The sequence below is a fragment of the Enhydra lutris genome, unplaced genomic scaffold, assembly GCF_002288905.1.
Source record: "Enhydra lutris kenyoni isolate GAN:26980312 unplaced genomic scaffold, ASM228890v2 scaffoldscaffold65, whole genome shotgun sequence".
Taxonomy (NCBI): Eukaryota; Metazoa; Chordata; class Mammalia; order Carnivora; family Mustelidae; genus Enhydra; species Enhydra lutris.
In genome coordinates, this window is record NW_019154149.1 from 3,774 (window position 1) to 74,986 (window position 71,213).

At 47.1% G+C, this 71,213-nt stretch overlaps 1 protein-coding gene across 2 annotated transcripts; it reads left to right on the plus strand.

The window, feature by feature from the left end:
* The first annotated feature begins 14,269 nt into the window (after positions 1-14,269).
* LOC111158976 (iduronate 2-sulfatase) lies at positions 14,270-34,056 on the plus strand. Of its 2 annotated transcripts, XM_022521322.1 has the most exons (9): positions 14,270-14,467; positions 14,919-15,055; positions 15,704-15,881; positions 18,894-18,982; positions 20,355-20,555; positions 22,030-22,200; positions 26,270-26,396; positions 28,535-28,708; positions 31,696-34,056. In XM_022521322.1, the coding sequence occupies exons 1-9, from the start codon at positions 14,371-14,373 to the stop codon at positions 32,166-32,168; spliced, it is 1,647 nt and encodes a 548-aa protein (XP_022377030.1). In that variant the 5' UTR covers positions 14,270-14,370; the 3' UTR covers positions 32,169-34,056. The 2 variants fall into 2 exon arrangements, with proteins under 2 accessions (XP_022377030.1, XP_022377031.1); XM_022521323.1 differs by lacking the exon at positions 14,270-14,467 and having other exon boundaries at positions 14,978-15,055; positions 15,748-15,881.
* Positions 34,057-71,213: the final 37,157 nt, after the last annotated feature.

A 71,213-nucleotide genomic window follows, 5' to 3' on the forward strand; every position in this document is an offset into this window, starting at 1 on the left:
TGGTCTGGAATTGGCCTGTGATGGCTTTGTCTGGTCATTCTTACCGGGGCTTTCCTTAGATGTTACCGATTTGGAACAATCCTTAATTCCTTGTCCTTTACATGGAGGACATATACTATTTGCATTATGAGACGTGTGAAGGGGGGTACGCAGGTCATACTAAGAACAGAAGAAGGAAAAGGAGCAAAAAGCAGATTCACATGGAGTCCTTCAGTTTCCCTAGCTCAGTTTCAGGTCTCAAAACTGGCTCCGGGGCAGCAGCTGGACTAAGGGATCATGACTTTTTTATTGGGGTGGCTGATCTCAGCTTCTTGCCATCTGTTCTTGTTCTTATGAATCTCCATTTTAGGCAGTATCTTGGTGAGTTGTCTATGCCCCCAGGAAGGCCTCCACCTCCACCACTTCATGGATCATGAGCCCCTGGGTTCTGGCCACTCAGCGCCATCCCAGGACCTCTACTGCAGTTCTGGTGGGGGGAAGGGGGATGGGTAGTCCCTTTCTGCCCTGCCTGGGCAGGTGACTTCACTCTGGTCGGGGGCCTGGCAGTAGGCTGCCCATCTCTTCCTGGTTTTCCTGGAACTCTCCTGGTTGTAACACTGAAAGTTCTAGGGCAGATCAAGGTGGCTGGTCACCCTGCCTTGGATGGAGGGCACCTGTGGGGAAAGATTTGTGTAGTTTTTTGCCTCCTTAGGGGTGTGGTGGATGTACTAGCTCATTAGGGGAAGGAGTAGGCCACTACCACAGACTCAGAAGCCTGAGACATCTGTGGAGTCTGGCTCTTCTGGGGTCTTCCCCTAGCTGTCCCTGTTCTTTGTGTCAGGGATGCAGGTTTTCCCAAGTGGGCTTCTGGGATTGACATGACAGACCTGTCTCAGTTGAATGTTCAACCATCTTTGAAGTTCAGCTATTCCTAGCAAACCCTGAGTTTGACCTTTGCCCCCTGTGTGAGGTAGGGGCTACTTTGTAAGCTACCGAGGAACTTCTGGGGCTGTCTCTTCTTCTTCAGCTTGTTCATCACCCTAAGCTCCTCATCTCCTTGTGAGCCATCCATGCAGGGAAGTCACCTCCACCCATTCCCATCGTCCTCAGAGCTGCCATCTTCGCACATTCCACATACCTGGGTCTTCTCATCTGCCAGGAAATTACTCTCCACCTGCCAGCCCAGTGAAAACGCCTAGTGTGAAGGTCCCAGCAACTGGACTCTATCCTTGTGCCAGGGGCTGTCTGCATGCCACCTGTCCTCCGGGATGGGTCCTCATTACAGTGGGGCAGGTGAAGAGCAATCCCATATCTAGAACCCCATCTTGCCACCTGCTTTTTGGACCACTATGGAACCAAGAGTCTCAGGTCAAGTCCTTCAGGAAGCTGAGGAATGCCAAAGACCCACTGGGGTCTAATACCCACTAGGAGAGCTGGGGTGAAGCAGGGTTGGGCAGGGTGTTCCTTCCAACCAGATGCTGACCTGGCGGTCTCTACCAGCCCACCAGGGAGCTGCAGAGCAGTGATCATCATTCCAGGGTCTGCATCCGGCCTGCTTGGTGAGGCTCTTGCCGTGCCTGAGGCCACGCAATCCCTATTGACTGAGCAATCCCTATTGACTGAACGGATGACTTAACACCCAGGGGGAGTGCCTGAGGAATGGGTGTGGGCTACGTGGCTATGTAGGGCAGCAGTTGCCTTACCTGGGCAGAGCTGCACTCTACCCTGTGGCTGGCTTGGCGGGAGGTGCTTTGACCTCTTGTACCTCAGATAACTGCTGGGTCAGGGAGGGCGTTTGCCAACCAGGTATCTGCTAGCATTGGTGCCAACGTTGCCTGATGAGCGAGGGCAGATCTGGGTACACAACTCGTAAGGCAAAAGAACTGAAGTCCATGGCCACCCGTCCGTGGGGAGGCCAAGAGGCTCTTTGATGGTGTGCACTCACCTCTGTGTGACTCTGGGCTGATCGGAGGCAACACCTAGGCCAACCTGTAAGCTGCGGACCCGACATGAGGCAGAATGAGGTTAGGTAAATGTGAGCAAGAAGGAACTACTGACATAGGGAAAGGGGCTGCAGAAAGCTTCACAGAGGAAGAGCGGGGCCATGAAGGTAAATAAGGGCTTCTTCAGTGGGAACTGGCAGAGGGCTGCCCCAAAGGGCCAGATACACGCAGGGAACTGAAGAAGGGTTCCTGGCTGGAGCAGACACATTTTGCGGAGCGCCCTCAGCCTGGCACCATCAATTCAGGTCTGATGTACAATTTTTGGCGTCAGAGCTTGGGAGATTTTGATACGCTGTGAAGCTGCATTCATTTCCCCCAGAAGTGAGTGCGTGTGTGCACGTGCATGTGCATGTGGCTAGTCAGGCTCCTGTCGTGCACAGGGCTAGCCCGGCAGGAAGCACAGTGTTTGTTCTATGGCTAAGAACCTGGGATTGACCTGCGGCACCCCCGCTACTATGGTGTGAGTCCAAGCAAATCAGTTTACCTCTCTGTGCCTCAATTTCCTTCATCTGAAAGGTGCGCATAACACAAAAATCTCCCCCTAAGGAGTAATAACATTTTCCAGTTTACCTCATAGGGACGAGGATGACACGAGGTAGCTCCTGTGACAGTGGTCTGTAAACCATAAAGCATTCTACTAATAGTGCTTGAAGAGGCATCTCTTCCCAAGAAGGCTTTGCTAAGTAAGAAGGAGTGTGGGGGGTGCTGGCCTGTGCCGTGAAGCCTGCTGATGGGAGATGAGCAGACACGGAAAAGAATCTCGTTGGTAATCAGTGCCGGGAATGCACAAAGCTTAGAGCCTCTCTCCAGTCCTGTGTGAGAGTCGATGTCAGCCTGTTGCCTTGGGTAACACAGGTCCAGGATCTGCTACCCACAATTCCGTCATTAATAAAGCTTTGGTAACCAAAAGTGTTTTCATAAGCTTGACCTAAGCTCTTCTGGTGGTAAAACCAAAAATGGACGACGTGAAGCTATTGAGAGAATCCTGAATTTTCTTTATTTCTTTATTTGTCTTATTATTAACACCGGTGTTAATAGTCATGTTTCTGTACAGTGCTGTCCCTGTGTTTTCTAGACCCTGCGAGGGTGTCACTGATTTATGGTCTGTCCCCATTACTCTTCTGAATTCTGAAATTCACCTGGCCCCGAGGTTCTGGATGAAATGGTATGCACACATGATGCTAACAGCGGTGAGAGCCAACATTTGATGAGGATTTATGGAGGGCCAGGTTCCTGGATGTATATCCTTCCTCCAGCCTTCAGGCAGCAGGAACGCCCTTCCTGGGCCATGCAGGACAGGAGCCCTCACTGGGTCAACCTGGATGGCTGGATACCTTGCCTGCTGCTGACCTGTGCCATGATGGGAAATCTCATTTGGTACCAGCCACAGTCCTCCGTGGTGGATGAACACAGAGCTCCAAATGGGAAGGCCCCTTGGCCTGTGCGTGTGTACACTAGTCATCTGTATTACCAATGGTCTGCCCACAGCCTTGCTTCAGGCGGTCCTGAGCCCCGTGCCATCTCCTAGGGCAGTCACACTGAGCCTTGGCCCGCTCCCATGATTTTGGGGTACTGTATGATTTGAAGTCTGATTTTGAGATGAAGGTGATGATGTAGACCACTGGGAGGCCCCAGGTGCCTGGCTGCTGCTTTCACAGTATTCTGTGGGCCAGCGTCAACAGGGAGGCATGGCCGGAGGAGAGGGGCAGAGAGGGGCACTGCTCAGCCTGCCCTGGTGACTCTCACATGGGCCTCTCCTCGAGGAGCCTGTTGGTCATCTCTGGACAGGACAATAAGATGCCAGAAAGCAGTTGGCCCCACCAGGTCTTCAGGGGTACCGTTTTTGTTCGTTGTGTCCATTTGTTTACTTGAAGGTTTTTTTTGTCCCCTCACCTTGAGGTGTCTTGACTGGAGAGCTCATGTCTTGCAGCCAACACAGGGGAACGTGAAAGAGGCAGGGTGGCAAGGCAAGGCAAGGCCGGGCAGCCTGGAGGCCAATGCAGGCAGCGAGGGGCCTGGCACATGGTGAGTGCCCACCACAGGGTAGTGGGTCGCGGTTGCACATGTCTTTGTTTGTGGTCTCCCTCTTCAGCAAAGTAGTACTGAGCACAGAGGCCAAGTGAGGGATGGGGCTGGAGTCCTAGCTCGGTCAGTCTTGGTCACCGGCAAGCTACAAGACCTTAGTTTGACTTCCTTTTTTCCTCATGCAAAAGGAGGCTAGTAGGACTCACAGCCATTGCTGTTGGGACATAAATCTCAGGCCACAGCATCCAGCTCTCACTCACCATATCCTTGGTAGCTAATAATATTCTCGTTAGAATTAATATGGACCCTAAATTGCCAAGTGCATGTTCTCCCTGAGCAAAATTGGGGTTTTCTGCCAGCCCAAGTTCTGGAAGCTCTCTCTTGCCTGCCTACCCTGCTTCTGTGCCTCAGTGACCCTCCATGTCCCCTGGTTGCCTGTGAAGACACACAGTGATGACCCTCATGGCAAAAGGCTGAGCTGCCCAGACAGGGCCCTGGCCTGGGTCTATCTGTGGCAGCGTGAGTGACGTCATGGCTAGGAGGCCAGGGTTTAGGTTCCAGCTCTGTTGGCTGTGTAACCCTGAGCAAGGGACGCCCCTTCTCCAAGCCTCATTCTGAACATCTGTGTGCTGGAGCCTAGAGCAGCGCCTGGTCCCTGGGGTGGCCGTGGGGACACACTGAGCTGAAAAGGCCGGGATGGATTTGGCACACAAAGATGTTATGGGGAAGTAAAGCAAGACTGGTGTTGGGGTCTTTTGTCTCACTTGTCCCCTGCCACAGCACCAGCTGACAGTGGCACAGAAGAGCTGATACCATCCCACCAGCAGCCCGCCAGCCTGTGCCTCCGGGGACTTAGTCTTCCAGCAACTTGTTGTTGATGGAGAAGACAAGTTACACAGGAAATGGAAAACCAGAATCCCCCTGATCTGAGTACCGGGAAAGGGGTGCCCGGAACATGCCACCCACTCTCCCTGGAGCCTGTTTGGCGTCTGGGCTGGCATCCACCTGAGTGAAGGCTGAACACCACCACCCCCGCCCCTGCCATGCCACAGACTATGGCTTTATAACTGGTCACATCTTGCTGGCCCAGCTGGCATCTCTCTGGAGCTCACAGGCCATGGTCGGGGGCTTGGGTGAACCAGCAGTGACTGCAGCTGGGCCCCAGGGGGCTGGAGCTGGGGTGGGCGGGGTAGGCTGGGATCTGGGACTCTGTGGGCCAGGGTCTAGCCAAGCAAGTGTAGCCTGCGACACACTGTTCCTGTTTATTAAGTGCCTGCCAGAGGCTGGGAAAGGGCCCTTTGGTGGTCTCTGTGTGGGATTCACATTTCCAGTTGAGGCCCAGAGAAGTTTAGCCATGGACGAAGTCCACACTATGGACCTGGGGCTGAAATCAGCTCTGTCTGACAGTAGAGCCCATGTTCTTTCAACTGGCCCATCGTGGGGGCCCTCAGCGTCCTGTCACTCAAGGCTAGGACCAGGAGTCACAAGGCTTTGCTCCTGCCCCGGATCCAAAGGCAGCACTTGGGCCCCAAGATTCAATGGAGAGAAATCCCCACTTGGTGGACTTTTGAAAACTTTAAATATAAAAAACGTACGCCCTTTAACAAGAACCCCCTTTGGTACGCCTGCCACCCCTGAGTGTTCTCATGGGTCCCATAGAGACCCTTCGAGAAGTCTCTCATATTGACAGACTTTGAATGACGTTAAAGAAAAATCACATCCCACCAGTTCCACACAGGGTGACACCCACTGCTTCCCTAATGCCACACTTTCTCAAGTAAAAAGCAGGTGACTGCGTGTGGTATATAGAGATGTCATGTCTTGGTAAAGAGACAGAATTGAAATTCTTGGCAAAACATGCCCTCCCTTTCAGTAATTAACCTCATATCATAGCAAAGGAGGGCTGATTTTCGTCATCGAGCCGGCAAGGTTGCTCTCCTACTATCCTTTCTGCTGTAAACTATTAACATCATGAGGGCGTCTGTCGCACAAGGCACGTGGTCATTTGGTGCACCTCCGAAGATTTCTTATGTGCTTCTGGTTTTTATCCCTTGGTAGTGTCATAGCTCAGGCCGTCTTTAACTGTCCCTTCTGCCAACACATAGATTCGTGCCTGAGGTGTGTCTCATAGGACACCAGGAGAAGGGCCCCTGAGGAACATCACCAAAGCCTTGCAGTGTTTCCCAGTCTGACTTGTCCTCTGGCTCTTACTTCAGAAGCGCAGGAGGCAGTGGGGTTTGCTTTGGCCATCCAGATGTGGGGTCCCCTTTGCAAGAGGCATCTGCCTGGGGACCCAGGGACAAGAAGCCCCACCCCTCGCACAGAAAGCTTTCCACCACGAGAATCCTTTTTAATTCCCAAAGAGCTGTCATTGTTTCCCTTCCCTGACGTTCTTTGTAAAGCTGGATCTGGGGGAATACACAGAAATTCTCCCTGAATCCAAGAGGAATGGGAAATCAGGAGGAGAGGGAGTGACCAAACGTAAACTCCTCATCCAAATAAATGAAACGCAAATGGGAAAACAAATAGTCATACCTCACTCAGTGACAGAGCGACGCCTACAAATATCTGATTAGGAAGTTCCGTTTTACTCATTTTGTTTTCAGCTTAACCTTTACACAAAATACCTATTTTTCAGGAAATGAATCACCTAGGAAGCGGTGCTAGCAAACACCGGCACTTGGGCGACCCCCGGTGGAGGGTCTTTAGAAATGCTCTGCTTCCTGACTCCAACACCCACCCAATCTGGGCCGAGCTGTCGGAATCCACAGAGAGCAAGATGGAAAAGTCTGTCCTTGAAAAGAAAAAGGGAGAGGAGGAGCGGGAAGGGAAAGATAGCTTTCAGGATAATGCAAGGTATCCAGAGGCAAATGGGACTGAGACTAACCCCTTCCATATGAGAGAATCATGGCCTTATAAAGCCCTTGGCTCAGTGTGTGGCCCAGGGTAGGAGCTCAGCAACCATTAAGGCTGCAGCGATGCCCAGCCCCTCCTCTACCCCTCATGCTCCATGGGGCGTGCTCCACGGGGCTTCTACTTCAACAGAATCAGATGCTGGTTGCGATCCGATTTACTTTCACCCTCTTGGGCCCCCAGGTAGGGGCAGCCCAGCCTCAGCCCTGTCCATATGGCCCTCCTCAGGCTGCTGGAGAACAGACTCCCAGAACTGCCTCACACACCTTGAGACAGCCACTTCCGGGACAGGGCCCTTGGTGGTGGCATATTTGATGGTAGTCACAGCCCACCTCAGGGTCCTCAGAGCCATTTCACACATCCACAGAGACCAGGGCCCTGCCTGCCTCTCTGCACAGGGTGAGAGAGCCCTTCTTGGCAGAAGCCTGGGCTGCTCTGCCTTCTTATCCAGGTAATTCTGGTCATGCTTCTTATCCCAGGAATCCTTTGGAACCCAGTAAGCAGGGCTAGCCCCGGGGCTACGGCAGTGAGTCAAAGGCAAAGAGCCTGGCCTCAAGGAGGGCCCACCTGAAGACCCTGGATTGGGGATGAGAGAGAAGCCTTGAACTCTCCCCTGAATCCTCACCCTTCTGCTGCGGCAAGGTGTTGTGTGGTATTTACCAACGTATTGATGGATGCTGCCCTCAGCCCCTGGAGTCAGGGTCAAAGGAGTGCAGTAGAAGTCCAAGGGCAAGGGACTTGTGCTCCCTTGCTGGACCATCCCCTGGAAAGTGCAGAGTTCTAGGTTTCTTTTTTTTTTTAGTGTGTAATTAGCTATCTTTAACGTATCATGTCAGCTACTCAAGTGCAACTTGACCCTTAGAGTTATGCATAAAATTATATTAGATGGTGGGATATGGGCACATTTAATAATTTTTTTTATTTTTTAATTTTTTCTCACCATAGCACATACCCTCCCCAATGTCCATAACTCAGCCACCTCATCCCTCCCACCCTCCCCTCCAGCAACCCTCAGTTTGTTTCCTAAGAGTTAGAGTCTCTTATGATCTGTCTCCCTCTTTCGTTTTGTCTTATTTCATTTTTCCCTCCCTTCCCCTATGATCCTCTGTCTTATTTCTCAAATTCCTCATACCAGTGAGATCATATGATAATTGTCTTTCTCTGATTGACTTACTTCGCTCAGCATAATACCCCCTCATTCCTTCCACGTCGTTGCAAATGGCAAGATTTCATTTCTTTTGATGGCTGCATAGTATTCCATCGTGGTGTGTGTGTGTGTGTGTGTGTGTGTGTGTGTGTGTGTACACACACACATACATACATACATCACATACATATACCACATCTTCTTTATCCGTTCATCTGTTGATGGACATCTAGGCTATTTCTGTTTCTTGGTATTTCTCTGTCATCTTGTACATCATCCTCAAATATTTAGACTTCTTTTTGTCTGATTATGCTTATGAATGAGACTGGCTGGCAGCTCTGTAGCCACAGAACTCACTGACTTGCAGGCTTTGTTGTAAGATGAAGCGGCAGTAAGCCGACAGTTTTGTGGGGTGCCGCTTCCTGACAGCACATGGGAGAAGAATGAGGCACAAAGGAGTCAGCTGCAAGAGAAAGGGAGCAGGGGTCAACAGTAGAAAAGATTGTCACCCCAAACAACCCGGCAGTCTCATATTTATTGGAAAGTAGTTAACAACCAACAAAAAAGCCAAAGTAGGTTACACATGAGTTACACTACATGAGTCTTGTAGATAAGTAAGAAGAAAGGCAAAATATGTCTGGTGACATAGTCCATGACCTATAGTGAGCAAGCCCAAACAAAAAGGATTGTCTGACTGACTGCAGGTGCTCCCCGGGGAAGGGGAGATATCAGAAAAATGAAGCAGGTGGCGTTCAGCCCTGAGCGGGACAGGCATTCCCAACTGTTTGGCTTCAAGGATGTGTATCTTCCTCTCCCCAAAAGGCCTGTTGCTAGTACATGTTTTTCTTAAGGCTATCTTTAAGTATGCTTGGTAACTAGTATAATTTGTCATGGGTTATATTTTAAGTAATGCATTGTTCTGAGGGACGGTTACAGTGGGGACCCACCAAAATGTCATAATCTGGAGGGGAGTGGTTTCTGGTGTTTTCAATACCCAATCAAGATTTCCTAGTCCTCCCCAGACACCTTATTACATTTATTTGGAGAAGAACTCTTCTTTTTCCATTCTTGGGTTAAACACTGGCTTTTGGGTCTTCTGGGGGGAGACTAACATCCACATAGAAACCTCCAATTAGGGGCACCTGGCTGGCTCAGTCAGTTAAGCGTCTGCCTTCTGCTCAGGTCATGATCCCAGGGTCCTGGGATCTAGCCCTGTGTCAGGCTCCCTGCTCAGTGGGGAGCTGCTTCTCCCTCTCCCTGTGTCCCCCAGCTCTCTCTCACTCTATTTCAAATAAAATCTTAAAAAAAAGAAACCTTCAATGAATCTCTCTGGTTTAAATCCCATTTCTTACTTTTGGCCTCTGATACCTGCTCTCTGTGAGTTGAGGAACTGGCTAGGGTGAGTCTGCTCCCTCCTTAGCTGAATTCTCTTTGCAGGTGTTCTAGGCTGTGGCTTCATTTGTCTCCACTGTGGAAGCTTCAAGAAATTTGGTGGAATTCTTAAGCCATGGCTAGGCTCCCTCCCATCTTTTCCCTTCTTTAAATTGAGATAAAATTCATTTAAGACAGAATTACCCATTTTAAAGTGAATAATTCAGTGGCATTTAGTGCAGTTACAATGTTGTATAATCAGGGCTTCTATCTAGTTCCAGAACATTTCCATCAGCCCCAAAGGAGACCCCATACATGTTCAGCAGTTGTTTTCCATCCCCTTTTCCAATACCTGGCAAACATTAACTCGTGTTCTCTCTAGAGATTTACTGACTCTGAATAGTGTATGTAAATGGAATTATACAATATGTGACCTTTTGTGTCTGGCTTCTTCCCATTAGCTTGATGCCTTCCTGAATCCTCCATCCTGCAGCATGCCCCAGGGCTCCAGGGCTTCTTCATGGCCACATCATATTCCACCGTATGGCTAGACCACTGTCCATTTATCGGGGGATGGACATTTTGGCTGGTTCTAGTTTTGGCTGGTGCGAATAGCGCCCTTACAAACATGCATGTACCCGGAAGTGTTGATATACCAGTTTTCCAACTTTTGGGGCATGTATCTAAGAGCAGAACTGCTGAGTCGTATGAGAATTCTATGTTTAACTTCTCGTGGAACCGCCAAACTGTTGCCGCCACAGCTGAGTCATTTTACATTCCCACCAGCAATGTGTAAGGGTGCGGGTTTTTCTCCACACCCTCACCAGCCCTTGTTATTATGACAGTTTTTGATAACAGTCATCCTAGTTGGTGTGAAATGCTACTTCTTTGTGCTTTTGATTTACATTTCCTTAAGAACTGATGAACTTGAACATCTTTTCCCATTCTTTCTTGCTGTTGGGTTATGCTCTTTTGGTGCCTTGTGATGATTTCAAAGGGAGGAAGGGGTGAGGTGAGCAGAGGGAGGTGCCAAGTAAACCCCCTTCTGGCGAAGGCCTTCTTGCCCCAGTTGCTGAGAGGGCACCTCCTTCAGGGCTGTCCCCTCCCTTCAGGGCTTCCCACAGCCGCAGAGAGCCCCCTTGACCAAGCTTGGACGCCTCCCAGGATAGCTGCGTTCAGTGACTTGTGAAGGGGGCGTATAAACATCTGGCCATATTGGCCTAACTTGAGACGACCTTGAAGGGCTGCTGTTGTTCTAGACTGGCCCATGGGGTTAGCCAGGGCCCGTATCACAGCTCGACTGCCGCTTCTTCCCACTCTTGCTCCCTTCTCATCCTTTTAACACGTATTTCTCCCAAAGGCCCTAGCCTACAGACATCCTACCCAGTTGACTTTGTCTTAGAGTCAGCTTTCTGAGGAATGCAACCCACATAAGACAATAAACGCCTGTGTCTAGTTCACTAACTCGAACTGGAGGTGGGACCAATAATTATTATTATTTTTTTTACTATTCCAGAAACATATTTAATACTCGCTTATACATATTCTATGTAGAAAGACTGGGGCTGTTTTCTTTGGATGCCCCTATTAAGTCTGATGTGGGCACTGAGCTACAAAAGTGGTGCCAACCTGGAGACGTGGGAGGCCTGATTTTATGATGCTCTCAGCTAAAAATTTTCATTTTGGGGGAAGCCAGCCTACTCCCTTAAGAACTTCTCAGTGAGGTGAAGCTACTGTGTGAATGGCTTTGATATTTAGGAAGATGCTTCACATTTTGGTCTGTTGGGATATGTAAGTACTTGAGGAAAAAATTTGCTTTTTTTTTTTTTCCTCAAATGGGACTTTGTAGCCAAGAGAGTAAGTCTTCAGCTTTTGCTTTCATGTCTTCTGCATCATATCTCCCTCTACTTTGGCATTTCCTCCTCCCAGCCTCTCCAGTTGCCCCACAAGTTCAACCTCAGCTGTGTCTGTGGTCTCCTGGGCTTTGTTACATGGAAGATATTCCCCTTTCCCTCGGTCTTTTCTTTGATTATGGCCATAGCTATATTGAGTACAGAGAGGCCATCCTTTCTGCTCAGAATTGTGTAGCCATCACATACCCTGGCTTCATTCCCTTCCGGAGTTCAGAGTCCTCTGTCAAGCTCATGTGGTTGTTGGCCAAGTCTATTTCTTGGTGGTTCTAGGACCAAGTTTTCAGCTTCATACTGGCTGTGGGCTGGAGGCCACCCTCAAGTCATAAAGGCCTTCCAAATTTCCCTGCCACGTGGCCCTCTTGAGGGGCAGTTACAATATGGCTTTTCCAAGATCAGCAGGAGTAGTCTCTTGTGTGTGCTAGCAAGATGCACTCTACGTACACCAAAAGGTAGTCACAGACGTGACTGGCTCACACGGGCTCACCTTCATCATATTCTGTTGGCTAGAAGCTCAGGTTCTACCCATACCCAAAGGGAGGGGATTATACAAGGGCGTGACTCCTGGGGGGTCACCTTCTGGTGTGTCCACCACAGCTGTTCCCCCTTATTCAAGTCTAAACTCTCCCGGAAAGATCCAGATGAGCCTCCATCTCAAATGCATCACATACCCCCATATCTGGTTCCTTATATCTGCAACTAGAGGCCCAGCTGTTCAACAGAACAGGCTTTCCAGCTGCGCCTTCCTGATGCACTCCAGCACCTCGGCAGTATGTCAGAGGTTGGTGTTGGGGCACGTGAACCCCCAGCTTCTTCCTCTGGAGAAACTGTTCTTTCTGACAAGTCAGAAGTCCGTCTGTGTGACAGTGAGTTGGTTGCGCTGCTGTCCTCCTCCCCACAGGCTGTGTCTTCCTTGGGGTGGAGCGTGGGGAGGAGACAAGGACCAGTCTGCCTCCTTATTCCTCATATATCCCTGCCCCACGCCCCCAGGGCCTGGATGCGGTTGGCTCCGGAAATGCTTCCCAACTTGGAAGGAGTCCACGAAAGAATAGACATTTTTGGAGGCAGGAACTGTGTGTGACTTGCTTCATTCCCTTCTTTGGTTAACCCTGGGGTTTATTGAATAATTTTTTATCAGTGGCTTTTTGATAAAGATAAGTATGCTATAATGAGGTCCTCAGTTCACAAGCTTGAGCACAGGAGACATCTGTTGCTATGAGAAAGTATTACAGATGCCAAGGAAAGAGGAAGTAAGAGAAATTTTCTAAACAGCCACTGGAGTCTTTGGGGACACCAGGCTCAGAGTGTCCAGAAATATGAAGGCCATACTTTTGAGAGGGAAAGGGTAAGACCCTGAGCGGCCACCAATACAAGGGAAGTGTCAGGATGAAGACAGATAGCTGAGGGGCCCGCTGAGGCCTGATAGCTTGGGTCCTTGGCTGGAGCCGGCCCACCCTGAGGGACTCGGCATGCTCCGGTCTGAGGAGTGCAGGCAGAAGCCGCAGCACGGCTCCCCAGGCTCCCGTGTGAACAGCCACGCAGGCTGGCGCGCCGGAGGAAACAGCAATGCAGTGGGGCAGCATCTGGGAGCAGGCTGCATGCGGTGACCAGGCTCTGGCTCCCTCCTGAGGAAGCAGGCCTCTCATGGAGACCCACCCTGCTCCTCCACTTCCTGGGCGCGTTCTCTGTTAAGTGATGGAGCCTCTTTGTGTTTTAATTTCTGGCTCTACAGGAGCTGCTGTGAGGAGAAAGTTAGCATGTCACCCAGAGGGTGAGTCAGAGGCTCTGGGAGAGAGGGACTGGGATGTCCTTCCTGACCTGCAGTCCCAGGCATACAGTGAATGATTCTTGCCTTGGAAAGCCTTAGCGATGCCTTCCCGATCTCCAGTTCTCTGCCACCAGACCAGTCTCTGTACTGTCCCTAACAACGTCACACAGGCTGCTCGCTCTGCGGGAGCACCCTCTTGCAGACATCCCTGTGGCTTGCTCCCTCACCTCCTTCAAGTTTTTGTTCAAATGTCACTTTCCTAGTGAGGTTTTGCCTGGCCACCCTACAGACGATGACAAGCAACTCCACCTTGCCTTATTTTTGTCCAGACCGGGCATGCCCATTGCCATTCTTTGTTTTTTGTTTTTGTTTTTGTTTTGCTTATTTATTGTATGCGATTTCCACCAGGGCAGGGACTTAGAACACCTGAGCCACCAACAGGGCTTGGTATACATATCTGCGGTACTTAATAAGCACTTGTTGAACAAATGCATAAAAAGGGGGGTCCTTTTAGGGGCGCCTGGGTGACTCAGTCCTTAAATGTCTGCCCTTGGCTCAGGTCATGGTCCCCGGATCCTGGGATGGAGCCCCATGGGATCGAGCCCCACATCAGGCTCCCTGCTCAGAGGGGAGCCTGCTTCTCCCTCTCCCATTCCCCCTGCTTGTGTTCCCTCTCTTGCTCTCTTTCTCTGTCAAATAAAGGAGTAAAATATTTTTTTAAAGGGGGTCCTTTTAGATGGAGGAAGGGTTGCATTGGAGAACTGCAGCATTTGGGCTGGTCTGCGAGTGAGTGTGACTTTTACGGTGAACGGAAGGGCTTCCAGGTGGAAGGCAAAACAGGAACAAAGGCAAAGAGGCAGAAAACTGCTGGTTAAGGACAGTGGTTGCATGGCAAATCTTTAGAAACACCCGGAAAGATTCTCCAGGGAGCTCCCCAGCAAGTTAGTTGCCCGCAGCCAGGCGGCTCAGCATGCGGCGCCGGCTCTGCGAAGTAGGACCCGCGCTCCAACCCCGGCCCCGCCCTCTGAGGCTGGGATCACGCGCATGGGCCTTGAGAGCAGCCAGGCCCCGCCCCTCTTAGGGGCGGGGCGGGGACGAGGCACGCAGGCGCACTAGCTTTCGGGCTTCCGTGCCCCGGCCTCTGGGCCGGCCGCGGCCGCTTGGTGCAGAGGGCGTTGGCGACGCGGGGCCCGCGGCCGGCCCGTCCGCCGCAACCTGTCACCGTCGCCCCAGAGTGGCCGCGTCGGGGCAGGAATGCTGCCAACCGGCCGGTGCCTGCTTTGGCTTGGCTTGGTCTTGGCCTCGGTCTGCACCTCCCTTGAGTCTGCGGCGTCCAGCAACTCGACCACAGGTGCAGTCCTGGCCCTCACTCAGATTGCGGGCTCCCTACCTCCTTCTCTGGCTGCATCCATCCTTAACTTCCCGTCTCTGTCCCATCCACTGTTCCTTCTAACATTCATCCTTCCTTTCCTCCCGCCCACGATCCTTCCCCCCCCCCCCCCCCCTCCGTCTTTCTTTCCTAAATTCTTCATTCCTCCCCTCTGTCCTTCCCTCCCTCTCTCTCTCCCTCATCCAGGCTTGAGGCCATGCTTAGAGCCTAATTCTGCCACCCAGAACTGGGGTTTTTTCTGTGCACCCACTCCCAGCCTCCCTGCCCTAGTCTCCCCCTCCCTGGCTTGGTTGGCTGGGCTGTCCAGGGTATAGGGGCCAGCCTGGGGCCACTCAGTACTGGAGCAGCAACCATGGGTGGGGGTTCGTTGTCAGTGCAGGCGATCTCACTGAGGCCCCTCCCTTCCACACAGCTCCTCTGAATGTCCTTCTAATCATCGTGGATGACCTGCGCCCTTCCCTGGGCTGTTACGGGGACAAGCTGGTAAGGTCCCCAAACATCGACCAACTGGCATCCCACAGCCTCCTCTTCCAGAATGCCTTTGCCCAGGTATGTCTGGGGACCTGTAGGTGTGGATGCGTTCTTTGTGCAGTGGGCTGGGGGATGAAGTCCTTTCAGCTATGGTTAGATGGCCCTGATGGTACCTGGCAAATCCTTATTAGAGGGAAGCATAGTCTGGAAAATGGCGGTAGAGAAAACCTGGTTGTGTACTGGCAAGGAAGCTTGTGCCTCCAAGCTTGGGCAGAGGTTGTCCCTTGACCCTAAGATGCCTAAGGATGGCCCTGCCGAGCTTTCTTCCCCAGAGGGATTTGCCTGGTGCTGAGGATGAAGGAGGTGTTGTCGAATGCCACTCTCAGGTCTGCTAACCGACCTTGGGCAAGCACCATGCTCCTTGCCATGGTGACACTCATGGGGCTGCCTTTAAGATCCATGCCTCTGTGCACCTGTGAGACGCCATCACATAGGACCCAAACATCTGCTTGGTGGGGGGCGGGGCTGAGTCCTTTCCTGCCTCTTTGTGGGGATCCTTACTCCTGGTGTGTGAACGAGGCCCTTATCCCACTGGCTGGTTTTGATCTGCATGACTCAGCTGCCAGGCTGTTTTGCTGAGGACTCTTCAGGTTGCCTGGTTACCTTTTAGCATCCAGACTCTGTTTGCCTCTGAGGATATTTCCCTCTGCTTCTTCTCCCTGACAGCAAGCAGTGTGTGCCCCAAGCCGTGTGTCCTTCCTCACTGGGAGGAGACCAGACACCACCCGCCTGTATGACTTCAATTCCTACTGGAGGGTACATGCTGGAAACTTCTCTACCATCCCCCAGTACTTCAAGGAGAATGGCTACGTGACCATGTCGGTTGGAAAAGTCTTTCACCCTGGTACTATTTGGTGTCCAAAATCTGGATTCCTCTGTGTTTTGTGCCCATGGGCTGGAATCCCCCTCTGGAGGTGGAGCTGGCTTTGCAGAGGCCTGCTGGGGCTGGGGGGATACCTCCTTAGTCACTGGTGTCTTGGTACAAAATCCTACTTCTCACTTTAGCTTCATGTTCTTACCAAAAGTGAAGAAGTATAGTAGACCACTAGTCACAGTGCCGTTTGGTTCCTTTGGCTTCTCAGGCAGAAGGAAGGGTGCTGGCTGGGGAGGCGGTAGTGTTGGGTGCGAGTCTAGCTCTGCACCTGACTGACTCTCTGTGCCCCAGGAGCCCCGTCAGTAAAGGGAGACCAGGGTGGTTTTGAGGATTTGCCAGTGAAGAGGCAGCCCTTGGGCGGGGCTGCCCATCAGCTGTGAGTCAGGTTAGCAAGAGGGGTGCAAGCTGACGCCCAAGGCCTGAAGGGTGCTGGGGGGGGGCACCAGTGCTGACTTGCAACACGGCCTGATAAACTGGCTCTTTTAATGCCAAAATGAGAATGATGAAACACTTTAAAGTCTTTAAAAGTTTTTTAAACTTTAAAAAAGACTTTAAAACTTTTTAAAATACTTACTTGAAGTAATGCATGATTATTTGACAAAAAGTGGGGTGGGGGGAAGGAAAGTATAAACTGAAGGATATGAATTGATTGTAATTGCACCACACCGAGGGGGGTTGAAGTTTGATGTTCCCTTATTCCAGGCATATTCTTTTTCTGATTTGAGATTTTCCTTTATATACAGTTTTATGTTGTGAATGTTTTAAACAAACTTTTCCCCCTTTGGCTGCCCTTCATACAATCGTTTTTTAATTTAATTTTATTTTTTAAAAATAATTTATTTGACAGAGAGAGATCACAAGAAGGCAGAGAGGCAGGCAGAGAGAGAGAGAGAGAGAGAGAGAGAGAGAGGAGGAAGCAGGCTCTCCACTGAGCAGAGAGCCCGATTCAGGACTCAGTCCCAGGACCCTGAGATCATGACCTGAGCTGAAGGCAGAGGCTTAACCCACTGAGCCACCCAGGTGCCCCTTTGCATATCATTTTTAACAACAGCACAGTCATCTCACATACAAGCCACTGTACTTGAGTGTCAAGTTGATCTCAGGTCTCCATTGTCACACGTACTGCTGGAATGAATGCCTCTGCAGAGGGAACTGGTGGGCAGTGGCCCCAGGGATCCAGGCTCCTGGGTTCCAGTCCCAGCTCTGCCACTTCGTAGTTGTGCAGTTGACCTTGGGCAGATCGTTCTTCCTCTCCGCTTCAGATTAGTTCTCTGGCAAATGAGTCATAGCTGCTTGGATTACTTCCCAGGGTAGCGTCCCAGTTCCGGTGGTTCAGGGGTGTGAGAGTGGGTTGAAAGCCCACTTCATACGATGGTCGTGCTTATTGCTAAGGGCGATGACTTGAACATTTTCAGTAGCTTTCCTTTTGCTCGCTGGTGACACAGGCAGGCTCAGCAGCCTTCCGGAACCCAGCTGGCCGGTCCAGGTTGAGGATAACACTTGGCTGGGCTAAGTCAGGCCAAGTTTTGGAAAGAGAATCTGTCAGGAATCCTGTCATGTCAGCAAAAGCCCACCGTCCGAACTTTCCTCAGTTGGCGCTTACATCCTGGACAGCCCTCGCCTGAGCACAGCAGGAGGGGAGAGACAAGTTCGGGGAGAAGAGGAAGTAGGGCAGAGGGAAGGCCGTGTTTCAGGAAGGGAGGCTAAGGAAGGCCTGAGTGGTATTGATTCTTAGGTTGTGAAGTCAGGCTGTCAGCGGTGTGTCTTGGCTAGAGAACGAGAGCTTTGCCTGTAGTCCTTGTGGAAAAGTGTTTTTCGTCTGGGAGGTCTCTGTTCTCATGACTTTGTCTGTGAGGCAGGGACCTGTTCAAGGAAAACAGCAGCCACCATCCATCCACTGCCAATTCCCGGCCAGTTCCGGTGCTGGCCGCTCCCGTAGTCCCCTCCTCAGCAGCAGGCGGGGTGGGTTTTTATCATTTTTATCATCATCCTCGTTTCCCGAGGAGGAACTCGAGGCTTGCAGAAGTCACGTAGCTTGCCCAAGGTTGCGTGGGTAATAAGGGGCAGTGCTGAGATTTGAACCTGGGTCTGTTGGCCTCCTTTGCTCTTTCCACTGTACTTGCTGTGTTGATAAGCCCGTCACCCACTGCCCCTTTCCCTCCGGTCTCGCCTTGCCTGGTGCTCCCTGGTGGAGCCCCAACGGTCACTATGCTGGTGACGCTCTTTCTCTTGCGGTTCCACCGACACTGCCCTCCCTGTTCCTCCTGTCTCACCCCGCGAGGCGACCCTTCCCTTCCGCTCCCACACAAGCCTCACTGCGTCTTCATGGCCCTCGCTGCCCATGCTACCTTGGCCCACCACCTCTGTGGCTTCCCCACTCACACAGCACTTCTCTTCTCTAGACAGCTGGCCATCCTTCTGTAATTCACTGTTCTTTTCTCCTCCCGAATAGACAAGAGACTGCTGAGCTTGGCAGTGGGTTTCTGCTTCATGAATGAGCACTGAACCTGGGGTCCTGAGGCCTGGATTTGAGTCCCAGCTCACTCACCCATTCCGTGCTTGGTGTCAGTCAAGGCACTGGCCTTCTCTGAGCCTCCTCTTCTGCACCTGGCCTGCGGTGCTGCTGCCTCTGCTCTGGGGGAGAGGCTCCATCCAGCGAGGGTTCTGTGGGGCTGCAGCGTTGGAGCAGGCTGGCTGAGCCTTCCCTTCTGGGTTTCTTCCGTACAGCCTTGCATGAATTGCCAGGGCTCAAGGGACCAGGAGGTCACATGCTCAGTACTCAACTAGAAGCCTAGAGAGTTGGCTTTCGTGGGGACTTCTCATCATCTGCCTGAGCTCTTGATTTTATAGATGAGGAAATAAGTCCCAAAGAAAGGGGTGATACTTCAGTAGTTGCTCACAGAGTTTTAATTTGGGGCGGGGAAGGCATTGAAGGACCCTTCAGTTTTATTTAATGACTTTCTTTTCTCCCCCCACCTTCAGGAATATCTTCCAATTATAGTGATGATTCTCCATTTAGCTGGTCTGTTCCACCTTATCATCCCTCCTCTGAAAAGTATGAAAACACCAAGGTAAGGATGTGAAAAGGGCACTGTTCTGTAGAGGAACTGTTTTTTCCTGTCTGGCAGGATTCAGGTTAACTGCTGCATATACCCCACATTCTTTCAAGCCGGTTATATAGTGAAGTTTGTAGTTTTTGTCTGTGATCATGACTTGGCAGAGACAGATGTTGGGATCTTTTTTTCTAAAAAAGATTTATTTATCTGACAGAGAGAGGGTACAAGCAGGAGGAGCCACAGGTAGAGGGAGAGGGAGAAGCAGGCTCCCTGATGTGGGGCTCGATCCCAGGACCCCAGGATCATGACCTGAGCCAAAGGTGGGCGCTTAACTGACTGAGCTACTCAGGACCCCCAGAACTTCACTGCTTTCTTTTTATAGATTTCTTAAAGTAATCTCTACACCCAGCGTGTGGCTCTAACCCACAACCTTGGGATCCAGAGTTGCATGTTCTACCGACCGAGCCAGCCAGCTGTCGCAAAGCCCTGTTACTTTTCATAGCGAAATAGTATTGTATGGGTAGAATGTTGTATGGGTAGAATGCATTTTTTTTTTAATCCATTCATGAGTTGTCGGACACTTGGGTTATTTCCACTCTGTGGCTACTATCGACGGTACTGCTGTAAACATTCGTGGATGTGTTTTTATGTGGCCTAGGTTTTCTGTTCTCTTGGGTAGAATTGCTAGGTCAAGTATTTGTGTGGATTTAGGTTTTCACTTTTCTTGCTGTCCCTCAGGTGTGGAATTGCTGGGTTACATAATGATGTCCTGCTTAACTGCTTGAGGAACCATCAGAGTGTTTTCCACAGCGCCCCATTTCACACCCCCGGTGGCCCTGTGTGAGGGAGGGGTCCAGGCTCTTGCCATCCTCGCCAACACTTGTCATTGTCCAGTTCTAAAAATTCTAGCCATCCTGGCATGTGTGGGACAGTATCTCATTGTGGTTTTGATTGGCATATCTATGATGAATAATGACATAAAATGACACAAAGCATCTTCACATGTGCTTGTTGGCCATTTATCTATCTTGCCTGGAGAGAGATCTATTCAAGTCCTTTGCCCATTTTTTAATTGGCTTTTTTTAAAATTATTGAGCCAGAGACAGATTTGTTTTGATCATTAGTTTCCATGGGTTTCTTTTAATTAATTATGACCTGGAGACAGAAGATTAACAGCAAGAAGCTAAGTGCTGGTGGGTTTCTGGCCTCTGCCTAGGAAAGAGGAGATGCTTCTCTGTCTTAGCTCTCCACCGTGCATGCCTGGCCAGCACGCGTGAGTTGGGCTTCGAGGGCTGCTGCTGTGAATGCGAAATCCATTGTGTATGCCCCTTCGTGACTTCTCTTCCTTGCATTTAAAGAGCTGACTTGCACTGTTTTGTCTTGAAAGACATGCAGGGGGCCAGATGGAGAACTCCATGCCAACCTGCTTTGCCCCGTGGACGTGGCAGATGTGCCAGAGGGCACCTTGCCTGACAAGCAGAGCACCAAGCAAGCGATACGCTTGTTGGAAAAGATGAAAACATCGGCCCGCCCTTTCTTCCTGGCTGTTGGGTATCATAAGCCGCACATCCCCTTCAGATACCCCAAGGTGAAGAGCTACCCGACGGCTGACGCCGCACCTCTGTGACAGCTGTGTCATTTGTTACAGGAGGGGTTGGTTTAGTGGGGGCATGTCCTGCCATCCCTGGTCACCGGGGCTGCCCGATGGCACCACTGTACTTAGTGGCATGAAGATGGGATCAGAGGTTGAGGCTAAAAAGTAGACTTAAGGTGTGTAATAATCCTGTTGGAAATGCTTGGCTTCCTCCCTCCCCACTGGAAGGTTTTATTCTTTTCCTTGAACTCAGGGAGCACATATTGGGTTGGATGGCAATATCAACATAGAGAAGTCAGTCAGAGCTGGCCACCAATGGCTGCAGTTAAGGGATAGTCCTTGGGGCACAGTTCCAGGGAGGGGCATCTCAGACCCTTCCCACATGGGGCACTGCATTGCTCGGTGCAACCCTGAATGCTGTGCTCTCCTGTCCATCATTTAGAGTGTATGGTCCCTTCTTTTTAAAAATCTTTTTCAGTTTCTCCCTGTTGTGTCTTCCCTGGGCCTGAGCAGCCCATTCTTTTGAATTTGTAAAGAATGCCCCTCATTCGTGATGGGAGTAGAGAGCCAAAGGTGTGCTCTTTGATGCTTTGATAGATTGGCCCAGGGGATCTCGCCTTCCTAGCCGGATCTGACCCCCTTTGATGGAGGGAGACTCACTTCTGCCTCTCATGCAGGTAGGAGCTCCCCTGGCCGGCCTAGCTGCTCTCCGTAGCAAGGCTGCTTGCAAGGTTGGCCTTTGGCTGGCCTCTGGGAACACGGATCCTGGGAGAGTTCGCACCACTCCCCAAGCGAGGAGTGGCTCTCTGTGCCCGCACTATTTACGAATGGCCCTGCTCTTCTGCATGGAGTCTGTGGCGTCGATCTCTGCCAGCAGAGCGGGTCTGGGCGGGCAGCCCTGGTAAACAGCCCGTGTGCTGAGGCTCTAATGAGCTTCCATGGCAACAGCCTCTCACGCACGTTGTCACACAACTCATCGCTGGGAGAATTAAGCACATCCTGTGTGACTTCACCAGTAGAGGATTCTGGAAGCTTGTGCCTGGTTTTCCCTGGACTTCGCCCATGTGGCTTTGTCCTTTGCTGATTGTGTTTGGTCGCTGCAGGTAGGACTGTGTCAAGTTCTGTGAGCACTCTCGGGGAGTTGCCAAACCTGAGGGGGATTTTGGGAATTGGAAACACCCCATCCACCCCTTTCCAGCTGAATGGGAGGTAGGAAGTGGGGACAAGAGCTGTTGCTGCTCAGTTGATAGGAAACAAGTGGCATGATTTCATTACCATTGGCATCTTGTGAAGTGACCTTAGGCCTGACCTTCAGGTAGGGGGAAGTACCTGGGGAGTGTCAGTGAGCCACCATGTAAACGCATCCCAGGCTTGGAGAAAAGGCAATAGAGAGACTGGGAGAGTCCCAGCTTTGTGCCTTTGCCGGAAGAATGACAACCTGGTGTCTTTGTGTGCTATTCCCCCCAAGGAGTTTCAGAAGCTGTATCCCTTGGAGAACATCACCCTGGCTCCTGATCCCCAGGTTCCTGCTGGCCTCCCTCCTGTGGCCTACAACCCCTGGATGGACATCAGGCGGCGGGAGGACGTCCAGGCCTTGAACCTCAGTGTGCCCTATGGCCCAATTCCTGTGGATTTTCAGGTACCAAGGGCATATTTGGGGGAATTGCTGGGTACTTAATGGCATGACATCATTGGTGACACCACTTTTCTCAGTAGACACCGCCCCACCCATTGTGTCTTACTGAGACTCTTCTCTGTGCCAGTTGTCTCATGAGGCTCTGGGGCTGGGGGTGGTCTGGAAGAATTTAGGGTATGGGAAGTGCTGGGTGGATATCGTCTCCCAGGCCGTGTCTCTTGCAAAGAAGGGGAGCATCTGGAGGTTTGGTGATTGGCTGAGTGTGAGCACTGGGGGAAGGAGGAGGCTGGGACACCCTGTCACTAAATCATGGGAGATGCTCTTTAATCCACGTGACTGTTCATCAGCTGTAGAGTGGTGGGCGGCTCCCCTGCAGCCCAGAATGTTCGGTTGCACGGCCTCTCTGTGGGAAAGCCTATGCAGGCGCCCATCCCGTTTGAGGGGTGGTACGGGGAGTAGGGCCTTGACACAGAGCGGGCAGGGGTGCCGACGTGGCCAGTGCTATCTGGATGTTACAGTTGGAGTAGCCACAGAGTTCAACTCCTCAGCGGACTCGTCAGTCACCCTCTCCCTGGAGTGCGGAAAACATCCAGCACTCTTTCTGGAATATTCCACATGCAGCCCAGCCCTTTGGTCACTGTGTGAAGACTCCATAGGCAGCCTGCAGTGGAAGGTAGAGGGCAGTGGTTTCAGAGGGTGCTTCCTGGACCCCCTGCATCCTAATCCCTGTGAGGGCTTGTTGGAAGCACAGACTTAGGGGACTGGGAGCTGAGGTGGGGCCTGAGGACTGGCATTTGCAAGAGCACCCCCGGCAGTTCTGATGGCACGTGGAAGCCTGCAAACACTGCCATAGGGTACAGTTCAAAACCAGATGAAACATCCAGGCGTCTCTTGCCACTCAGAGCTATTCGGACAGTGAGGGCTCAGGGGCTGAGGATTGTGCGCCCCTCGTGTCCCTGGGGCTCCCGAGGTTCGCCTGGTGGTGGTGAGACTTGGCGAAGGAGTGGATTCCTCCCGTGGTTCCGCCCCTGACGTCCCATTCTGGGGGTTCTGAGAGCAGGCTTGTTTGAGTGGCATCTCTGAGGCTGCGCCCGGATGCCTTGTTTGTGACGGTCACTTCAAATGTCCCTTTAAAATGGACTGTGTCCCAGGAGGGGTGCTCAGTGTTTTCTGTGTGCCCTCTCCTCCAGTCCCCATGGAGGCTGAGTGAGGTTCGTGACCACCAGGTCGTCCGGGTGGGGAGACAACGGGGAGGTGTGGTAACTTGCCCCAGAGCATGCAGTTGCAGCCTTGGGGAGTCTGAATTCCCTCCTGGACACACGGAATGCCAGGGCCTTGTGCTTTGTCTTATCGGCTCAGAACAGCCTGGGTTCGAATTCCCGTTCTCCCCCACACCAGCCGCACAGCCTCTGGGAAGGTCCCTTGAGCTCTCTGAGCCTGTTTCCTTATCTGTAAAACAGAAATGAGGTGACGACAGATTTCCAGCAGGGAGCTCAGCGAACCTGCAAAAGTGTCCAGGACAGATGCCTTCCTCCCTGCCACGCCCCTGCCCACTCATGCTGTTGCTGCCCAGAGGACCTCCCTGGTGTGCTTGTGTCCCGCTCCCTGCCCCACGTGCACCTGGAGCTTGGGCCCTGCTCACGGCTCTCCGTGCCCAGGCCGCATCTCCCCGCACTCTTGAGCCTCTCGGTTCTGCCCTATTAAGCCTCTAGCACTCTCGCTCTGCTCCATAGGAGCCAGTGACCTCAGGGCCCACCCTCGGGCCTCCCAGGCTGGCTCCTCCTCGGGTCGCAGTCACCACCCTGACCACAGTCTCTTCTCACAGCTGCTTCACTCCACATGCTCGTTCCCCACATGCCTCCTGGGGATCGTGACTGGGGACTTCCCTACCCCGGGTCTAGGTCCCCTCTGGGCTTCACTCCTGTGCAAGTGGCTTACTGTTCTCACCAGCCCCTGCTGCACTTGTGCCCCGATGACAGGATGGTCCGGCCACCATTCCGCTCTCAAGCCCAAGTCTTTTTTTTTTTTTTTTTTAAAGATTTTATTTATTTGACAGACAGAGATCACAAGTAGACAGAGAGGCAGGCAGAGAGAGAGGAAGAAGCAGGCTCCCTGCTGAGCAGAGAGCCTGATGCGGGGCTCGATCCCAGGACCTGGAGATCATAACCTGAGCCGAAGGCAGAGGCTTAACCCACTGAGCCACCCAGGCGCCCCTCAAGCCCAAGTCTTGAGGCTGCTGCGCTGAGTCCGTGTGGCGCTGAGGTGGACACACACGGGCCCAGTCTCCAGCCCCGGCAGCCCATCCACGAGGGCTTTCTGCTCAGGACTTTCTGTTCAGCTGCTCTGAACTCTGCACTCTGAGCCGCTCCCCTCCTGTCCTTTACGCCCCTCTTCTCCATCTTTCAGCAGATGACATTGTGCCCTCACCTGCCCTTCAGGGCAGAAGGAGTGAAATGTGGCCTTAGCGTCCGCCCATTCTTCATTCGCTTCTGCCTAGCCTCCTGCCTCCCCAGCCCACTCAGTGCTCTCACCTAGGTCAGCACTGACCCCCGTGGCAAATAAAATTCATCCTTGTGGGTCCTACCTTCCCAGAGTTTTTCTCAGTGTTGGCCAGTGCCACTCCTCCTGGACATGTCCTCAGCCTGGACCCCCTCCACCCCCCTCCACACAGCAGACCCCTCTTTCTGTGTCTGCTGCTTAGGAGGCTCTGTCCGGTGGGTTAGCTCCAGGGCCTCCACTGGAAGCTTTCTTCCCCTTCTCCCCTCCTGTCCCCGTCTTGCTTCTGATTTCAGACACATTTGTCCACTTGCCCCTGAGGGTCATTGCCGCACCAGTGCCCATGGAGACCTCTGCCTCATTGGCTCCTGGGGCCGTGCCACCACTGCTGCTGCTCCTCTTCTCCTTGTGCTCCCCCAGCCACTGAATGGTGCTGCCAGCTGAACCAGAAACCTGAAGTCAGCCTGGGAGTCCTTATCTCCTTCCCTGCCGTCTCCCCCGCTGCCCGCACTCGTGCTGGTTGTCCCTGCCTTCCTCCCAGGTCCGTGTTGCCCTCTGGCTCCACCTGCAAGTCTTTCACGACCACCCGAGTGGGTCTGGGTTCGATTTGTTCATGCAACAAGCATCCGTGGAGCTGCTCCTGTGTGCCCAGCGTGGATTTAGTGCTGTTCATCTCAAGCCCACGGCAGGTGCTCTGGGCTGTGGTCAGACTCTCACTCACGTGCAGCCCAGGTTGCATGATCTCGCCTTGAATCACCTCAGTGCCTCCCTTGGCCTCCAGCCTGGGTCCCTCCGTTGCTCTTCTCCTGCCTGCTGGGAGGTCGTTAGACATGAGCCTCACATGACCGCCACCGTCTTTGAGGACAAGCAGTTGCTGTCCTGCTGGGTTAAAAAGTAGTTAAAGGAAAGTGGATGTCGTTATGGGCTCAGTGGTGTTCCTCAAAAACTTGAAGTCCTGCCCCCCTGCACCTCACAATGGGGCCTCGTTTGAAACTAGGGTCATTGCAGATTCATTAGTTACGATGAGGTCATACTGGAGTCATAGGACGGGTGTCTCCTAAGAAGAGGAGAGAGACACATGTGGGAAGAAAGCCATGTGGGGATAGAGGGAGAGATTGGGGTGATTCGGCCACATCTCAGAACATTTCTCTTGTTCTGAGTCCCCTGGTTTCTGGTCCTTGAGGAAGGAGTACAGCTTCATGGGGTCCTTGGCACCCCCCTCAGCAGAGTTTGGAGTGACTGGGGGATGTGTTTCAGTTTACATGGTCATCTCCTGGGACCCATAAGAATAGGTGAAGGAGACACAAAGGGACAGTAAGTGGCACATCTGTCTGCTGTGACCTGTGCCCTACAGTGAAATCTGATTTGCTTAGAAAAGAATCCTCCTTTTGGATCTGCCATGGACCCCAGATTTCACCAGAAGCATGTGGGCCCAGCGACTCAGATGGTGGGAAAATGTGCTTTACATTTTGGCTGAGAGTCACGGGCATCAGTGGAGGCGCACTCAGGTGACACCGCTCTGTGCGTGCCACTGTGGTTCAAGTCACACTCACTCTCCTCCTCCTTTAACGTGCAGCGGAAAATCCGTCAGAGCTACTTTGCCTCCGTTTCATATTTGGATACACAGGTTGGCCACCTTCTGAGTGCTTTGGATGATCTCCAGCTGGCCAACAGCACCATCATCGTGTTTGTCTCCGATCACGGTAAGCATTTTCCAGTGCCCTGGGGAGTCGATCAGGGCAGCTGGACTTCTCTGGGAAATGTGCTTTTCTAGATTGCCTTAAACAGAAGTGTGTTCTCTTTCAGGAATCAGCAGTACCCCAAGTCTGGGGTCTTGGGGTGCTTTTATGATGGCCTGTTTTCTGATGGCCTGGGACCTTTCTCCATAGAGGCCCAAGGACCATGTTGGATGCTTGGGTGGGGACCTCATAGCAACCTTTTTCATCCTTGATGAACTCAGCACAAACCCTCAATTTGTGTGGGGAGCCCTTTTAACCCATACTTCCAATCTAGAAGCTTGGAGGGCATTTCGTTTTTCTTAGGAGGCTCCAGAACAGTCCTGGCCCAACAAGGCCCTCAGACCTGACTCCACTACTCCACCCCCAGTCCCAGTGTTCTCTCTGCCGAGAGCCTGGGGCTGGCAAGGCTTTCTCTCTTTTCAGGCAGTTTCCCCCTTTTTCCAAAAATGGAAACAATTTACTTAAGAAGATTCTTCTTAATTTGAAAATTTTTAACATTTCCAAGAATAGAGAATAAACAACAACCTCCAGTCCCCATCATCCTGCTCCCCAGTTACCCACTCCCAGTGGTCTTGTTTGTCTCATCCTCCCCCCTCCCCTACCCCCAAGCTCTTTTGAAGCAAATGTTCAGGTTTCTGAATAGTATTTCTAAAAAATTTAGCTCTTTTAAAGTATAACCATACTTCCATTATCATACTCAGGGGACAACAGTTCTTGAGTATCGTCAACTGTGCAATGGGACGATATCAACACAGAGTCGTTGTAAAAAGGAAAAGGCATAGAGCATATAACGTAGGACGAGAGCACCCTGCCCTCTTATCCCACCTGCCCAGAGCGAGCTGGTGCTGGCAGACCTGGGGTCTGTCTTTTAGCCTTTGGTTGTGGATATACACATGGCTGTGGTGCGTGTCCGTGTGAGCGTGTATGGAATATATAGTCACGGAACAAGGTGGGATTGATTGTGCTTATCAACTCTTTGGTCCCCTCATTTTCTGTTTCCACTTAATGTCACAGACAGTCCTCTGTGTGATTTCTCACGGGCCTACCTTAAGCCTTGTCAAGACCCCCATTACTTTGTTATGTACATAAGTGTCATAGTGTTTCGCTGTCTCCCTAATGGTTTGCCATCCATTTCTGGCCTCTCTTGTCAGTGCTCAGTTTCCTCCTCCAGTGAGGACAGAGGCTGCTGTGCCTGTGAAGGAGGCAAGGCCACTCAGAAGCTCTCTTTGCGTGGAGGCAGCTGCATTGATTCCGAATGGCCCTTCTCGAACGGCCCTCCCGAGACTCCCTGCCCCCGCACCACAGAAGCCTCTCCAGTCCATACATGGTGGCTTTATGTGGCTTTGGTTATTTTGTAACATGAAATACTCAACGTGCAATCTCTGTCTTTTTTTTTTTTTATATCAAAAAGGGCACTCAGATGGAACATTAGACGTTTCCATGGGGAGCGTTCAAGCTGTCTTTCGCAGGGAGGGTTTTCAGTACAGGTGAAGAGGGTTGTATTTTTCATGAAGGTTAAGGGCCTGGAATCAAGTTCTATTTTTTTTGGTCTGTGGTATATTTTTTAAAATGGAACAAGTTATCCTTGCCTTATAAAATGGGAGTGAGTGCAGTAGCGTCACTGCTCACGGTTTGGGGGCACGCGCCCTTGGGTGGAAAACAGCCCTGGTGGGACTTGTGTCCAGAGAAGGCAGGACAGGACAGCTGCCCTGCCCCCGCCCCTGCCCCCACCCTGTCAGGAGGAGCCCCTCTCAGGAGGGGAGGCCTGGCCTGCGTGCGGGCTGGGGGGTAGGGGCTGGGCCCTGGGAGCCCGAGCTGGCCGCAAACGTCAGTTGCTTTTAAAGAAGATAGTTTTGTTTTGGGAATTTAGTATGGTTTTTTTTCCCCCTTTTAGAGGTTTCCTCATTCAAGAAAGATGTCTAACTTCAAATAAAGCAGTATTTAGAGAAATCACGTTTTTTGTGGTAATCACAGAGGAATTCCTTCTCTGTGATGAGCTTTGCTTCCTCTGGTTTCTACAACAGGGAATGAAATGGCATCGAAAATGAACGAGCTGTGATGTCATTATTTGTTTTCTGTTATTTTGTGCTTTTATGAACCAGGGTGGGCTCTCGGTGAACATGGAGAGTGGGCCAAATACAGCAATTTTGACGTCGCCACTCGTGTGCCCTTGATGTTCTATGTTCCCGGGAGGACAGCTCTGCTTCCGGAGGCAGGCGAGAAGCTTTTCCCTTACATCGACCCTTTCGATTCCATCCCGGAGTTGATGGAGCCAGGTATAAAGTATGCTGAAGTGATGTTGCTTGATAGGAGACTCCCGCTGCTTTAGATGCACACCCCTCCCTGATGCACAGCCAGGGGCTTACTCGGTCCGTCTTCCTGTCCAGGTTTGGCATTCCTGAGTACCTATGGGTCTGGGCCTAGAGGAGGCTGGAAGAGGGGGAGGGACAAAGGAATAGGTGGCATCCCCAGGACGAGGAGGACTGTCGTGCCAGAGACCACCGTGTGCTCCGAAGCTCAGAGGAAGGGCTTGGCCGATGGCTGAGCAGCACAGTGAAGGGCGAGTTTGCTTTGACTTCCATGTGCCGGTTCATCCCAGCCTTGAAGATGACACTGATGCCTTTCTTCTCTAGGCTGAAACCTCCAGGCCTGCAGTTCCTTCACAGTAGTGGTGGTAGACCCACAGTTATCCTGGTCTCTGCCTTCCCCAAAGCTCCAGCTTGAGAAAGCATTTCCAGAAATGTCCCTTCAATGAGATACCCCTTGCGGCTGCATGGGTGACCTGTGTGGGTTCTTTGTTCTCTCCTGAGGTGATCTGCTTAGCACAGAGACAAGTTGTGTATGAGTTAGAGTACTTTTTCTATGAACTCTGTGAAACTAGGTTGCTTGCTTTTTGGACTTCTGCATTTAATCCATCTAAATCCATTTAACATCTAAATCGTGCCCTTTATGTCGATTTCTGTTGATTTTTTTTCCTTTTTTGGTTCTGGCCCATCATTCTGGTCTTTCTGGATCTTTCCAGATTTGCTTTACATGGCCCAGTTTTATTTTCTTTACATTTGATTTCTGTGTGCTTCACGCTCTGTCTCCTTTCAAGTCATCTATAAAAAGCTCAAACCATAGGCATGATTCTAGGCCTCTGCTTGCTTGGAGAAATCTGACAGGTTGAGATGGTTTTTTGGAAAGTTTTCTGGGGACATGTTCAGCAAGCTGTAAATTTACGTAGCTGTACTGTTCCCAGTTTATTTCCCAGTTTTCTCTCTAGACTCTATCTCTTCCCTGAACTTTGGACTGGGATTTCCAGCAGCCTGTTCCACTTGGCCAGTCTAGCTTGGGCATGCCCCAGGCTGTAAGCCTTTCTTTCCATCCTCTTTCCCCTTTCAGGGAATGGCCGTGCTCACTATGGAGTCCTCCCGGCCCCTGCCTGTCTCCCATCCTCCATATGTGATATGTAGTCTGTCTCCATTCAGTCTGGCTATACTGCTTCTCACCACCTCATGCTGCCACCACGGGTCATGCCACCCCATGTCCTATTGGATTCCTGCAACAGCTTCCCGAAGTCTTCCTACTTGTGCCCTTGGTCCCCCGGAGTTCTTCCTTCTCACAGTAGCCAAAGTGATCCTGTTAAAACTTGAGTAAGGTGGTGTCAGAGCCCTGCTCTGGAGCCTTCTATGCTCCTGTCTCTGAGTGAAAGCCCTTATAGTGGCCGACAAGGCCTGACGTGATCTGGGCCCCCATTTCTCCTCGACCTCATCTTTTTACAAGCATTCCAGGTAACTGTGTTGGGCGGCAGCCCGCAGTCTGGATTTGTCTAATCACTTCTTCATGACTAGATTCAGGGTAAACATTTTTGACACGTGCACTACACGTGAGCTCGCGTGTTCCCAGTGTGTCACAGGGCACTTCACGGTGGCCTTCGCCATTGTCAGTGGTGCCAGATTTGATCACCTGATGAAGGTGCTCAGGTCAACCAGGTCTTGCCCTTGTGAAGGTATCTTTTTTAAACTTCTTTACTTTTTTTTCTTTTTATTTTACTTATCAGATGTGTCAGAAATAAAATTGGGTCGTGTAAAGCAAACTCTTAAAGATCCAAGAAGGCCAGAGTGATGGCTCAAAGCCCATGGTTTTAACGGTAATATAAAGTGTAGGATTAAGACTTTAAAGATGGATCAACCACAATGAGGTGTCGTTTCATTCCCATTCGCAAAATAAATAGAAATCTACAGCACTGGTTTGGTGTGGAGAAAGGGGAACCCTCCCATTGCTGGTTGGGAGGTAAAATGGTGCAGCCACTATGGAAAGTGGCTTAGTGAGTCCCCACAGAGTTACATGTAGGGTTACAGTGTGACTCCGCAATTCCACTCCTAGGTAGATATCCCATAGAATTAGACATGGGTATTCAAGCAAAAACTTGTACATGAATGTTCAGTAGCCACAAGGTGGAAGCAACCCACGTCCATTGCTGGGTGAATGGAAAAGCCACATGTGGTCTCTCTGTGTAGTGGCATGTTACTCAGCCTTAAGAAAGGCAGGGCATTCTGACACCTGCTACAGCCTGGGGGAACCTTGAGGACATTGTGCTCAGTGAAGGAAGCAGTCCTACAGGGACAAAGACCATGTGAATGCACTTACATGAGATCCTACAAGGAGTCCCCAAAAGTAGGATAGCGGTTGCCAGGGGCTGGGGGCAGGGAGGAGGCGGTGGGAAGGGAGTGTTCAATGAGGACAGATCATAGGTGAAGAAGATGAGAAGCATTCTGGACATGGACAGTGGGGATGGCTGCATGGCACCGTGGATGTTTTTATTGTTTTTAGTGCTACTGAAAAGGACGCTACGGGATGGTTAAGACGGTGAATGTGTTGTTGTTTGCAACCTCCCATGATCCCAAGGGGATGTGCTGACATCCAGAAGGGAGTACCTTAAGGGTGGGACCGCTGAGACTCTGAATATCCTGTCCCCGCAACCGAGTTTTACCCAAAGGATAGGGCTTCTGTTGGTGATCCTTGCCAGAATCAGTGATTACACGGGTGGTTCCCAAATTACACATAGTTTTTACAAGTGCCAGCTGTCTGCAGGTACCTTTGTTTTGCATACTCCTGTGGGGGGAGGTGCCAAGTTGGCATTGTTCCTAAACTCATGGGCCCGAAATAAACGCAGAAGGAGAAAAGAACCTGTGGAGCCCAGACGCGCTCCCTTCTTTAGTCTGTGAGCGTGCAGGCTTCTGTACAGTAGTGCATTCAGCTGGATCGGTTCCCGTTTCAGGCCGGCAAGTCATGGACCTCGTGGAACTTCTGTCTCTCTTCCCCACGCTTGCGGGACTTGCAGGACTGCACGTGCCGCCTCGCTGTCCTGTTCCCTCATTTCGTGTCGCACAGTGCCGAGAAGGCCAGAGCCTTGTGAAGTATTTCCGATTCCAGGACCTGGACAAGGACCGGTACCTTCGTGGTAATCCCCGTGAGTCTATTGCCTACAGCCAATACCCCCGGCCTGCAGACTCTCCCCAGTGGAATTCTGACAAGCCGAGCTTAAAAGATATAAAGGTCATGGGCTATTCCATACGCACAATAGACTATCGGTACACTGTGTGGGTTGGCTTCAATCCCCATGAATTTCTGGCTAACTTTTCTGATGTCCACGCAGGGGAACTGTATTTTGTTGATTCTGACCCTTTGCAGGACCACAACATGTATAATGAGTCCCGGGGCAGAGACCTCCTCCAATCACTGATGCCATGACTCCGGCCAGCCAGCCGGGGAGGAGGGCAGCTGTCACATGCTCCCTTGCAGCTGGGGAGAGGAGGCATTAGAGCTGGTCATTTGGTGATCATCCATACTGCTAGAAACAACCCGAGGGGTAGGCACGCAAAGCATACGTCCGCAGCTTGACCTAAGAATATGTAATAGCCTAACCTTTTGATTCTTTATTAATTTGAGTCTTTATTAATATCCACTTGGTAATTGGACTGGGGCTAGGCTGAACCGTTCTTTCCTTTTTGGGGCAGTCACAGCCTGTTTATCGAGTGGATAAGTGTAAAGGGAACAACTGAAATCTGTCATGCTTTTATCCATTGAGACCATAATAATCAAACACAACACTATACTCAAGAAATACTGTAATTACCTCTGGAATCTAGTGCATTTCAAAAAGTAACCGTATGTCACATTAGGTTTCACACGAAGTCCCTGGTTCTTTTGTTTATAATGTAATAATATATTTAACCAAATATATTCAAAGTATTATGTCAATATTTCAGGTTTCAGGTTTGTAAAATATGAAGTTAAATAATGCTAGGCGTTAAGGCCTTAAAGTCTTATCTTCAACTTTTGTTAATAAGATTGCAAGTTTTCCAAAATCCAAAGATAAAATATGCATGAAGCGACTAATGTAGAATTTCTGCATCAAATAATAAATAATGCTAAGTCAACTAGAGGCATGAGATATTTGGGAAATTCAGTTAGAAATGTTCAGGAACTTCTGGCCCAAATTGTAATTTGTTAGCAAGTAATATGACCATTAACCTCCAAGATCACCTATTGAAAGGTCCTGTTATTCACGGTGGAAAACATTTAAAGGTGTAACTATATCCACGAATCAAGTAATTCAAAACTGTTGTGTTCTCCTTCTTCAGGAATGGTTGGTTGCAGGTATACATTTATCCAGGAGGCAGGAAATAGTCTACTTTGAATAGTTGATTAAAGACAACATTAATTTTATTAAATTCTGAATTATTTTGAGAATTGTGAAAACTTCCCTTAATATAATATTAGGTAATTTCTAATCCCCCAGAACATAGTTCTGTATTCCCTAAGTATGAAAGTAACCAGAAAGGCAGGTGGTAATTATAATAAGGTTAGCCTACATCATCTTAAAAAAGGATGGGATAATCACAACTCATATTTGTAACACGTGGAAGTTGATCAGTTATCAGCACTCATCAGAGGAGTCAGCCACATTCTAAATAAACATCTTACATTGTCCTGTATCAAAGTGAGTAATTTCTAGTAATTCTCTTTACAAGTGCTTCAGTGTTTAAAGGTAAATGTTTGTGAAAGAATACTTATGTGTATTGTAACAAAAAAGGCAAGATATTATTGTAAAAGATGACTTCAAATCAGTAATTTCAGACAGTGGTTTTTTTTTTTTAATTAATTAGCCCACAACAGAGGCATATATGGTAGCACAGCGATCTCCTAAGTGATTAAGTGACTTAGTGTCTTGGCAACAACAGTTTCTAGTTGAAGAGTGAAGGGCTCTATTCATCTCTCCTGATCCCGAGGCTCATCTTTCTTCTGGAAGTCTTGGCTTATACCAGTAGATGGGTTCCCTGGGCCTTTTATTTCTCCTTTTCATCCTCTTTATCGGTCTCATCACTTCCACTAAGATTTTTACAATCTGGTCTGGAAATTCCTCGTGCCATCTTTTCAGCGTGTTGAGCTTTATCTCCTACTCCCTGGTTAAGATGAGAAGTTCTAACACGGGCTTTTCTTTCACGTGCGTCTGTTGGCCGCAGTATGTACACTTGATCCTGGTTTCTCGCTTCACTTCTTGAAGCACAGTTGTATCAAGAATCTCCCAGGGGGACGCCTGGGTGGCTCAGTTGGTTAAGCAGCTGCCTTCGGCTCAGGTCATGATCCCAGCGTCCTGGGATCGAGTCCCACATCGGGCTCCTTGCTCAGCAGGGAGCCTGCTTCTCCCTCTGCCTCTGCCTACCATTCTGTCTGCCTGCACTCGCTCTCTCTCCCTCTCTCTCTGACAAATAAATAAAATCTTAAAAAAAAAAAAAAAAAAAAAAAAAGAATCTCCCAGTTCTGCTCTTGCTGAAGTTGAAAGCTGACCTGCGTCAGAGAAGAGGGAAGTGACAGCTACGATGGGGGTGCGGCTGCCGTTTTGGCAGTAATTCGTCTGCCCGTGTGACCAAAGCCACATCTGGGGCTTTTGTGTGTCCCTCTGTCTCTGCTGGAAGTCCTTCTGTCTCCTCTCTTCTGTGCGAGGACCCAGTGTCCGAGCTGATTCTGGTGCGATGGTTGCTCTCGGCCTCCCTTCAGTCTCTATCCTGTTAGAAGCAAAGGCTGAGTTGCCCGCTCAGTGGCACACTTTCCAGATCATCTCACAGGTTATGGGTGTTCACTGTTTTTGACCCTGAACGCAACATAGAGCCACATTTTCTTCCCTTCTGCACGTCTCCCACACATGTTGGAATGAACAGCCAGGTGTTCAGACATCAAAGCTGACCACGCTCCATCTCCAGCCTCAGCCTGGAGTGAGCACGTCTCTGTGGTTCCACACAGCCTTTCTCAGCCTGCCAAGCTGGACGTGTGTTCCTCATGGTCCCCTGGTCACTTCCTTGGTATAAAGCCCATTTCACTCCAGTAGTGGTTCTTGCATACAGTTCAGAGGAAACCAGAACTAGCGAGCCCAGAAATTTTGTGTGACCCTATTTCAGTGGCTCCCAAGCAGGAGGGTGAGCCAGAGCCGTGCAGGGCCCCCACCCACAGAGTTGCTGCATCCTCGAGGCTGGGGTGGGGCCTGAGAATGTGCATCTCCTGCAAATCACGCTGCTCCCCTGAGACCACACTTTGAGAATCACCGCCCTGGGTACGTGCTGTCCAGTGGCCACTGGGCACATGCAATTTAAAACAATTAAATGCAATTAAAACAATTTAAATGAATTCAAATGAAATAAACGGTTCCAAAGCAGAATCTCAGTGAGGCTTGTCATATTTCAAGTGCTTGTCAGCCTGACATGGTTAGCAGCCACCATCCTGGAGAGCACAGATCTAGAACCTTTCCATCATGGTAGAAAGTGGAACAGAGCTGCCCTACACTCACTCTGAATGGAAGCCGGGTCTACCCAGCCGTGGGCAGGTTCCTCCTGGGGGCTGATTGTCCACCCCGTGTGTGCATGCAAAGGCTGTTGGTTTGAGGCGCACCACAGGGAACGCCCTCTGGCCCTCGGCGCTCCCCCCTCCAGTGCCATTGCCATCACCAGTCCTCTCACCACCTTCCCGCCTAGCTTACCCCCCCTCCTCTTTCCTCCCTCGCTCCTGAAGAATCCACGTGTCTTCCTGAACTCCCTCTTAGACCCCGCCCTCTGCGAACACCGACAGTGCCTACTACGGGGTCCACACAGACCTTCGCTGAGCAGTCAGAGTCTTCCCTGGCTCCACAAAGCCCCTTTCCTTGGCCGACCAGTGTGCACACTGGTCCCTGACTCTTCCTTGCTGATCCCTGCCTCCCTGCACCCCACCCCCAGCTTCTCCCCTTCCCCCTCTGTTCATGACCATTCTTCACACTCACTCCCCCGCCCCTGCCATCTCCAAGAGGCTGCGCCCTGTGACTCTAGACCGTGGCATGGCATGGCGTGGCGTGAACTGATCAGGAACATCGCTGAAGAGTCTTGTGGCCACTTTGAAAAAAGGTATCCTCTTCTGAGCACAAAGTTAAAGTGTTAATCATAGAAAAACCGGAAAACAGAAATGTACTAAAAGGCAAGAAAATGCACCAGTACTTTGCCTCAAGATGGTCACTTAATATCTTGCCTTCTTTGGGCTATGAATTTTTTTACATTGCTATGATCATCCTGTGTGTTTTATCTTCCAGTTTTATATTCTTTTTATCACTAAATATTATACGTGGTTACTACAAATTTCTGCAAAGATGCTTTATACTGGTGGTGATGTATTTTATTGTGTAACTTTTTTCATAATTAACCTAACGTTCTTTCATTGAAAATTCAGCTTATTTCCAAATTTTCGGTATTGTAAATAATGCTATGATGAACAAGTTTGCAAATGAAATGTTTTTATGTATTTCAAATTACTCCCTTGGGCTTGTCTCTTGGTGCCAAATTGTCAAAAGCTTCTCTATTCGGCCCTTCCCCCCACTCTCCTGCAGCTTAGGGTGGTAAAACTAGAAATAAAGCAAACAAACATATAAAATAGGTGAAAGTGGTATCCTGTTTGACCTTGTAACTCTCTGCTTATCCGTGACCTTGATCATTGTTCTCTTTGTAAAATTGTTGGGTGTTTGTATTTCCAGTCGTGTGAATTTGCCTTTAAATTTTGGTTATTGGTTTCACTTTTTAAAATAAACAAATTGCTCTTTCCCTGTCTGATTTTTTTTTTCCTGTTAAACATAGAGACCCTTCCCCATCTGGAGATTGAACAATATTAATTTTCCTTTGCTGTTTTTGTGGTTCGGTTTTATACTTCATCGACCCCGTCTCTTCAGCCATTAGTAGAGTACTGTATGCTCGTATAAAACGTGGAAGATGGGGAAAATGGGGAGGGTGAAAAGAAGAGCACCTTCCAGAATACAGCCGTTGTGACAGTCTTATATTTCTCTCTGCTGTTTTTCCTGCCCACATACATATGCAGCCATAAGGACATTTGTGTCTTTACATAGATGAAATCTATCACATTCAATCCTGTATCCTGCTTCTGTGATCTAAAATAACATTACCAAGACGCCTGGGTGGCCCACTCGGTGGAGCATCTGACTCTTGATTTTGGCTCAGGTCATAATCTCGGGATCAGGCTCTGTGCTCAGCACAGAGTCTGCCTGTTCCTCTCGTCTGCTCTTCCCTCCTCCCCACTGCCTGGGAGGCATAAGTGAGATCGGCTTTTTGCCATCATTCAGAGAAATCTCGCCTTCTGTAGCCAGGGTGAGTCTCCTCCAGCCACCTTGCTCATCTCAACACACACTCCAACATTTTTAAGTGATTAAGGCTGAGCATATACTCCAGCATAATTAGAAGCAGAGATTGGGACGGAGAACTGTGTGCCCATGTTCACAGCAGCATTATTCACAATAGCCAAAAGGTAGAAACAACCCAGGTGTCCGTTGCGGGGGGGCGGGGGGCGAATGGAGAGACAACATGTGGTCTGTACAATGGAGCATTACTCAGTCTTCAAAAGGAAGGAAACTGACATGTGCTACAACGTGGACGGCCCTTGAAGATACTGCTCTAAGTAAAGGAAAGCAGACAGAAACTGATGAGTATTGCGTGACTCCACTTTGGTGAGTTTCCTACAGTGGTCTAATTCATGGGAACAGAAAGTAGAATGGTGGTTACCAGGGGCTGGGGAGTTACTGTTTAACGGGGAAAGTGTGTGAGGGGCTTTGGGTGTCAATTCCCGAATGAAGCTCAGCCCCTTCTTGCCCAAGTCCAGCCTGCAGACTACAGCTTCTTTGAGGAATCTCTTCAATTCTGGCCGGGGGTCAGGCGGGCGTTGAACTAGAACCCAGCTGCCCTCTTTGGCTCCACCCAGTATCTCTTTTGGCTGGAGGTATAGCCCATTGTGGTGGATCCTGCTGTCAGCCCAGCACTCTCCCTCCTCGGTGCACTCGGCGTCTACTTAACCTCTCCTGGACAGTCTCTGCCCTACACACGAGAGTTTGAAGCCGAGAAAGTTGTCACTAGTCGGTGCCCTTGGATCACCTACAGCGTTGCTGTGATGGGGAAGAGCCGCCGCTGCGCTTGGCACTTGCCTCCCACGTGCTCCGGAAGCTCCACTTAGCTACCCAGTGGGGCAGATGCTGCTTTCCTCTCGGGCGTCTGCTGAAATCCAGGTGGTCTGATGTGGGCTTTGCTCGGGGGCTGTTACTCCGTGTCCCATCCAGGATTGCCGGCAGCCGCTGGAGCTGAGCTCTGGATTCTGGACCAAGGTCCTAGGCCTCTGAAGGGGGTGATTCCGGGCTGGAGAAAACAAATGTGGCTTGGGTAGTCTCTGGGGGAGGTGTCAGGGAGGCCACCTACACCTGCACTCAGAGGGCGGGGTGCCACAGCCCAGGCAGAAGGAGCGGAATCCCGCCGGCGGTGGGGAACAAAGGCTTGATGCCCCGTGTTTTTGGCACTTACAAGGAAGCCAGACTTACGATGTGGGCACAGAGAGGAGCAAAGGCCAAGGGTTAACGGCTTTTGTGTTTTCCTGCCTGTAAAAGTCAGAGACTGTGATTTATGTGGGTAAGACGGTTCAGAGCGGGACCAAGGCTGACATTTACAAAACCCTCGCCCTAATTTATTGTCATTTCGGGTGTGCTTTGGAAAGAACCTTTACAGGTGATTTATATTCAAAACTCATTATTTACTTAACAGGTTTTATGAATTCATCTCTTCCACACTATTGAAAAAGGTATCCTTGTATTTGTGTTAAGTGCAGCATGAGTTATTGTATGAATAAATCATATTAAATTTGCCGTTATCATCGTGCGTGCAATTCTTGCTGCCGTTTTGGGACTGCATGATGCTGCCTGAAAAGAAGCCAGTCAACAGACCTTCCTCCCGACATGCCGTTTCGCCCCTTACAGGGCCCGACCTGCTCCCACCTGTGAGACCCCACTTCCTCCTCTCTTTCTACTTGAGTGTCGAAGCGCCTTTTTGGATAGTGCTACCTCTTTCAGCTTTCCCTGCAGTTAGAGACTCCCCAGGGAGAAGGAGGAAGTGGGGTCACCAATCAGGTGGGCCCCTATTTAGAGAAACCACTTAAAGGAGAGCTGACTTGCCTTCTTGAGGGAAATGGGCGGGCTCGTGGGGTGTCAACTGGAAAAACACCCACTCAGTGCCATGAATTAAAAATGCCTTAACAGACCCTGGCTTGTCCTTTCCACCTTGCCTTGGGGATGGCTTTGAGTGGGGATTTGGAAGACATGTGTATCATATTTGGGGAGGAAAGTGAGAACAGTGGAAGACATCATAAATTTCTAAGTGGGTCAGGACAGGTGGGGCAGACTGAGTGAATCTAAGCATGTGAAGTGGGTCCCATGGATTTGTGTGCCCACCTGTTGACTGTGACGAGGCAATACACCAAGTTCATGGGTGCAGAGTTTACCCAGCGCACAGGTGTGCAAGGACAAGTCATTTGCCATTCCATCCCATCCCCAGCCAGCTCTCTGTCCTCAGAGGCAAGCATGGGTACCAATTTCTTGGGAACTGGTGAAGTTTGAGAAGGATAAACAGGCTTAACCACTGGGCCCCAGGACCAAGGTGCTAAGCAGGGGTGACCCAAGGGAGCAGGGTCACGTGTGAGAATGAATTTTCAACATTTTTGGTAAGCAGCTCAGTGTGGGACTTCGGATGACGTAGGTGCTGGGAGTAAAAGCCATGTCTGGCTACAGCCGAGAGTCAAGGGGGAGGGAGGTCGTCGGCTGCTCGGCCTCTGCTCTACCAGCACCCAGAGAACCATGTTTAGCTGAGGACCGGGAGCTGTCATGGAAATGTGCCCCCCACAGGAGACCCGATGTGTCAGGTGAGGAACAGTTGAAGGAAGAGTGTTCAACTTGGAGGAGAGAAGACTTGGGAGTAGGGTGGGGGGTGGGTGGTGAGGCATGAGGGCAGAGCATGGCACTGTCTTGAAATCTCTGCAGAACCTTCTGAGGCCAGAGAGATTGGACAAACTCTCATGGCCCCCAGGGAAGAACCAGCACAAATGTTTGGGGAGAGGCCAGGAATGACAGCAGGCACACATACGGCAGCCCCCATGACAGAGAGCCATTTGGCACCCCCATGGCCATAGTCCCAAGGTTCAGAAAGCCTGATCCTGACACAGGCAATCATTTGCCAGATCCGAACTAACTACTTAGACCCCTTCTGTCTCTGAGACGTTTATGATTTGGAGAGTACACACTCGATTATTAAAATAACTTGCTGACTACACATGGTGAGTGGCTCTTTGCATGTAAACTTGAAAATCTTTTTTTAAAAGATTTTATTCATTTCAGAGGGAGAGAGAGTGTGTGCAGGTGAGTGAGAGAGCAGGGGGAGGGGTAGCGAGAGGGAGAGAGAGAGAAAAAGAGAGAGAGAGAGAACCCAAGCAGACTCTGCATTGAGTGTGGAGCCTGACACTAGCTCGATCTCACAACCCTGAGATCATGACCTGAGCCGAAACCAGGAGTCAGACACTTAACTGACTGAGCCACCGAGGAGCCCCTTGAAAATCTTTAAAGAGGCCAAGGAGCTTTCAAATAAAGATGAAGAATTTAAAACAACAACAACAGAAAACTTCTCTAGTAATGGTTGGATTTCTCCTTTCTCCCTGTCCAGAGAGACTCTCCCATCTCAGTTTGCTCCCCCTAGAGAAAAGGAGTTCTATATACTAGGTAATTTCTTTTCAAAAATTATATTGGTTTCTCCATTATTGCAAAAGTGTTTTACGTATTCATCACAGAGATATTAGAAAAGTGTATGAAAGCAAAGGCAATAATCCACCAGCACCGTTCCTAAGCAGGATATATTAACCATTGGACCCTGTTTATTTTTCTATTTTACAACCTGTTTTTCATGCTGTCCTGGATGACTAAAGCAGAAACCACACAGTTTCCTTCCTCTTCCTCGACAGCTAGTAAATGTGAATATTTCTACCAAGGTTAAGACCAAGACTGCTGCTATGCCAGCCTTGGCCTTCACAACACCATGGGGCATAGATATCCACCCGTAGACAGTGTGGATTTTACCCCTGTGAGAATATCCTGAACCCGTCCAGATCTCTATCTCTACCGGTATCATTCTGTACCCCCGTCCCCTATCACTGGGACATGTGACCGCTTCCTGAGTGGTCTCCACTCGCACTGTGCTACAATCAAGTTCACGTGGTTCTTTGAAAATGTGATCTCTGAAAAACACGAATCTGATGGCGTTACTGCCCACAGCTTGCATTTCCCCTGCCCTCAGACATTTCAGTGGCTTCCCCCTGAAATGAGAACAAGCAGAAAACACTCTCTCCTGGCCTTTGTGTATGTAGTCCCTCCGGGGTCTGGCCCCTGCTGGCCAGCCACAACTCCTTGTCTCAGCTCCTCCCTTGTCTTCCCAAGGCGCCCGCAACAAATGTTCACGGAATGAATGAATGAATGGCATTGTCTTTCTAATGGCAGCCCTGTCCAGAACTCGCCTAAGCCCCTACTGCTGACTCTTCAGGTGTTTCAGACTTCCTTTCTCTGCAGAGAACACCACTGAGCCGTCATCTGTGTGCCCTTGTGTAAAGCATTAACGTTTCTCTTGCAGACATGGTCGAGGGTGTGCGTAGAGGACACTTGTCACGATTTTGGCCACCGGCATTATAAATGTCTTCGTCTGTGTGGGAAATCGCCCGAGTTGTTACTCTGGGTGGGAGGCAGAATCCACTTATTGCTGTGGAGGAAACAAATGCTGGGTGCCTGCTTTCCCTGTGGCTCCCTTGTGGCTCGAATGTGGGCATGTGACCTTGACCCAGCTAAGCAGACACCTTCTTCCCTGAGTGTGTAAAGCGGGAACTGTGGTGAATCCAGCTTTGTGGTAGGATGATGGCAGGGCAAAGAGTGCAGGCTCTGCCATAATGGCAGGCGAGTGGTGGTCGCAGGCGTCCAGCAGTGGCGATGGCACTGGTGTCACTAGTTTTTACGGTGTGATTTCAACTGTGGTCATGGCGACTGCCCCTGGTCACCTGTGTCCCTTCCTGGGCCTAAGACTGTAGCCTTCAGCCTTCCCTTGGGTTCCCTGGGACTCAATAGCTTAAATTTTTTTTCTGCTTAAGATAACTAGAGTTAGTCAGGCAACTGGGGCTCCTGATTCATGCAGTGTGTGCATTTGGCAATCTGGGAGTGGGGGTCAAACTGGCCTCCAGAGAGTGTGCACAGATTTCCATCAGTGGGCATCCAGGCCCTGGGTTTGTACTTCTCTGATACCTCTGTCTCTTTGCCATGACCTCATCCTGGAAGGAGGCATTCCTTATTAATTTCTCTGTGCTGAGCCTCTAACCCAGTGTGTGGCACATTTTAGTCACTCATGTTTGCTGAACAGATGAATGAATGAATGAGTGAATGAAAAGAATCCTTTTTAAGAGTTTGACCAGAGGCCTCATAGCTAGAATTGCAGGTTCAGACTGTGCAAATCCTCATTCCAGGAGGGGAGCTGAAGCCCAGAGGAGGGAAGCCACTCAGCCCAGTGGAGCAGACCTCAGACCCAACCTACCAAGTCTATTCTGTGGCTGCCTCCCTGTTCCGGTCTCCATGGCCCCCTGCAAGGGCTGCTTCCCCAGGCAACACTCCTCTTCGTGGGAAATGATGTGCAAAGGAGCCAACCGAAAACTGCGCAGCAGCCAACTTGTGAAGACCAACTTGTGAAAGGGGAAAGGCACCAAGGGGTGTGTGTGTGTGTGTGTAAGGATCAAGAGCCCGCCTCTCTGTGACCATATTTTTCATTTCCCTTTATTCTTTTATTCCTTTCAAATCAAAGGCAGAGGACCTCTTGCTCCGAGCTACATGTATGAAAATGAACAAGGTTATGGGAGTCGTGTGTGTTTTCAGTAACCGATCAGTAGTGCCTCCCTTTCTCAGAAATGAAGCGAGACTGTTGCTCGTTGGAGGTAAGAAGCAATGGGTGCGAATGCGGGGGGGTGTCTTAATTCCCGTCCTTTTAACTTGCCCACATCCCCCAGCTATCCATTTAAGTATAACCAACTGACAGAATAAGAATCAATTCTGAGCCCAACTGCCTCTCATGTATTTAAAGGATTTTTTTTTTTTGACGGTTCCATCACCGCAGCTTGATAGTTAAAACTATTCACAAGGCACAGTCCGGTTTCAAGAGAACATCTGTGAAACTGGGTCAGCAATGGTACACTGGCATGCAAGACGAAATACAACCCTGGTCTGGTCGGAGCTTCACAGCAGCAGGGCAGGGCTTTGTCTCCACGTGGCGCACTCGGATTTGTGTCTTTGGGCAGAGATCCTTCCACCCAGCCCGGGCCCCTGGGCAGCCAAAGAAGCCGCCCTGTCTTCGCCAGCCCAGGGGCCGGGCTGTGGTCCCTAGCTGGGCGGTGCAGACAGCATGCGGTTCCCCGCGTGACCACTGGAGTCCGCTGTGGCACCAAGAACGCGCGGAGGGCGCCCAGCTAGCGGAGGGGGCGTCTCCTAGGAGTAATGACTGTCACACTCACAAGCCGACTGTTCTCAAATTCTAGTCCAGGATTTAAAAGACACTGTTATGAATTAACGAGAATAAAAGACTCCGCAGATGAAGCGCGGGTCTCGGATCCCCTGGGGTTGTTTTCTAACTGCTTTCTAACTCAATTTTTCCCCCTCTGGGACTGGGTCTCATTTGCATCCCGCAAGAGGCTGGCTTTCTGTATGGCGAAAACATCCTCCAAAAATGACATAAGAGGAAGAAATGTCGTGGCGGCAGCCTGTAGTATTTCTCCCTCAAATACTTTTGCAAAACGGGATATTACACTGTTTTCTCCATCAGCCAGTCCTGGCAGCAGGAATAGGGCTGCTTGGTAAAATCCAGGACGCGTGGTTAAATATGAATTTCAGATGAACAAGGAATAATTGCTTTCTATACGTCTACCCCAGATATCGCATGGGTCATACTTAAAGATATGTTGTTTATCGGAAATCCCAACTTAACCTGAGGTCTTGGATGACTTGGGTTGGGGAGGGACGGAATGCCCTGAGTGTTCTTGGGGACTCATGGTGGCCAGGGCTGAAGCTGGGCACAAAGAGTCCTAATGCAAGGCAGGCAGTACCAAATGCCATTGGGATCCTCTGACTCCTCACAAGGCTCTTTCCCATCTGATTGGAGGGCTCCAGGACTCAGTGGAGACAGGCAGACAGCCCCCCCCCGCCCCGCCCCCGAATTTCTATTTTCTGGTTTGGCAAATAAACCAGATTTCCTGAGGAGCCCCCAATCTCTGGTCCTCTGGTCTCCTCTTTTGGGTCTGCTTGGAACGTCCAGTTTCCCCTGAGCCTGGGTTGATCCCATTCTGCCATGTGAGAGCTGGATGACCTTGCACAAGCCACTTATCCTCTCTGGACCTCTTTCCTCCAGGGGAGGGTGGTGAGGAGGGGAGAGGCAGAGCTCCTCATGCTGGGTGCTGGGGGTGCTCGGTAAACTGAGACCATACCACACCTGGGCTGCATCTGGCATCTTCTCCTCTTTTCCCAAAAGGTGGGATCCCCTTGAAAGTGATGACTGCCCATTGCAGACCACTACAGGCAGAAGAGAAACAATTAAGAGGAAAGCAGGTCTCTGGTTAGGGGGGACTTCTGAAAAAAAAGCAGCTAGCTAATAGAATTATTACTTGCCAAGTGTCAAGGTCTGGGGCAATTATTTGGGACATTTCTTCATTGTTTGCTGAGGCCATAAGGACCTGGAGGTTAGGGATTGTGTTTCTGTCTCTGCCCTCCCGGTACTGACCCTGATCCTTACAGTGACCCATGGGGTGAGCTGGGACAGATCTCCTTCCTGGATCTGGGTGTCCCCTACCAGGGGCTATCCTTTCCAGCTGTCATACTCTAGAGTCCTGCGAAAGGCCAACTCTTCTCTACATGGGAACTGTGTCCACTGTGAGCGGCAATGCACTTCTCATGGATTTCTTTTCCTTCCTTCTGGATAAACTAGACTTGGTTGAGTTTTGTCTCAAGCCAGATTCTCTCTCTCTCTCTCTCTCTCTCTCACACACACACACACACATGCGAGTGTGCCAAGACTTGCATGCTTCTGGCCCAGTCTGTAGCTTGCGGGCCAATTCCATGGTGGAGAATCAGGACTGGGGGGGGGCTTGCTGGTGGAGGGGGTGGGGACATGGGGTGACCCTGCAGGTCATCACGGCCAGAGGCCAGACCTGATCTGGACAGTCAGCCCTGTGCAGGCGCAGGCTGGGGGAGCCTAAATTCCTCTAGATGCACGGGGCTGTTGAAAACGTCATCTCCTCCTAGCCCCTGTTTCCCTGACCACCCACTCTCTAGACTAGCCACATCTTTCTCGTGTTTCTTGGCTTTATTTTTTCTTCACAGCACCCGCCATTCTGTGCCCTTGAGTTATGTTCTTGTTCATGGGTCGTTGTCCATTTCCCCCACTAATGTATGGGATCCAGAGACCACGGACCTTGCGGTATTGTATTTACCACTACTTTTCCAGCACTCAGCACAGGGCCACACAAACCTCTGGAAAGTATGTGTCGCTTCGCTTTGTGATCACTGTTTGAGAGTTTGGGAGAGAAACCGTTGCAGGTGTGAATGGGCCCTGATTTGGGAGTATGAATTTTGACTGCACCCCTGACTGGCTGTGTGGCCATAGATAATTGCATTAACCTCTCTGAGCCTTCATCAGTCTCCTTGTGGATAAAAGAGGATGATACATCCCGCCTATATCACTGGATTGTTTTTGGGATTTGATCAGACCACACGGAGCTACTCAATGTGACTTTGCATGTGGATAGCCCTTGACCTTGGGTGTGTCATCTTGGGGGTTGGTGGTGATGCCCACACTAGTGCCCTGGTCTCTTACTCCCTTGTGTAGGTCATACAGCATTTGGTTCACTGTGGATGACCTCATCAGAGTGACCTTGGAGAGTGATGTACTGGTTTCTCACTGGGAGTCGGGGGTTTTGGGGTTCCTAGCACCCTGGCCTGCCCAGCTGGCCCATGCTGATCTGACAGGACAGCTGCTCGAAGGTGGGGTGAGGGCACAGAGGCCTGACCTCAGTTGCTGCATTTCCTTGTGGAAGGCTCTGACTGTGTCTGTCCCGGTCGCTGTCACCATGTCCCACTTGCCTGAAGCCTCCAGCGCTTCCATTCTGTCCCTTCTCTTGCCTGGGCTGCAGCTGAGTGTGCTCCGGTCCCCGGGGTTGGGGGGGTGGGTCCCGCCTTGCTGCGACCATGAGCTAAGCTCGTGGCGGCCCCGTCTTCCACAGGCTGCCCTGCCCGGTGTCGTCTGAGCGTGGTCTCTGGAGCTGGTGGGTTCTGTAAGCACTCTGGCCAACAGGGGAAATGAGCCCTGGGTTGACATGCGGAGCTTCGAGAATCACAGGATGGAGCTTTGTGACTCTTTTTGTGACTTGCTAGACTCAGCCGTGGGCAGCCCTGTAGCTCTGGGCTCCAGGATCGATGCTTCTTTTCCAGCTCTGGTCCCCCCCACCCCCGTGGGAGGTTTTGTGGGGAAGGGAGTGGTCTCTGCATCACAGGAAATGGAGCAGGCTGGCGTCAGCACCTGAGTGGTGGTAGGGGAGTGGTGAGCACAGTTGGCTCCAGCTTCAAGGGGCTGGTAAGACACCAGAGGTGGAAAAAAGAGGCGGACACTGTCAGCTGCTGCCAAATTCAGAGAGCACAATGATGCGTTTCAGAAAGGGATGGCCACTGGGTGCCTTCTGGTCTGTCAAGCCCTATTGACCATGGAAGTTTCTGAGGAGAAGAAGGATCAACTCATGATGTCTGCCACGAACGCAGGAATGGATGAGGCCCTCCCCTAAATGGAGGATAATCTGCTTTATACTCCACTTTCCTCAAAGTCTACTGATTCGAATGTTAATCACATTAAAAGAAATACCCTCATAAAACATGTAGACCAGTGTTTGAGCAAACAACTGGGCACCCTGCCTGAGTCAGGTTGAGATACAAAATTAACCATCACAGAGGTGTGCTCTCAGGAAACACCTGCAGAGGAACGAAAGAATGACCCAGGAAATTAGCCAATAAAGGGTGTGTTTCCATCCAGCCACCACAGAGGGCAAGAGGGACATCATCCTGGAGATCTCTAAGTACCAGAGTAGAACACATGCCTCTGAATTGTCCTGCTCAAGGGCTGAAGGCACTGGGTCACTCATACACTAACCTCCAACAGCCATTTGCTCAGAGCTGTGGCTAATCCCTCACCTTTTGCAGCTGCCACATGGGCAGGGAGATCAGACACTAGTGGTCAGACATAGGGCTCAGGTAGAGGGACTCAGGGGCTGGCAGCTGGAGGTTGGGCCAGTATGCATGGAAAGAGTCAGGGCTGAGGGACAGGGGTAGGGCACAGAAAATGTCTACAAAACCGGAGAGAATAGTATGTTCTTAACTTCCCATCTCACTGAGAGTTTGTAACAATAAGATGAGAAGACAGCTATGAGAGTACTGAAACTTTTATCTTTATAAAGGAGGTATAATTAATTATTTAATTTAAAAGTTAGGACTCTAAATTAACCTAAATACCCTATTTCTTGAATATTCCATTTGATCACGATTGTACTGACAGGTGCCGTCTCAGGCTAATTCCTGATCGTTCATCTTTCCAGTCTCGGTAAGAATGCAATCTTTTCCAGGAGGACTTCTCTGTTTCCTCTGACCAGGTAGGTCACACACCCTACTCTTTTCCTTTAGAACATTTTCCCACTCCCTGAAGGAAGGAAATATGTCTTTCTTATTTACTCTTGATACCCCAATATCTAGAACAAGTACCTGAAACATAGTAGGTGCTCAGTAAGCATTCAACCAAAAAGATGAAGGAGATGTGGCAGAAAGCCTTTACAGGAATTCATTACCTGTAAAATAAATTCATATAACTCAAATTGGGATCAGAAAGGATCTTTTGGAATTTGCTTAATGAGGAGGCAATAATGACTTTTATCAACATGTTAATTAAATGGGCACTCTTCAAGTACTGGAGGGAAGTTACATCCTTACATAAATTATCTGACCCCTGAAATTGTTTGCACTACTAATTTCCTTAGAAAACTCTTTCATCAAAGACAGTCTGTATTGGTCCATATGGGCTGGGTTATGCTGTGGTAACAAACAACCCCACACATTTCGTTCAGTAACACAACTAAATTCAGTTTCTCATCCCCATGAATTTTCCAATGCAGATCAGCAGGGGGCTTTGCTCTTCATAGTTGCTGGGATGCGGGCTGGTGGAGGCTCCCTTGTCTACCCCTGTTTTCATCACACCATGGTGGGGGCCAGGAACATTGGGAATTATGCACAGGCCCTTCCAGCATCCACCAAAAAGTGATGTAGTTACATACCTGATAAGGGGTTAATATCTAAAAGACATAAAAAATTCATATAGCCACACGGCAAAGAAGCAAATAACCAAGGAAGAATAGGCAAAGGACCTCAAAGACATTTTACCAAAGACATACTAATGGCCAATAGGTATATGAAAAGGAGCTCAACACTGCTAATCATCAGGGAATGCACATCAAAACCTCCATGAGCTATCACCTCACACCTGTTAGAATGGCCATTCCCAAAAAGTCAAAAATTATGAGTGTCAGCGAGGATGTGGCACCAAAGGGATCCCTTTTAAACTGTTGGTGGGCATGTAAATTGGTAGAGCCATTATGGAAAGCAGTATGGAGATTCCTCAAGAAACTAAAAATAGACCTAGCTTATGATTCAGCAATCCTGCTTCTGAGTATATATCTGAAGGAAGTGAAATCACTATTTCAAAGAGGTATCTGCACCCCCATATTCATTGCAGTGTTATTCATGATAGCCAAGATGCAGAAACAACCTAAATGTTTATCAGTGAATGAATGGATAAAGAACATACACACACACACACACACACACACACACAGAGAGAATATTATTTAGCCTTACAAAAGAAGGAAATCCTGCCTTTTGCACCAGCATGGATGAACCTATAGGACATCAAGCTGAGTGAAATAGACCAGACATAGGAAGACAAATATTGCATGATATCACTGAAATGTGGAATTAAAAAAAAGAGTCAAACTCACAGTAACAGAGAGTAGGATGGTGGTTACCAGAAGTTAGGGCAAGGGGGAAAAGAGGAGATTAAAAAATAAAAAAAGAAAGTAGCATGGTCTTTTATAGGAGCTGATGGGGAGTGAGTTAGTTAAGGAGTATTGCCTTTCAGTTTTACAGGATGAAATAGTTCTGGTGATACAGGGTGGTGAAAATTGCACAACAGTATGACTATACTGAGTATCACTGAATGGTCAAGATAACAACTCAACACCCCCAAAACAAATAATGCAATTAAATGGGCAGAAGACATGAGCAGACATTGCTTCAAAGAAGACATTCAGATGGCCAACAGACGCATGAAGAGATGCTCAACATCATTCGTCATCAGGGAAAAGCAAATCAAAACCATGATGTGATATCACCTCACACCTGTCAGAATGGCTAGGATCAAAAACACAGAAACAAGTTTTGGTGAAGATGTGGAGAAAAAAGGAACCCTCTTGCATTGTTGGTGGGAATGCAAACTGGTGCAGCCACTGTGGAAAACAGTATGGAGGTTCCTCAAAAAGTTAAAAACAGAACAACTGTATGATCCAGTAATCCCACTACTGGGTATTTACCCCAAAATGCGAAGACACTGATTGAAAGGGATATATGCACCCTGATGTTTATAGCAGCCTTATCTATAATAGCCAGATTATGGAAGTAGTCCATCAATAGAAGAATGGTTGAAGAAGTTGTGGTCTATATATACAACAGAATACTACTCAGCCATCACAAAGAATCTTGCCATTTGCAATTATGCAGATGGAGCTAGAGTGCCTTATGCTAAGCAAAATAAGTCAGCCAGAGAAAGACAAATCCCACATGATTCCACTCATGTGGAATTTAAGAAACAAGACAAGCGAGTAAAGGAAAAAGAGAGAGAGAGAGAGAGAGAGATAAGCCAAGAATCAGACTCTTAAATTGTAGAGAACATGACGGTTACCAGAGCAGAGGTTAGGGGGATGGGTGAAATGGGTGATGGGGATTAAGGAGCACACGTGTGACAAGCACTGGGAGATGTATGGAATATTCTACACCTGAGACAAACATAATACTGTATATTAACTGTACTGAAATTAAAATAAGAATAAATTTAAAAATTTAACAATGTTCAAGATAGTTTTATGTTATATGTATGTTAGCACGATAAAACATCAGAAAATTAAATAACTTGGAAGATTTCCCAGGGAAAACATTTATTTTAAAATTGAAAAAAAGAAAATATTATACTCCTTTTAAGATAGGAAACACAAGATGAGTTGCAAAATATATACGTATCCATATTTGAAAAAACTCAGTTCCAATTAGAATAGATACTGTGTTAGGTTACCTTTTGCATATCATATTAAAATTTTAGAAAACAAAAATAAATCCTCTTGTTTTTATAAGTTAAGGTCTAAAGAAGGTAAGGTCTCAAATAGAAATCCCTTCTCCTTGTAAGTGAAGTCTGCAGCTCAGATTTCTTAACTCCAAAGAAATCAAAAGCCAAAATTGATCTCTCAAATTTCTTCTTCTGCTCGGCTTCAGCCACAGCTGTCCTCAGTATTTGGGTAGAGTATCTGCCACTGCTGCCTGGGCTGCCCTCCCCAGGTGTGGGTATTCTTTTTCTTTCTTTTTTTTTTTTTTAGATTTTATTTATTTATCTGATAGAGAGAGATCACAAGTAGGCAGAGAGGCAGGCAGAGAGAGAGGGGGAAGCAGGCTCCCTGCCAAGCAGAGAGCCCGGTGCAGGGCTCAATCCCAGGACCCTGAGATCATGACCTGAGCCGAAGGCAGAGGCTTAATCCACTGAGCCACCCAGGCGCCCCAGGTGTGGGTATTCTTACCCAGAAGTTGAATCCGTCTCCCTTGTTCCCTGCTCATAAGTCCCGTGACTGTGGCCACGCAGATCTCTCCAAGAGCTTAGCCTACATCTGCCACCGCATGGTAAGGAGTTCGCTCTTTATCCCAAGTGCAAAGGATCCATTGTAATGTTTTAAGAAGGAGAGTGACACAATGATTAGCTATGAATTTTAAGTCAATCCCGGTGACTGCAGAGTGGAGCATAGTTTGGAAAGGAAATTAAGATTCGGGGAGGAGAGACGCGCTAGGAGGCCTGTGAGGAGGCCAGGCTGAATGGGCGACAAGGTAGGGGCAGTGATGAGAGGAGGGAGGGGATGGCTTTAAGGATGTTAGGGGGTAAGATCAACAGTGTTGATTTGACGTGGAGGATGAGAGAAAGTTCTTTTTTTCCCCTGCTCTATATCGTGTTTTTCCTTTCCTTTATTCACTCATTCTTTCTCTTTTATTCATCTACTCATTGAAAAACATTTACTGAACCCTGACTGCACTGACTCTCTCTTCCAGGAACTATGCAGGAGATCCCAAGAGGTGCCTGTCCCCAGGGAATTCGGTCCAGGGATGGAACTTGGTCAGAGTTTTGATCATGTGATAATCACAATCAATATCTATGATGTGTTGACTCCTCTCAGCTGTGCCAGACACTTTACATATTCAGTATATATAAAATAGGTATTTGACCTTTGCACATGTGTTTATTCTGTATAGACTGGTCCACAACACGGAGCCATTTGTAACTCTGATGGAGACCCTAGGGGGTTGTGTGTGGGAAGGAGTCTACTCAGCCCGCAGTGTCTGCCCACAGAAAAGCTCTAATTGAGGGTCCCCAAGTGCCCATAAAATTCCCTGGTGATACTTCTTCTTGTGTGGGATCTCTTTGTAAGTGTTGTCTCTGAACCCTATGTCTCTGGTTGCAAGTATTCCGGAAGCCACAGGCATCCATCATCATCTTCAACATTCCCTCCTCCTCAGGCAAGAGACCCTGGCCCAGAGGAGGTGCGGGGCTCTATTGTGATTCACTGGGCAGAAGGAAGTGACTTCTTCCCCCTCTGTATCCCCAGAGCACCCCATGGCTATTTCACCACTTGAGAAAAGCACGAGGAGCGTTCATTCCCACAAGCTCCTTGTGGATTTGAGACCATTGCTCTAGGCCTTCCAGCAACAGTGGACCCCTTCTTTGGGGTCTGGACCTCAGTCAGCCCAGCTGCTGAGAGTTCTTTCTGATCATCCTGTCTTTCTCCCAGCCTCTTCTCGGTACCCCTTTCCCCCCTTCTCTCAGTATGCAAAAACTTGGATATTTAGAAAGTAAGTCTTCGTCATGAAGTTTGGTAACACCCAGCCCGAGGTGAAATCAACCCAGTGACCTCAAAGGGAAAGATTTTTTTCCAAGTGGCTTTTTTCTTTTCAGTTTTCAAAGGACCTGGGACTGTACTTTTCATTTCACACATCACAAATTTACCTCTTCAAAAGCTGCAAAACGTCAACACTTCAGGAAAATAGAGTGTAAACTAATGTGGACATCTGTTCAGGGGGAGTGGCAGTGACAGCACTGAACTTAGAATCTCCTGGACGAGGCGATCAGCAGGCTTGAGTGCCCACGACCTGACCCAGGGCCATCTTCTACCTTCAGAGCTTTCTAGAACAGAAAAGCCCAGTTGGTTCTTTCCCCCGAATGAGGCTGCTAGTAGAACTAGCAGTAGAACTAAACTCCTTGCAATAGAGAGTCAACAACAATGATGCCATTGTGTTCCACCGGAGTGAGCTGGGCCTGGAGGAGCCAGGCTTCCCACTGCGGCCCAACACCTTGTCTGGGCCTTCCTCCATGGCACCGCCCACTGAGGGCCGCGGCCTCCAGCAGGCATTTCCTGAGCGCCTCTCAGTTCCTTCTCAACGCGTGCATTCACGGCCAGGCCATTTATCCTGCTCGCCACCTCAGGCTGATGAAAATGTTCCTTTGAGTTATGGCTTGAGCACTTCCTCAGAAAGTTGGGGACGCCAAGTGAGTTCCACTCCGAACTTTCTTCATGGAAAGGCTTTCATTGTTTATAGTCTGTGAATTTTGGATGGCGGCCAATGCCGAAGCCGAAAGGAAGGCTTTCTCTGTGGGATTTGCCTATATCCACCACCATGATAAATACATGAGGTTATTATCAGTATATTTGCCTTTATATCAATGCTTTCTTTGTCTGAGAGGATCGCCTGTAGTTTGCAGGTTGATGCATTGTCCTCTGCCATTAATTGGCAATCACGTTTTCCTTTAATTATTATGAGATTAATGTAACCTCTTTTGGAGCCCTAGCACCTCACATGGGAAAGAAAATGTAGACATTTCTGGCATCGAGAAAAACTAGACTTCTATTGGCCCTCTCTTCTATTTCTTAGAAGATGAGCCAATTGTACTGACTTAGCAGGACAGAAAAGACAAACCGATCTGTGGGGCAAGGAATTGGTTGGCAAATAATGTAAGAGTTATTTTACTTTGAGGACAGTTGTGTGGATTATGACTGAGAGAGGCAGCAAAAGCTTTTCTGATCATCTTTAGGAAGAGTAGAAATGGCACACCTGCTGTGGTTGTTAACTTAGGGGGATTTGATGGTGCCCTCTAGGTAGGTACCTGGATGCCATCTCAGGCGGGTGATTAGTTGTGGGGAGGGTTTCTCAAGAGCAACTTCTTGGCTGGGTCACCACATTCTACAGAAGGAGCAGGCAGATGGAAGAGAGGCACAGGGCAAGGTATTACAGGGATGGGGGACAAGACAGAGCTCCCTGGCCCGCTCTAGGCATGCCACCCTCTCAGCACCACCATGTGTTCACCAATGAGTTCACTGAACTACTAAAGGCCTATTCCAAAAGATCATGGACCCCAGGATAAGAACTTTAGTTCTAGGGTCTGGTTCTTGGTCCTGAGCTGTGTTGGGGTATCAGAAATGAGCATACATTCATGGTAACTGCAACACCAGCCAGTGATGTACACAGCAAAAAGTGAAAGTGTTTATAACTGGCCTTCTTTCTTTCCAGTGGCCACAGTGCTTTTGTGTCTCCTTCTCCGTATCCACAGATCTGGGAAGCAGAATCATGGAGCCAAATATTGCACAGAGAGGTAGGCAGCCTGGGGGGTAGGCTTTTTTACACCAGCCCTGAGGGAGCTCAGTGATCTGTCTCTATCTCCCAGCAGAGGTTGTCTCTTTAATGACCCCAGATTTAGGATTTCTCTCCCTTAGATAGTGCTGGGTACATGTGATGACTTGTACTTCTTTGAACTTGGTTTCCTATGCTAGTCAGTCCCCTTGCTGGACACACACTTTCTTTAGAATTTTCCTGTTCCCTGGAGCCCGGGAGCCACGCCAGTCTCTTCCAATTGTAGGGTGCCCATAGTCTTAGTTAATGGCTCACAGGTATGGAAGGTCTCCAATCCTTGGGTTTCACTGCATCTAGCAGGCCTAAGAGTTCACAAGAAAATGGGAAGGAGTTCCTGAAAATTTGATGTGGTTTGTGGAAGTCATGTTTCCTTTGTGTCTACCCCAACACTACACTATAGCTGCACTTGAGACAGGAGAAGACAGCAGTGGTCAAGACTGAACAATCCCCAGGTTTGAACGGTTGAGGACCCTGTGTAGTCAGGGAGGCTGTGATTTACCATTCCGCCCAACTGACTGATTCAGAGAATATATATGCATATTTTAATATTGTGTGTTCATGCTACAGACTGTATTTCCAGGTACTCTGCCAAAACCCCATCTGTACCATGTGTCTCACTGGCTTCCATATTTGAAGATCCACAGTGTCCTGCAGAATGGCATAGCTGAGTACCAACTTTAGGGCTGGGGTCCATGGCCTCTTGAAACATTGATATTTGGGGATTCTCTGATATCTAAAGATATGCACATTGATTCCTGTAACCTATGATAGCAGAAGGACATCTTACTAAGCTAATATGAAGACTCCGTTGGCTTTTCCTGAACCTTCATGGGAGAGGGTTGTTTTGGAATGCAAAGGCACCAGGGAGAATTTGGATAGTAGTGATGCCTGGGCATCAAGAAAGATGATAAGTTTCCTGGAATAGTTATTACCTCTCTGTCAAAAGTTTGACAGTTGAGCCGAGGCCCAATATTTCTAACAATAAGAGCAAAATGTTGCAAACTAATGACTGGTCCTAGAGAGAAAGGAGTGTCCGTGGCACAGAGCGTTTGTCCCTGGGGCACTGCCTTGTATTTTCATTCTTTAGACTGGCCTTACACCTCATAAATCTGTCAGTCATTTCAAATAAAATTTCTGTTTGTGTTGGGCAAACCACTTCCCGCATTTTATATGAACTATCTGGCAAGCTGGTGAGACAATGGGAACAGTATTCCACATTGAAATACGGAGAGAAAATGAGTTTTTATCTTAACCGATCATTTCTTTGCTACCTTTAATGCTGCACACCTATTAAAAAGCTAGTGTCACATTTCCTTCAGTTTGGAGAATTTAAGTTGAATCTTCTCATTTGGGTTGCCATCTGGTGTGCTACTAACAGTCTCAGAGAGTAAGAGGCCATCTGTTAATACTTTTTCCAGGAAGCTTTTTATAGAGCAGTGAAGTGGCAACTCTCAAAAACACATTGTAATGACTTACAAGATCTTGGGTATATGTGCAAGTTGAGGCTGATATTTTATTTCTACCAACAGTACTTTCTTCCATTTAGCAGAGACAGAGGAATCAATAAATATGGCATATTTGCCTGCAAAAAAAATGCTTATTTCAGGATGTGTGGGGAGCCAGAAGGTTCACAAGCTACTGGTCTAATGGTATTTCAAAAGGAACATTGTGAATACATACAGAGCAGTAATAATGATGCTGTTGCTGCTGTTAGTCGTTTACTGAACTTGCTGTCTTCTGGCCACAGTGCCAGGTGCTTAACATCCATTGTCTTTTTTTCTCCTTACAGTAACACTGAGAAATAGTTACTGTGTGATTTACAGATTAAAAAGAATTGTTGCTCTGGGGCACCTGGGTGGCTCAGTTGGTTGAGCATCCATCTGACTCTTGGTATTGACTCTGGTCATGATTTCAGGGTCCTGAGATTGAGCCCCGCTTTGGGCTCTGTGCTCAGCCAGGAGTCTGCTTGAGATTCTCCTACTCTGCCCCTCCCCCCAGTTTGAGTGTGCATGCACGCTCACTCTCTTTCAAGTAAATAAATAAATCTGAAAAAGGAAATGATGCTCAGCGAGGTCAATGACTGGCCTGTGGCATACAGCTCATAGTAGCGAGAACTTGAACACACCGTTCTTATTCTTTTCAGAATCCAAAGCATGTGTAATAGTTATTTATGAGCTATTCTCTCTCTGTCCTATGAAAGTTAGACCAATATCCTTTATTTATTTATTTATTTATTTGCCAGCTGGATATCAGCAACTAAACTTCCTATTACTAGAAATAAAAGTTTAGATAAATTTGATCCAGGACAGCTGACGGTCTGGATTAATAACAGTATGGGTCATCATGGGTTAGGTTTTGATAGTTACAAAACATCCTCAAATCTCAGTGACTTAGCAGAGAAGCAAGTTTACTGTCCATGAAACATGTCTGACAGATGACAGGAGTTCTGCTCGTTATGATCACTTACACCGCTGGAGCCTCCAGCCCCATGCAGGCTTTGATGACCATGATGGCACTGGCCCTGCCTTACTTCCTTGCACATTTCATTGGCTCAGGCAAGAACTTGGCTAACCCATATGGGAAGAAACAAGTTATATTCTCCAAATGGGTTGAGGATTTTCAATCCGAACACATGTGTGCCCAGAAGGAGGAATGCCAAAATGTTTGTAACTAGCTCTAGGTAACCCCTGAAGCACTTATAGTAGTTGATTGAAAGTCTCCTGATTTCTGGACCTTTGCTCAGTGAGCATTGCTCAATTTGGGATCACAATAAATGGCCCTAAAACATAACTTTGCCTTGAGTTTGCTACAATATATTCCCATTGCTTTGTTGTTTTTGTTGTTCTGTTGTCATTAATTGTTCTTTAGAATCACACACTTTGTCTGAACCAGCCTCTTTTCTAGTCACTATCTGATTTCTCTTCCACATCTATATCTTATAATTGTTGGAGGATACTGCTATACACAAATCATCCCAGTATCTTTTTCGTATAATTGGGGTCTACACCAATGATTATTTCAAATCACATACAATTGACCCTTAAATAATGCAAGGGTTAAGGGTGCCGACAACACCACCCACCCCTGCACAGTCAAAAATCCGTGTATAACTTTTGACCCCTGCAACACTTTACTACTAATAGCCTAGTGTTGATTGGAAGTCTTGCCAATAACATAAACAGTTGATTAACATATATTTTGTATGTTCCATGTGTTATATATTATATTCTTAAAGTAAGCTGGAGAAAAGAAAATGTTATTAAGAAAATCATATGGAAGAGAAAATACATTTACAGTACTGTACTCATAAAAAAATCTACATATGAGTGAATGGCATAGTTCAAGTTCAAACCCGTGTTGTACAAGGGTCAACTGTAATTTGAATTTCTTTTTCTTTTGTTAGTGTTACAGCATTTCAATTTAAAGTATGTTAAAATTTTTGTTCTTAGTATGCTTCCAGTATATTCAAAATAGGCTTTCTTTTTGTATTTGTGGTAAGCTGACAGTAGGGTTATTTACATCATGACAAAGTTTGAAAGATGGCTTGAGAGGCAGTTTGGACAAGGCTATGTGTTCATCAGGACACAAGGATGAGGCATATACAGGGACTCTTGTCAGACAAGTCTGCTTACCTTTGTTAGTATGACTTTTGGAGGACTGCAAGCTAAGGAGTAATATTCAAACAATTTTATTCTACTTTTGGTATGTTTTTCTTTTACACTTACTGTTTACTTCTTTAAAAAAACGCTTTATTGAGGTCTAATTGACATACAAAAAAGCTGTGCACGTTTAGTGTAAAAAGCTTGATGAGTTTGGAGACAAATATACATGGTGAAACCATCACCACCATCTATGCCATGAATGTATTTTTATGATACAAATACTTAACATAAGATCTACCCCCTTCACAAATTTTTAAGTATGCAATCCTGTATTATTATCTACAGGCCCTATGCTGTACAGTGGATCTCTAGGACCTATTCAGCTTGCAGAACTGAAACTTCATACCTGTTGACTAGTAAGTCCCTGGGTCCCCTCCCACCAGACCCTGGCAATCATCATCTACCCTTGGCTCCTGTGAGTTTGACTATTTTGGATTCCTCATTACAAGTGGTATCATATAGTATTTGTCCTTTTGTGCCTGGCTTCTTTCACTTAACATCATGTCCTATGTTATTACACATGGTGGGATTTTCTTCTTGTTAAGGGCTGACTGATATCACTATATGTACATATCACTGTTATGAACTGAAAGTCTGTGTCTCTTCCCCCCCAAAATTCATATTTTGAAACCTGAACTCCTTATGTGATAGTACTAGAAGGTGAGATCTTGGAAGCTAATCAGGTCATGAGGGCAGAGCCCTCATCAGTGGGGTCTGTGCCCTTTGAAAAAGGACCTCAGAGAGTTCTCTCACACTCTTTCTGAGTGACATGTGAGGATAGGAGTTGACTGTGACCTGGAAGAGGGCCCTCAGTAGAATTCAACTATGCTGACAACCTGAGCTCAGACTTCCAGCCCCCAGAATGGTGAGAAATAAATTATTGCTTAAGCTGCGGTACTTTGTGAGAGCCTCCCCAGTTGATGAAGACAACCACGTTTTCTTTATCCATTCATCCGATGATGGACATTTAGGTTGTTTCCATTCTTTGGATATTGAGAATAATGCTGCAATGAACATGGGAATACAGATATCTCTTTGAGATCCTGATTTCAATTCCTTCATGTATATACCTAGAAATGGGATAGCTAGATCATAGGGTAATTCTATTTAATTTACTGAGGAACCTTCATACTGTTTTCCAGAGTGGCTGGTCCAACTTGCATTCCCACGAACACTGTACAATGGTTCCCTTTTCTCCACATCCTCGAAAAGACTTGCTATCCTTTATTATCTTTAATAATAGCTGTCCTAAGGGGTCTGAGGTAACATATCTCAACTGTGATTTAGATTTGGATTTCTCTATGATCAGTGACATTAAGCACTTGTTCGTGTACCTGTTGACCACTTGTATGTCTTTGTTGGAGAAATGTCTATTTAAGTCCTTTGCCCAGTTTTTAATTATTTGGTTTTTTGCTATTGAGTTTTAAGTGTTCCTTATATATTTTGGGTATTAACTCTTTATCAAGTATATGGATTACAAATAGTTTCTCCTATTCTGTGGGTTTAAAATGTCTTTTTGTTGATTGTTTCCTTTGTGTGCAGAAGCTTTTTTTTTTTTTTTAAATGTGCTCCTACTTGTTTAGTTTTGCTTTTGTTGCCTGTGCATTTGGTTATTGTATCCAAGAAATCAGGGCTGAAATCAATGTCAAGAAGCTCTTGCCTTCAGTTTTCTTCTATGAGTTTTACAGTTTCAGGTCTTACATTTTAAGTCTTTAAATCATTTTGAGTTTACTTCTGTGTGTGGTGTAAGATAAGGACCTACTTTCACTCTTTTGCACATGGATATCCAGTTTTCCCAACACCATTTATCAAAGACACTATCTGTTCCCCATTGCATATTCTTGGCACCCTGTGGAACATCGGTTGACTCTATGTGCGTGGGTTTATTTCTGTTCCATTGGTTTATGTGTTGTTTCTATGCCAGTATCATACTGTTTTGATTATTGTAGCTTATAATATATTATGAAATCAGGAAGTGTGATGTCTCCAGCTTTGTTCTTGCTCAAAGTTGTTTTGGCTATGTGGAGTCTTTTGTAGTTCCAAATAAATTTAAGATTGTTTTTCTACTTCTGTTAAAGATGTCATTGGGATCTTGATAGGGATTACACTGAATCTGTAGATTACTTTGGGTAGTATGGCCATTATAACAATATTAATTCTTCCACTCAATGAACAGGAGATATCTTTCCATTTATTTGTGTCTGTTTTAATTTTTGTCATCAGTGTCTTATAGTTTTTAGTGTACAAGACTTTTACCTCCTTGGCTAAGTGTGTTGCTAAGTATTTTACTATTTTTTGACTATAAAAGTAATACATGTTCGTTGCTGAATTGGGAAAATATAGCAAAAGTGATAAAAAGGAAAAATCACTAATAATTGCTAACGATCCCATCAAAATAAGAATCACTTCGGCATTATGGAAAACAATTTTTAGTTCTTTTGGCATGCTCTGCACACAACGCTCACTCGCCTAACAAATCAGTCCCCCTTATATGTGGTAGTAGGAACTTATAATATTTCTTCAAGGCACTTATTGAAATCAGTAGTTATGTATTTATTTGTATATTTATATGTTGAATACAATTGTTACACCAGAATGTAAATGCCAGGAGCACAAGTCTGTGTTCTTGTTCATGATCGTGTCCCCAGAGCCTACTAGAGTGCTTGCCACATAATCGGTGCCTGATAAATATTTATCAAAGATATGAATTATATATATATATATGCATAGATGATTTCAAATCATATAATTGAATTTTCTTCTATTAAAATATCACAGCATTTCAATTTCAACTATGTCTTAAATTTTTTTGCTTGTAGAAGTTTCCCAATATATTCAAAACAGACTTTGTTGTTACATTTGAAATAAGCCAAATGGTGGAGGTGTTTATATGTTTTAAACATATATACATTTAAATTGAGATTATATTTTAGTACTATTTTGTAGCATGCTTTTTCTCACTTCACCCCATATTATATCTTACTTAATGTATTTCATATTTTTCTTAAAATTCTCACATTTTTGTCAGATAATTTTTTGATGGCTACATGGCATTTTTTTAATAGATAAACGGATTAAGATTTCTTTACCATGTCCTTAGTGTTGCCTGTTTATACAGTTTTCAATATTTTGCTCATATAAATACCGCTGTATATTATGCATACTTTCTTGGGAACAGTTCTGATATATCCACTGAATAATTGGATGTTCTACATCAAAGTGAATGAAATTTCTTTAAGGCTCCTGTTATATTGCCAAAGTGCACTGCAGAAAAGTTGCACTAATTTATATCATATTCACACTACATTATGGGACTGTACTTATCTCTGTATCCTCACTAACCTCACATAATTCTTTGTACTTTTTGCCAATTTCAAAGACAAGAATGTATTTTGTTTGCATTTCCTCAATTACTCGTGAAGTCACACATTCTTTCTTTCCCTCTGTTCTTTCCTTCGTCCTTTTCTCACATTCTTTCTCTCTCCCACCACTCACTCTCTCTCCCTCTCTTTCTTTTGCCATTTATAGTTTTTCTGTTCGTGTCTCTTGCCAGTTTTTTTTTTTTTCTTTTGTTGGGGTCTTTTTTCCTGCTTATTTATAAGAGCTCTTTACATATTAAGGTTATTGACATTTGTCTGTCACATATATTAATTTCCTCCTCAGATTTTTCATTTCGCTTTTATTCTTACTTATGGTCATGTTGAAATAAATATATTTAAAACGTCAGTGTAGACAAAAGTGGGAATCTTTTTCTTTACAGCGTCTACCTACTTATTCTCAAAGAATTGTTCCTTCCCCTAAGATTAAGTATTTACCTTAATGATGCCCAGCTTATTTTACCCCAGTGGTTAAACATTTCACATTTAACAGTTAAATTCATAGTTATAGGGTATTTATAATGGTGTAGAGGAAGAAAAACAATTTTCCCTCTACCCTTCTAGTTTCTTGGCTGAGAACCCCTTATACTAAAAGACAGATTCACAGAAGAAAATAAACAATTTTAATTACATGCAGGCATGTATGGGAGCCCCACAAAGATATGAGACCCAGAAGGTGGCCAGACTATTGAGATTAATATTCTATCCTGAGCTGATGAACGGGGTAGGGGCCTGCGGCTTCAAAGGGGTGGGGCAGAGGCAACTCATAAGACCCGTGAGATGAGAAATGTTTAGTAAACAAAATTTATCCTGTCTCCTGTAGAGAAGTGTCTAAGATGAGAAAGGGATTTCTGGTAATAGCTCTCTTCTTAGTACAGGCCACCTTTCTAATGTAAATTTCCTTTACAAAGGGGTCACTTCTCTGTTTTCAAAGCCCCTCCTGTGTCTGCAGTTTCTTAAAATAATTAGCTCAAAATAATCCTTATGCCAAACTGACATATTTGGTGGTGGTATATTCTGTTACCCTCAGTAACATAGAGTGCAAGATACAGATTCACTCTTTTTTCCCCTTCATATTTATCCAATTCTACCAGCTCTCCTTACTTACTTGGATTTCATATCCTTCTTACTAAAGTGGAAGTTTCTTCCCAATATTCTAAAGGTTTTATTGTGAATGGGATTTTATTTAAACATTTTATTTTCTAACTTGTTATTGCTCGCATACAGAATACCATAAATCCTATACATTTATTTCATAACCACCTAACTGAATTATCCTAATAGTTCTTATAGTTTATCTTTTGCATTCCTAAGTAGAAGGAGAATGTGATGATATATTTCCTTTATTTTTCTTGCTCTGCTATCATATAACTATGGATAATTATACACAATTGGGATCATATACAACAGAAAATTTTCATATATATCTCCATTTAAAATAGTGTGAGCATTTCCTCATTGGTACTCTATTACTTTAAGAGAACCTTAAGTTTAATATTTGCATAAAATTCCACTGTATGAGATACACTATAATTTAAAAAGTTTTGTTTCTTTAAATTTATTTCTTAATTTAACTCTTGATTTTCATATGATTCCAGATTTGCAAAAAATTGCAAAATTGTCCAAAGAATTCTTATCTAGCCTTCATCCAGCTTCCTTAAATGTTAGCATCTTATGTAATCATAGTACAAGTATCAAAACCAGAAAATTAACATGATGCAATATCATTAAACCAAGGTCTATATATTGATAAAAAACAAATTGATAAAAACAATTTTATCAATTGTTTTACTAATATCTATTTTCTTTTTTTGCTCCAGCATCCAATCTAGAACACATATGGCATGTAGTTGTCATGTCCCCTTTGTCTTTTATGAATTGGGAGGACAGTTCCTTAGGCTTTATTTTTATTGATTCTGAAAATTCGGAAGAGAACTGGCCAATTATTTTGTAGAACATTGCTCAAATTTGCCACCTGAGGTTTCCTTAATGAAATTCAGATTTTGCATTTTTAGCAAGAACGCAATGGAAGTGGTGCTGGGCCCTTCTTAGGGCACCATGTCAAGAGGTGCATGAAGTTATGTCCCAACACCAATGATGGTAATGTTGATCATCATTGTTTGTCAGGTTTCTTCATTGTGGAGTTACTATTTTTCCCTCGGTAATTATAAATATCTTATGGTAATATATTTTGAGACTATGTAAATATCCTGTTTCTCATCATACTTTTACCCACTAATTTTAGCATTTGCTGATGATTTTTCCAGAAGTAATTATTACTGTGGTGTTTGCCAAATGGTAATTTTCTATGTCCATCATTCCTTCTAGTTATGAATTGAAAGAGTTTTCCTTTCCCTCTCATTTATTTATTCAATCATGTATTTAGCTCAGTGTGGACTCATGGATATTTATTTATACTTTGGGTTATACTCCAATACAACTTTACTTTGTTGCTCAAGTCATTTCAACTTGAGCCATTGAGTGCTCTTTCAGGTTGCCTCCTGAATCCCATTGGCATGTCCTCATCTTTTTATTCTTTGAGCATTTCCTACTTTCTGTGAGTACACGATGCTTCAGGCTCATCTTGTATGTTTGCTGCCCCAGCCCATTTCTGCAAGAGAATGGTATTTAGAAATCAAGATCTGGGCACTAAGTGTGGCCCAGCTTGTGTTGGGGCCATTGCTTTTAGGTCCTTCCAATGGCTAGACCTAGGAAGTATGTGTGTGTATACACAGATACACACATATATGCATCCAGATGTATATTGTATGGCCCACTAAGCAACTATCTTTATAATCACACTTTATTAAGAATAGTTATTAGGGGAGGTGCCTGGCTGGCTCAGTTAGTGGAGCGTGCCAACTCTTGATGTTGGGGTCATGAGTTTGAGCCCCACATTGGGTGAGGGGATTACTTAAAAAAATAAAATCTTTAAAAGAAAAAAGAAAAGTTATTAGGCACTCATTTGTGTGGATTTTAAAATTTACCTTCCTGACACTGATCAAGATGGTCATAGAGCTTTGATTCTGATGTGATGAATATTTTTCAAAGGTTTTTCTAATAATCAAACATCTATATATGCCTACAAAAAATGTGCCCAGTCATAGTAAACTAGTATGTATTATTCTTCAGGAATTTCTTTGCTAATATTTTATTTAGAATTTAAACCTCTATATTCACAAATTAGATAGGTTTTTTTAGTTCTTGGTTTTGGTACTTTGGCAGGTTTAGATATCAGAGTTAAGGTGGCTCTGTTAGTTTCCTGTGGCTGCTGTATCAAGTAATCCTGAACTGGGTGCTTGAAACAACAGAAATGCATTATTTCACAGTTCAGAAGGCCAGAAGTCTGAAATGAAGGCATAGGTATGGTTGGTTCCTTCTGGTGGCTCCAAGGGAAAATTTGTTCCCTGGCTCTCTCTTGCCTTCTCGTGCTTATCAACAATCTTTGTTGTTTCTTGACTTGTAGCTGCATCACTCCAAGCTCTGCCCCTGTCTTCACATGGCCTTCTCCTGTATGTCTCTCCATGTCTTCTCCTCTTCTCATAAGGACACTAGTTATTGGATTTAGGACTCACCCTAAATCCAGAATGATTCCATCTTGAGATCCTTAACTAATGACAACTGCAAAGACTCTACTTCCAAATAAGATCACAGTCTGAGCTTTCAGGAGGACATGAATGGGGGGGGTACTATTCAACCCACTAGATTGGCTTAGTCAAATTAAGTGGATAAAAATTCTATTCTATTCTATTCTATTGTTTACAGTTTATAACCAGAGTTTCCTTTCAGTATGGTAACCTCAAACCTGAGTGTTTGGTCTTTACATACTAAATTTCTGACTTTAAATCATTGCTGCTTAGGTACCATCTTCTAGTTTTTGGCATTCCTTTATTGTTTAGGCCATTGAGTATGAAAATCATCTTTGTAGTTTTTCCCTTGGCTAATTGTGTTTTGTCATATATAAATCTACAAATCACATGTAATCTTATAATACAAAAGTGTTTATATGTTAATCTATGCGGCAGGGTATTTTGTGATATAGATAGATATGGTTATAAATATTGGCATCTGGCAATAAGCTGACATCTGGTGTGTCATACTAACTTTTTATTAATTGATTTATGATCATAATTGGTTTATGCATACTACATAAATATCACTCTCATTTTTGTTTAAAAAATTAACCTTACATTTGTGATGGCTTTAATAGGGATTAACTGCTCTAATCAGGTCTCATCATTTTAAAGAGCTGCTATTTTCACTGTATGCCACAGATAGGCACCTCAAATTTTAGTCCCGATACGTCCCCAGAGGGGCCATTTGAACTTGTAAGACGAGTTGAATTTCAATAGGCATAAAAGTCCTCCCCTAGACCTAGGGAATAACCTGATGAATGCTGAGAAGATGGAAGAGGTGGAGTTTGGCAAGCTTTGCAAGGAGCATGTGTGACAGAAGCGGAAATGGGAGGGTTAGTCAGTGGACCAAAGCCAACCTGGGGAGTGGCCTTTCTGTGCAGGATTTGCAGGAGGGGTGTGCAAACCCCTGCCCTCTCTTGCAGAGACCACTTGAATATTCTAAATCTTTTCTGCCTTTGGTGTGGTCTACATCCAGCCTTGTTAGCAATGCTGGTGATGCTTCCCCCTCACCCTGAAAGGTTATGTCCTAGTTTATAGCCTTGAGCTCAGGAGACTATAGGAGACAACAAAGAAATATAGGAGAGAAACCTTAGACTCCTAGAGGCTCATCTGGCTGGGAAGGGAATTTAATTCAACCCACCTTAAATCCTTCCAAACAGAAGAGATGGAGAAACCTGAGTCACGTACCTTCTCTGACCATTCCTGCTACACTTTTTAAAAGAAATCCATGGTATGTGCTCAAATATATGTTTGGCGAGTAGATAGTTCTTGATTTCCTCTGCAGTACCTAGCACAAAGCTGCATGCAGTAATCGCTGGCCACCATTTTCCTTGGCAACCCACCGGTGCCTACCTGAGTTATCTTGCATAACCCTCACAACAAAAGCAGATGACACCAACTTCAGCAGCTACTGTGCAGCTCCAGGGATATAACCTATGTGAAGCACCTACTATAGTGAATAGCTATTACGAGGTTAATTTTATAGATGAGGAAGTGGAGGCCCAGAAATGTTAACAAACAACTCACCCAAAATCATATGGTTAGGAAATCCCAGCACTGGGATTCCAGCCTGACTTCAGCAGGCTCAAAGCCCATGCGTTCCCTGGCGTCCGATGCTAGAGGGAGGTGGCTTAGCCAGCATGGAATAAAGAGACTCTTTAAAGGCTGTCTACCTCGGGAGCACATTAAGCTGCTTATTTGGCGATGCTATTTTGCTAATTAATTTGGTACTCACTTAAAACCAAGACAAAATGATTGTGGTGAAATTTTAGAGTTTCCAGAGAGAGACTGTTTACATTTGGCTCAGTGGTGCCAGCGAGGGAGAAGAAAAGAGATGGAGGAGAAAGGAGACAGAGGCCTTTGCTATTGTGCCACATGCCTGGTTTACAAATTAGACATTCCAAAGTCTTCCATCAGGGTGGTTTGGTGTGTCCATCTAGGCAGTTTTCCACTGCTTGGAAAAGACACAAAAGGTTTTGTTCATCCTGAAAGAATTTTCTCATTCCCACCTACAGTAATTGCCAAGAAAGAAATCTGTTACAGCCATTCCAGAGAAGAATGATTGCCTTTCTTTGCCTAATGCCACGTAGTAGATTCAGCGCCTGCTTGAGCTGGCTTCCCATGGGGGGCAGCGCTGCTGGATAGCTCCATTCCCTTTTAGCTCTGTTCTCTCTGGGGAAGGGCCAGGGTGCTCCAGCCACCACAAAGAACTGCGTGCTTTTGAACAGGGCCACACCCTCCCTTGCTTTTCAGATGTGAAATCCGAAACCCACATAGAAGGGATTTGCTCTGTGTAGGGCACAGGGCCAGTTAGTGTTAGAACTGGACTTGAACCCAGAACTCCTCAATTTGGTGGGAAAACTGAATGGAATCTGACCTCACTGAGGTGTGTTGAAGGATTCAGCTAATCATATGTGCTAGATAAATTGTCGAGGGAAACTAGAGGAGGATCCAAGAAAGAACTGGGGAGAACGAAATGTCAAACTAAGCCTGATCGTTATGGAAAAGAGTAGGTCAGGGTAACTACGGTCAAGGTCACTACTAAAGTAAATTAAATATCTGCTGCTTACTGAACATTGGATGATATAACACAACTGTGGCTTTAATTCCATATAAATAGAGCTGAAAATCCACTGCAGCTTTTGGAGCCACTTGCTAGCTCCAAAGTATGCGTTCAGGTTATTTGCTTTGCCCAGTAGTACAATCAGCTCATTCCATACCTAGGAACCCGTGTGCTTCTTTGGGTCTCAACTTTTTTTTTCTTTTCCTCTGACATGTCCAGGCCAGCTCACTGTCCTGCAGATGGTCTTTTCACTAAGTGCCCATTTTCTGTTAAGGACCCATGTGATCTTCCAGGTAACAAGGGAGGAGTCCCATGGAAAGAAAACCTAACCAAACACATCTTGCCCCCACTTTCCTGGCCTCTAGTGTTCCCTCAGGCCTGCCATTTGTGTGTTGGGAATAATGTTTCTGCTTTTTCTGCTGCCTACCATCCCTTGCTGGGTACTGGGAAGTCCTTCCTCATGCAAGAATTTTTGGACATTGGGACAAATGACACATAGGAACCCACATGTGTGGTGGTAGGCCAAAAAAACAGCTCCTCAAGACATCGGGGCCTCCCCAACCCCTGGAACCTGTGTAGCCTTACTGGAAGAAAAGGTCTTTGGAGATACAGGAAGTGAAGGATCTTGAGATGAGGACATTATTCTGGATTATCTGTGTGTGTTCTCAATGCAGCCACATGTACCCTTATAAGAGGGACACAGAGAGAAGGTGATATGAAGATGGACCAGAGAGAGACTCGAAGGTGTTAGTTTGGAGGATTGGAGAGATGTGGCCACCAGCCAAGAAATGCCAGCAACCACTAAAGATGGAAAGGGACTAAGAACAGATTATTCCCTGGAGGCTCCAGAGGCAGTGTGGTCCTACTGACACCTTAATTTCAAACAATTCCAGACAATTTCAGACAAGTGAAACTGACTCTGGACTCCAGACTCCAGAACTGTGAGAACAGACATTTCTATTGTTTACACCACTGAGTTTCTAGTACTTTGTTAGAGCAGCCACAGGAAACTAGTACAGTTGATTACTCACATGATAACCCACACAAGGATTCCCCAAGGAGAAGGGCTCAGGTTCCCTTTTGTGGGAAACAACAGCTTTGGGTGCTTGTTGGCATGAGGGGTGGAACTGGGGTGGGAATTCATGCATGGGCGTGGGGCCATTCATGGTTGAAAATTCCCAGTGGTGCCCAGGGACAGAGCACCTGGCTGGCGCACCTATGGGGCAAAAGGGAAAAGAGGAGGGATGGGCCTTGAAATCTCTCAGCTGCCCAAAATCAAAATGGAGTTAGAGGCTTCATTTCCAATGACCACAGGGTGGTTGTGAGTCAAGTTACAACAGCAAAGCCTTTAGAACAAGGCTCAGGGAACAGGGCTCAGCACAAAAGAATTGCTAGTAAATATTACCCATTATTACTTTTTACCATTCTAAGGATCACTTCTCTTTTCAGTTTCCCAAGATCTGTGGGTCTATCCTTATGCCAGTACCACACTGTTTTGACTGCTGATAAGGTAGTAATTTCACACTATAGAATAGAAAACTGAGGAGATCTACAAAGACACTAGGGAAAAAAGATGGGTGGGATGGGAAAGTTTCCTAGTAGTAGCCAAGAAGGGAATGGTCTTCAAAGTGCATAAGAGAAAACTGTTGAAAAGAAGTGGGGTGATGAGCATCTCTATAGAAAAATATAGTCACATTATCTTGGAAGCATTTTAGGTAAGACATCCAAAATATTAGGCAATGCTGAAAGATGGGAGAGAACAGAAGGAGATAAGGAATGAGAGTGGCTATAGGACAGGGTTCGGAGGAAACCTTCTGCCTACCAAGTGTGCAGATGATGAGAAAGGATGGCGGGTCAGTTCAGGAAAGCTCTTGAAGGGGTTGTTGAGAAAATGCCCACTCTCTCCAATCAGAGAAACTTGGTTTACCCAGCACCCCCACTGTCCCAAGGAGGAGCCAGGAGTAGTGCTTTGTGATGTCTAATCTCCCACCCACCAACCCATATCCCCTACTGGCTGGGACAAGTGCAGTGCCCAGATGAACCAACAAGGCCAAAGGGTGTGGCTCCTCACTGTACTGGTAAGGGGCATTTTACAATCTGTTTAGGAGTTCTGGAGACCACTGGGCAGCTTCATTATGGAAGCCAGAGAAAGCTAGCACAGTTATGGAACAACCAACTCTAGGCACAAAACAATTAACCCCCAGCACAAAAAGAAAGAAGAGGAAGAACAACTGTTGACCCAGATCCATGGGTAGTGGCAAGGTGAGACCACCTCACTCAAGTTCCTCCTCTTCTTTCCCATTCATTCCCCTCCCCCAAGACTCCCACCCTTTTCTTGTCTGGCATAAAACCCCTCATTAGCTTTTGTCCCTTCTCATGAATCCTTCCTGTCCATTCAACCCCCATCTTTTTCCTCCAACCTATCGCCCTTCTGGAAGCACCCTTTTTGCCCTTCCAGGTGAGGAAGATGCAGAGGAGAATGAAAAGACTGCTTCACGGAAATTCAAGAAAAAAAATCCTCTCATTCTAGTACAACAATTCCAAGAAAGGTGAAGAGAGTGAAAAAGGCCAAGTAATTTTGGCCTTTAGCAAAGATATAATAGTAGCCTAAGTCCAAAGCACTAAGACCAGGCCTGTAAGACCCTACAGTGGCAATCCTACAAGATATGACACCATCCTGGAACAGAGATGGTGGTGATTAAAATGAAACCAACAACTTTTGGAAGCCCCTTATTCCAGGAAGGGTGTGTGTGTGTGCACACGCACACATGCACGTGTTCTCTCATCACGAAGAATAAGGGAAAAAAGGGAAGAGACAGGTTGTGAGAAGGGAGAAGGTGAGGTTCTCACAGATGGGGGCTGTAGTGAGAGGTCCATTGTCAGCCAGACATTATGAATAAAGCCTGGTTGAGGACTGAACATTGAAGACGTACTTCCATTCTTAACATTTAACCCATAGGCTAGGAGGAAAAAGTAAAGTGCTTGGGGTGTGTGTGTGTGTGTGTGTGTGTGTGTATGTGTGGGTCTGAGAGAGAGAGAGAGAGAGACATCAGACATCAGTGCTTAGATTCCCAGAACCTGAATGGGGAAAGGCGCAATGTGTGTTGGGTGAAAGCATTACCCCCTAATAAAAGGTAGACAAAGAAACTACCTTTAGGCCACCTACTTCAAAGAAGTGTTTGCTTTCCTCCACACTACGCAGGAAACAACTAAATGTCCTCAGAATAACCCAAATGCGTCCTAATAAAGTTATTGACAGCACTCCCAAGGATTAAAATAAAGGTGTTTAGATGCCACAAACCCAATACAAATGAGGTCCCTTTCTTGCTAAGAAAATCTGGGATGGAGCAGTGTCCTATCAAGTTAAGGAAAGCTTTGTCCAATTATTTAGCTGACCCTTAAGCTAAAAGAAGAGATACTTTAGTGGCTACAACAAAGAATACAAACTTTATGGATTAGGAAAGTCACCAAACTGCCAAATGACATATCTCGACGAGTGGATATCCACACGTGATGAAGTAAATTCAACCCCTCCTTCATACTGTATATAAAAAATAAATCAAAGACCTAAGTATAAATGCTAAAACTATTTAACTCTTAGAAGAAAACAAAGTTGTAGATCTTCATGACCTTGGACTAGGCAATGGTTTCTTATATATGACACCAAAAGCACAAGTAACCAAAGAAAAAAACAAATTACATGTCATCATGATTAAAATCTCTGGTGCATTGTAATTAAAATCTTTGGAGAAAATATTTGCAAGTCATATATCTGATAAGGATCTAGTATTTAGGATATATAAATAACTCTTTAAACTCAGTTTAAAATAAGTCAGAGAAGTCAAATAAGAAATGGGTAAAGAGGGACGCCTGGGTTGCTCAGTCAATTAAGTGTCTGCCTTCGGTTCAGGTCATGATCACAGGGTCCTGGGATTGAGTCCCACATCTGGCTCCTGGCTCAGCAAGGAGGCTGCTTCTCCATCTGTCACTGCTTCCCCGATGTGTGCTCTCTCTCTCTGACAAATAAATAAATGAAATCTTTGAAAAAAAAACAAAACACTTGAGGGGTGCCTGG

What these genes read in the sequence shown, in the direction of transcription:
- LOC111158976 (XM_022521322.1), top strand. Translation starts at nt 14,371, where the DNA reads ATGCTGCCAACCGGCCGGTGCCTGCTTTGGCTTGGCTTGGTCTTGGCC. An exon ending in TCCCCTTCAGATACCCCAAG is followed by an intron (nt 20,556 to 22,029) that starts GTGAAGAGCTAC and finishes ATTCCCCCCAAG; the next exon opens with GAGTTTCAGAAGCTGTATCC. An exon ending in CGTGTTTGTCTCCGATCACG is followed by an intron (nt 26,397 to 28,534) that starts GTAAGCATTTTC and finishes TTTATGAACCAG; the next exon opens with GGTGGGCTCTCGGTGAACAT.